The 72,089-nt window shown below is 42.9% G+C and overlaps 1 protein-coding gene across 1 annotated transcript; it reads right to left on the reverse strand.

Moving 5' to 3' along the window:
• Positions 1–2,355: 2,355 nt before the first annotated feature.
• On the reverse strand, positions 2,356–50,352 carry LOC122932680 (acidic mammalian chitinase-like). The gene is made up of 11 exons (XM_044287238.1): positions 50,328–50,352; positions 49,767–49,796; positions 49,089–49,290; positions 48,847–48,903; positions 48,363–48,528; positions 47,518–47,642; positions 46,747–46,870; positions 33,764–33,949; positions 24,833–24,949; positions 12,612–12,741; positions 2,356–2,669 (listed from the first exon to the last, which is right to left on the reverse strand). The coding sequence occupies exons 1-11, from the start codon at positions 50,350–50,352 to the stop codon at positions 2,356–2,358; spliced, it is 1,476 nt and encodes a 491-aa protein (XP_044143173.1).
• Positions 50,353–72,089: the final 21,737 nt, after the last annotated feature.

Consider the following 72,089-nt stretch of genomic DNA (forward strand, 5'->3'; position numbering starts at 1 on the left):
TCTGAGAATGGACTGTTCCAGTGGTGGGTGACGGGAAGCCAGATTCTCTGCTATGGGACCTCTCTCCAATTGATTTTGGTTAATTTTTATTTATTTAATTTTTATTTTAATTCATTTCCCTATCCACATTTGTTTGCAGGGGATTTACCTACATGTTGCTGCCTTTTGCAGCCCTCTAGCCCTTTCCTGAGCTGTTTTACAGCCGTTTTAGTGCCAAAAAGTTCGGGTCCCCATTGACTTCAATGGGGTTCGGGTTCGGGACGAAGTTCGGATCGGGTTCGGATCCCGAACCCGAACATTTTCGGGAAGTTCGGCCGAACTTCTCGAACCCGAACATCCAGGTGTTCGCTCAACTCTAGATAAGACCTTTTGGTTTTTTTTCAATGATGTGTTTTGAAAGGGATCGGCACACTGTGTGTGTCGCGACCCTTTTTGATGTTTCTTATGTGCTCTTGAATCCTAGTTTTTAATTTCCTAATTCTTCTGCCAATGTACTAGAGGCCACATGGGCTCACCAGTACATTGATTACTCCCATATGTTTGCAAGTAATATTACCTCGGATCTGGAAATCCTGTTTCCTCCCTTTAGACTGAATAGTATGTACATTTTTCTTTTTCTTCCATTCTTTGGGCCGGTTCTTGCAGGCAATGCAAAAACTGCACCATGTGAATGAACCCTTTCATCTGCTCACTTCATCATGCCTCAAGCTGCTGTGTACTAGTTTATTCCTTATTGTTGGCTCCTTCTTGAAGATAAGACGACAGGGGGCCCTCTGGTAAAATTGGTCCTAAAATAGGATAATTCTTTAATACTTTAATTCCGCTTAAAACGTCTTTGTGGATCATCATCAGTATTAAATTGCATAATAAATGCATATTTAAAATGTTCTGTTTTCTTAGTTTTCTAGTCTTTTTCCTTTATTTTCGTTTTCCACTTCCACCATTCATTTTGTCAAGTCCCCTTTCTTATAACCTTTTTCTAGAAACCTCTTGCTTAGAATCTCACTTTGTTTCTTAAAATCTTCTCTTTTGGGGCAATTTCTATAAATCCTTTTAAACTGTCCTTTGGGAATATTATCAATCCATGGCTTGTGATGACAGCTACTAGTATCAATGTATCCATTCCGATCAGTTTTCTTAAAAAGGTTTTTGTTTAAATTGTTCCTTCCTCCACAAATAGTTTTAAATCTAGAAAGCTTACTGCTTGCCAACTAACATTCTCTACAAACCTGATATTCCAGTCATTTTTATTCAAATATTCAATGACGTTTTCAACCTCCTTTTTTTTTTGTCCCCTTCCACACACACAGGAAGTCATCTATATACCTTTTCCATAATAATAAATTCCTATTCTCTTCTTTCAACAGGGAATCGATTAAAAAAAAAACTCTCAGAAATGAGACATAAAAATATTTGGAAAACTGGGGGCAGAATTTTGCGCCATACCAAAAATAATTATGAGTCAGGCAGAACCGTATACATTCTAAAATGAATGATTTTTGCAGTTCATTTTTTGTTTCATCTTGATCCAAGACAAATTCAACCACTGCAAGCCCTTTTTTCCAGAGGTATAACTGTGTAGAGGGACATGAAATCCACTGTCACCAAAAACTTTACTGAGGAAAAAACAAAGTCCTGTCTAACTATATTCAAGATGTCTCTTTTCACCTATCTTTCAGGAGGAGGGGGCATTCTAATGTATTTTTTGAAGAAAAAAATGTATGTACTCCAAGACTCTGCTGGTAAGTCTATCCCAGATATCATCACTCGTCCCGGTGGGTTTATAGGGTTTTTGCGTACCTTAGGTAGATAATAAATGACTGGAGTAATGGGGTATTAGATGTCTAGATATTCATATTCCTTTTAATTTAATATTTGAGTTTCATGTTCCTTCTTTAGGAGTGATTCTAAATCTTTTTTGAACTTTTCCACAGGATTTGTTTTCAATTTTTGATAGGTATTCTGGTCCAACAAAATTTTATCAAACAGGTCTTATACTACCCTCCCCCACACACACGCACAGGGGGCATCTGTGAGTGCCATTAATGTAGGGGGGCATCTGTGCTTGACACTAATCTAATGGGGCATCTGTTCTTGACACTGATCTAGGGGATCTTTATGACTAAAATCGCTGTGACTGAGGCACCAGTAAAGCTTTGGCAAGGAGGGCAGTAGGTGATTCATTATAGCAGGGCACTGCTGTTGAAATACAGCAATGGTTTTACATGATATACTATAGTAATAATAATTAAAAATAAATAAAAAACACGCATAGACCACAGTAGCGCATAAAACTGAAAAATTTATTATGGAGTATACATTGATACTTTCAGATCAGAACGGACAGATGGATCTTCATGGCCAGTTACAACAGTTGCAACTTGCCTGAAATACTAAGCCATCTGCACATTTCATTGAATAGGTACGTCCATTTGCACAAATGTAAAATTTGTTTGTATTTAGTGGATTTACATGAAGGCCATCAGTTTTCTCTGCACAGAAGTTGGAGTCAACATCATCGACAGGAGGGACAGGTGGAGGAGTCACTGGAGGCTCTGGTGTAGTGCCGTCAGGTTTGGCTGTTGTTGTGGTGGTGGTGGTGGTTGCACTTGGAGTAGTTGGTATAGAAATGCCACCACATATTTCTCCAGGGCAGTTTACAGTTGAACCTATGTATGTTATAGAGAAAACATCCCATGAAACAGTTCCCTATCAGAAGATCACTTGCTTAATTCAAGCAGTTCCTAAAAGTTTAGATAATACATAGGATATATTTACTCTAAGAACATTGTTGTTAATAGTTATGCAGTTATACCTTGGCATACAATCCTTCACAGTAAAAAAAACATACAAATGCATACTAAGCATAAGTAAAGAAAATCAAAGAACCAAACAAAATTGGAAAACAAGAAAAACACAGCTATGTTCTGATAAGAGACAGTAAAATTTCATGTAATTAAAGTATATTTACTGGATATTGAAAAGTTATGTATATTCCATATAACACTTGTTGCCTGTTTGTAGTACAATGAAAGGGTTTCTGTCACCAGAAATACCTAAATTAAACTGGCTGACATTAGCGATGTGCTAATGTCAGCTGAACCTAACTAGCCTATACCTAGTTTTATCCATGCCCCCGTTACGCCATAAATGTAACTTTTATAATATGCAAATTAGCCTCTAGGAGCAGGTGGGCTCTGTTCTCCCACCTCTGTCACCTCCCTCCGAGTCTTGATTGACAGGGCCAGGCAGCCTTCGCACCCTCCTGCCGGTCCTGAGTGCATGGTAAATCTCGCGCCTGTGCCATCCCGTCCAGTATTCAGCACAGGCGCATTAAGGAAGTCGGTAGCCAGTGAACGTCTTTCCTTCACTATGCCTGCGTGGAATACTAAACGGCATGGCGCAGGCATGAGATTTTACCAATGCCGGCAAAAGGATGCAAACGCTGCCTGGCCCTGTCAATCAAGACTTGCAGGGAGGTGACAGATGTGGGAGAACGGAGCCTCTAGTAGCAGAAGCAATGCCCCACCTGCTCCTAGAGGCTAATTTGCATATTATAAAAGTTACATTTATGGAGTAACGGGGGCATGGATAAAACTAGGAATAGGCTAGTTAGGTTCAGGTGACATTAGCACATCGCTAATGTCAGCCAGTTTAATTTCGGTATTTCTGGTGACAGAAACCCTTTAAATTCAAAAATTTTTACTAGTGTACATAGCTCTTCCACATCTCTGTTCTCCACTCTCATCTACCAACCAATTTGTGTTCTGTGCTTAGTCAAGGACTCTCAACTTTTCTTAGGTCTTCTTACGTCTCTCTGCAGGACTTATCTGGTCATACAGCTATTCTGTGTAACACACTGCCCAGGATCTTTAGACTAGCTCCTTAGGCCTTGTTCACGCGTAAGTTTTTTGATAAGTTTTTTTCCATCAGTTATTGTGAACAAAACCAGGTGCGGGTCAAAAACACAGAACAGTTGCAAATCTGTCATTATACCTTATCAATGTGTAGCCTCCACTCCTGGTTTTGGGTCACAAAAACTGATGTAAATAACTGATGTGTGAACAAGGCCTAACATTCCCAGTTTTAACTTTACCTTAGAAAAACACAAATTTCTCCAGAGAGCCCAATGTTACATAACTATAGTTAATGTGTCATACACAACTTGACCTGGCAGATGTTACTCTGTGTCCTCATTTAGAGATGAGTGAATTGATTTAAAATCTAAACAAATCAGATTCGACCCAGATTTTGCAAAAATCTGAGTTGCATTCAAATCTGAATTTTTGGTGTTCGATTTGGGTGAATTTTTGGGAGAGATATAGAGAGAAATATATAAAGAGATAGATTAGATAGCTAGATAGATAGATAGATAGATAGCCATGCACATGCCTGACTGGCCGAACCATTCATTTGGGGGCCTCCACAGGGTGCAGGGTCTCTGTTCTCATGATTGGTGGGGCTCCCAGCAGTAGGACCCTCACCAATCTAACAGTTATCCCTTATCCTGTGAATAGGGGATAACTTTACATAACCGGAATACACCTTTAAAGCACTGTGTATTATGATGGCACCAGGGGCGTAGCTAAAGGCTCATGGGCCCTGGTGCAAGAGTTCAACTTGGGCCCCCTTTCTCTCAGTGCTTTGTGGCCAGGGGCAGGGAAGCACATTGCCTTCTTGCTGCCTGAGGCAAAAATTGAAACTGCACCCCCCCCATCATGCCAAATTCTTGACCTAACCCCTTCCCTCCAGCCAGAGGTATAACTTGACCAACATGCACTTTCTATAAAACAGGTGTCTTCTTATGTGGTACAAGGGTCTTTGGGGCCCCTCAGGCTCCTGGGCCCGGTAGCGACTGCTACCTCTGCACTCCCTAAAGCTATGCCCCTGGATGGCACTATAAAAATGAACATTATGTGTTTGAATATATCACCATTTTCTGGTGCTTTCTGCAGTTTTTTCATGATACTTTATGACAGTACAGTAGCTGGCTATCATTCAGGAGAGATTTGTGCTGTTGCTGTGTTAACATAAAAATTTCTGTGTGAAATAGGCAAGTAATGTTAAATGTACCCCTAAGGTCTTGAATGAACATATGGTGGACACATTGTAAAAAAATTGGAAGTTAATAAATAAACAAATAAGAAATTTCTAATAAAAATATGTTCTATTAAAATAAAAAATAAAAACCCTTTTCCCTAATGAAGTCATTTAAAAATTGTGAAAAATAGAAAAAAAATAGACATATTTGGTATTGCAATGTCCACAACGACTGCCTCTATGAAAATGTCACTTGATCTACCACGTCTGGTGAATACAATAAAAAAAAATAAAAAACGATGCCAAAACAGCTATTTTTAGTCACCTCACCTCCCAAAAAACGTAATATTAAATTATCAAAAAGTCATATGTACCCCAAAATGGTACCAATGAAAATGTCACCTCATCATGCAAAAAACAAGCCCTCAGTCAAGACCATCACCAGATAATAATGTCTCTAAGAAAATGGAGACACAAAATCATGATTTTCTTTTTCAAAAATGCTCTTATTGCGTATAACAAAATAAAATAAAAAAATATACATATTTGGAATCGCTGCATCCATAATGACTGGCTCTATAAAAATATCACATGATCTACCCATCTGGTGAACGCCATACAAAAGATGAATAAAAACAGCTATTTTGAATCCGCTCACCTTCCAAAAAAGCATAATATCAAACAATCAAAAAGTAGCATTTACCCTAAAAAGTATCAATAAAAAGTACAGTATGTCCTGCAAAAGGCAAGCCCTCAGATATCTATATTGGCAGAACATTTTTAATGTTATGGATGTTAGTATACGACGATGTAAAATACAACAGATTTTAATAAAAAGTGATTTTATTATGCAAAAGTTGTAAACGTGAAAAAACTATATACAGGGAGTGCAGAATTATTAGGCAACTTGTATTTTTGAGGATTAATTGTATTATTGAACAACAACCATGTCCTCAATGAACCCAAAAACTCATTAATATCAAAGCTGAATATTTTTGGAAGTAGTTTTTAGTTTGTTTTTAGTTTTAGCTATTTTAGGGGGATATCTGTGTGTGCAGGTGACTATTACTGTACATAATTATTAGGCAACTTAACAAAAAACAAATATATACCCATTTCAATTATTTATTTTTACCAGTGAAACCAATATAACATCTCAGCATTCACAAATATACATTTCTGACATTCAAAAACAAAACAAAAACAAATCAGTGACCAATATAGCCACCTTTCTTTGCAAGGACACTCAAAAGCCTGCCATCCATGGATTCTGTCAGTGTTTTGATCTGTTCACCATCAACATTGCGTGCAGCAGCAACCACAGCCTCCCAGACACTGTTCAGAGAGGTGTACTGTTTTCCCTCCTTGTAAATCTCACATTTGATGATGGACCACAGGTTCTCAATGGGATTCAGATCAGGTGAACAAGGAGGCCATGTCATTAGATTTTCTTCTTTTATACCCTTTCTTGCCAGCCACGTTGTGGAGTACTTGGACGCGTGTGATGGAGCATTGTCCTGCATGAAAATCATGTTTTTCTTACCTTGCAGACTTCTTCCTGTACCACTGCTTGAAGAAGGTGTCTTCCAGAAACTGGAAGTAGGACTGGGAGTTGAGCTTGACTCCATCCTCAACCCAAAAAGGCCCCACAAGCTCATCTTTGATGATACCAGCCCAAACCAGTACTCCACCTCCACCTTGCTGGCGTCTGAGTCGGACTGGAGCTCTCTGTCCTTTACCAATCCAGCCATCTGGCCCATCAAGACTCACTCTCATTTCATCAGTCCATAAAACCTTAGAAAAATCAGTCTTGAGATATTTCTTGGCCCAGTCTTGACGTTTCAGCTTGTGTGTCTTGTTCAGTGGTGGTCGTCTTTCAGCCTTTCTTACCTTGGCCATGTCTCTGAGTATTGCACACCTTGTGCTTTTGGGCACTCCAGTGATGTTGCAGCTCTGAAATATGGCCAAACTGGTGTCAAGTGGCATCTTGGCAGCTGCACGCTTGACTTTTCTCAGTTCATGGGCAGTTATTTTGCGCCTTGGTTTTTCCACATGCTTCTTGCGACCCTGTTGACTATTTTGAATGAAACGCTTGATTGTTCGATGATCACGCTTCAGAAGCTTTGCAATTTTAAGAGTGCTGCATCCCTCTGCAAGATATCTCACTATTTTTGACTTTTCTGAGCCTGTCAAGTCCTTCTTTTGACCCATTTTGCCAAAGGAAAGGAAGTTGCCTAATAATTATGCACACCTGATATAGGGTGTTGATGTCATTAGACCACACCCCTTCTCATTACAGAGATGCACATCACCTAATATGCTTAATTGGTAGTAGGCTTTCGAGCCTATACGGCTTGGAGTAAGACAACATGCATAAAGAGGATGATGTGGTCAAAATACTAATTTGCCTAATAATTCTGCACGTAGTGTATATTTGGTATTGTCATAATCGTATAAACCTGCAGAATAAAGTTTGCGGCGAATAAAAGTTTTCCTAAACTTCGAATATAATTCCGCTTCAAATTCACTCAACACTAAAGGCTACATCTCAGATATAGCTGCAGTATATTTTTAAATGGTTAGGTTAGTGCAGGCAATATGTAGGTACTGTACATTCAAGAGGTGCCAGATATGCAAGTGTCATTCAAAACAAAGAAAGGGGTGGGATCCAGCCAGTTCTCCCAAACCAAAGTTGTTAAGACCCCCTGTAGTGAATTTATTGGGGCTCCAATCCATTGCTTTAATGGCCTGGTCCCTAGCGAAGGCTTCCAGGCCTGTCATAGTGAGCCATCTGAAAAGTCGTGCCTGAGGCATGGACTTATAGGCAGCCTGTAGAAATCCCATAGACTGCAATTGTATTATTTTGCAGTCTATTGGACAAGCTATTACAAGATTGCATTTACAGAACATTGCATGGACTGAAAACATACAGTGAATAAAGTAAAAAAAAGTTACAAAAAGTTATAATATAAAAAAACACAAAAATATTAAAAATTAAAATCACCCCCTTTTCCTATTATACATATAAAAATAAACAATGCAAAGCATAAACATCAGTGGTATCAATTTGTCCAAAAATGTCTGAACTAATAAAACATAAAAGTATTTATTATGCACGCCAAACACTAGCATAAAAAAAATAGTCAATTTGTTGTTTTTGGCCACAATACCCCCCCAAAACTGTTTGTACCCAGTAAAAACAACTTTTCCCTCAAATGAGCTCCCACACAGCTCTGCAAATAAAATAAAAATAAAAAAGAATATTGAGATGCCCCCCCCCCCCCCAAAATGTAAGGCTTATTATTATTTTTTTTTTTACGTACTAAATCAGGCATGCTCAACCTGTGGCCCTCCAGCTTTTGAAAAACTACAACTCCCAGCATGCCCGAAAAGCCTACAGCTATCATCCTACAGCAGGGCATGGTGGGAGTTGTAGTTTTACAACAGCTGGAGGGCCATAGGTTGAGCATGCCTGTACTAAATCATATTACAAACTGCATAAATTTGGTATGGTATCACCATTATTGTACTGACCTACAGAATAAAGTTGTCAGGATATTTTTAGCACATAGTGAACGCTGTAAAAACGAAACCTAAAACCCCACGGCAGAATCACATATTTTTTTTCAATTTCACCCCACAAATAATTTTTGCCAATACAAATTATGTTAAATGAAATGGTTCCATTAAAAAGTACAACTTTTCTCACAAAATCTACAGTATTTTTCGCCCCATAAGACGCACTTTTTCCCCCCATTATGGAAGCGCTCATTAGTACCGGAGAACCAGGAAGCGGTGAAGGCTCTGTACTCACCGCTTCCTGGTCCTCGGCTGTCAGCTGTGCAGTGGCTGCGCACAGCGTGAGGGCCCTTTGTTACCTCACGCAGTGCACGCCGGTTCACAGCACAGTTGATGTAGGAGGAAGACAGAGCGCAGGCAGTGAGGAGCGGACGCGTCCAGGAGCAGGAGAGGTAAGTGGTTTATTTATTTTGTGATCTGAGTCTTGGGGCTGCTGAAACATGGCTGGGGGTTGACCAAACATGGTTTGGGGCTGCTGAAACATGGCTAGGGGCTGATCAAACATGGCTGGGGGCTGCTGAAACATGGCTGGGGGCTGCTGAAACATGGCTGGGGGCTGCTGAAACATGGCTGGGGGCTGCTGAAACATGGCTGGGGGCTGCTGAAACATGGCTAGGGCTGCTGAAACATAGTTGGGGGCTGCTGAAACATGGCTGGGGGCTGATCAAACATGGCTGGGGCTGATCAAACATGGCTGGGGGCAAATAAATATGGCTGGGGGTTATGAGATATAGCAGGGGGCTGATATGAGGCATGGTGTCTCATCTGAAGTCTGAATGGGGGTCTTTTTTATATTGGGCTCTGATCTGAAGTCTGATGGGGGGTCTTATTAACATTGGGGGTCTGATTGAGGCCGTGAGCTGAGGTCTGATTGCTGATCTGATCTGTGGTCTAATAAAAAAATGTTTCTTCTTCTTGTCCTCCTCTAAAACCTAGGTGCATCTTAAGGGCCAGTGCGTCTTATAGGGCGAAAAATACGGTAAGCTCTTATCTGTCTATCTGAATGGAGAATTTTAAAAGTTATAGCTCTTGGTGGGGATGAACAAAACGAAAATTACAAAATGAAAACTGGCCGTGTCCTTAAGGCCTCTTGCACACGAACGTTTATTTTTTCCGTTCCGTTTTTGCGGATTTAGTTTGCGGTCCATATGCAGAACCATTTACTTCAATGGGTCTGCAAAAACAAGGGAAGTTACTCCATATGCATTCCGTTTCCATATTTCCATTCCGTTCAAAGATAGAACATGTCCTATGTCCTTTTATGCCCAGCCCAATTGTTTTATGTACTTATGGTTTAAACATTATTGTATGCCTCCGTTTCCATTTGCGATCCGAAAGAAACGGAAACCAAATGGAAAAAACGGAAAGGTAAAATGGAACAGAAACGGAATGGTGGAATGAATACGGAAAGACTACTGAAACAAAATAACGGATCTGTTTAAAACGGACCGCAAATCCATACGCATGTGCAAGAGGCCTAAGGGGTTTAAGTTGCAGAGCACAGGCAATTTTCACCTTGCAAACATGTCTATGTTGGTCAGATAATGACCCTGGTGTAAAGTATATATTGATCTATTTTTGCTGCCTGGGCATCATACTGCATCATGTTAGTAAGGCCTCATGCACACGACAGTATTTTTTCACTGTCCGCAAAACAGGGTTCCGTTGGTCCGTGATCCGTGACCGTTTTTTCGTCCGTGGGTCTTCCTTGATTTTTGGAGGATCCACGGACATGAAAAAAAAATTGTTTTGGTGTCCGCCTGGCCGTGCAGAGCCAAACAACAGATCCGTCCTGAATTACAATGCAAGTCAATGGGGACGGATCCGTTTGACGTTGACACAATATGGTGCAATTGCAAACTGATCCGTCCCCATTGACTTTCAATGTAAAGTCTGGAGTCCCTTTTATACTGTCAGATCTGATATTTCTCCAATCCGATGGTATATTTTAACCTGAAGCGTCCCCATCACCATGGGAACGCCTCTATGTTAGAATATACTGTCGGATATGAGTTACATCGTGAAAACTCATATCCGACAGTATATTCTAACACAGAGGCGTTCCCATGGTGATGGAGACGCTTCTAGTTAGAATATACTACGAACTGTGTACATGACTGCCCCCTGCTGCCTGGCAGCACCCGATCTCTTACAGGGGGCCGTGATCAGCACAATTAACCCCTCAGGTGCCGCTCCTGAAGGGGTTAATTGTGCGTATCATAGCCCCCTGTAAGAGATCAGGGCTGCCAGGCAGCAGGGGGCAGACCCCCCTCCCCAGTTTGAATATCATTAATGGCCAGTGCGCCCCCTCCCTCCCTCTATTGTAATAATTGCATTGGTGGCACAGTGTGCGGCCCCCCCCCCTCACTCCCTCTATTGCATTAACATTGGTGGCCAGTGCGGCCCCCCCCTCCCTCCCTCTATTGTAATAATAGCATTGGTGGCACAGTGTGCGCCCCCCCTCCCTCCATCTATTGCATTAACATTGGTGGCAGTGTGCGCCCCCCCCGACCCCCTCCTTCCTCTCTCTATTGTTTTAATACATTAGTGTCAGTGTGTCCCCCCCCCCGGCTCCCCTTCCTCCCTCTATTGTTTTAATACATTGGTGGCAGTGTGCGGCCTCCCCCGGCCCCCTCCCTCCCTCTATAGTAATAAGAACAATGGTGGCAGTGTGCGGCCTCCCCTCTCCACCCCCCCCATCATTGGTGGCAGCGGAGTTCCGATCAAAGTCCCAGTTTAATCGCTGGGGCTCCGATCGGTAACCATGGCAACCAGGATGCTACTGCAGTCCTGGTTGCCATGGTTACTTAGCAATAGTAGAAGCATCATACTTACCTGCTGGCTGCTGCGATGTCTGTGTCCGGCCGGGAGCTCCTCCTACTGGTAAGTGACAGCAATGCGCCGCACAGACCTGTCACTTACCAGTAGGAGGAGCTCCCGGCCGGACACAGACATCGCAGCAGCCAGCAGGTAAGTATGATGCTTCTACTATCGGAACTCGCTGCCACCAATGATCGGGGAGGGGGGGAGAGGGGGGGCCGCACACTGCCACCAATGTATTAAAACAATAGAGGGAGGAAGGGGGGCGGGGCGCACACTGCCACCAATGTATTAAAACAATAGAGGGAGGAAGGGGGGGCGGGGGGGTGCACACTGCCACCAATGTTAATGCAATAGAGGGAGGGAGGGGGGGCCGCACACTGTGCCACCAATGCTATTATTACAATAGAGGGAGGTAGGGGGGGCGGGGGGGGGCCACACTGGCCACCAATGAAATTTAAACTGGGGAGGGAGGGGGTCTGCCCCCTTCTGCCTGGCAGCCCCGGATCTCTTACAGGGGGCTATGATACTCACAATTAACCCCTTCAGGTGCAGCACCTGAGGGGTTAATTGTACGGATCACAGCCCCCTGTAAGAGATCGGGTGCTGCCAGGCAGCAGGGGGCAGTCATGTACACAGTTTGTAGTGTATTCTAACTAGAAGCGTCCCCATCACCATGAAAACTCAGCTCTGAAAAAGCTTTTATGCAGACGGATCTTCGGATCCGTCTGTATGAAAGTAACCTACGGCCACGGATCACGGACACGGATGCCAATCTTGTGTGCATCCGTGTTCTTTCACGGACCCATTGACTTGAATGGGTCCGTGAACCGTTGTCCGTCCCAAAAATAGGACAGGTCCTATTTTTTTTGATGGACAGGATACACGGATCACGGTCTTGGCTGCAAAACGGTGCATTTTCCGATTTTTCCACGGACCCATTGAAAGTCAGAACTGTGATTTGCAACTTACATTAAAGTAGAATGGAATATAAATTGCATGTGTCTTGTGATCTGCAACACAAACTCCATCATGCCTGTATTTTTTTTGCGACTGTCATCTAGCAGTCACAGCATGTCATGTGTCACATTGTGACACCATTGTCAAATCATTTCAAATGTTGCCGTGTAGCTGAACCCGAACTGCTTCTTCTATTCAAAATAGTTGCATACCTTCCAGTAAGGACTTCAGGTGGTTGATCAACGGATATCTTCCTTGATTGCAAAAGCTCCCCTGGAAATCATCCAAATCAATGGCCCAAACCATGGCACCACCAAACCCACTTTCTTTTAAGAACCTCACCTTGAAATAATAAAGAGATTATTACTAGTAGTATTTATAACATTGTTGTTGTAATTACGCATGATTTAGAGCCTTAAAGACAAATATTAAATCTTGGGGAAGCAGTTATAAGACAGGAGAGATGTGGGCACTAATGTACTAATTCATTGATCCATTTATCTCATACAGATTCATTTTTGCATTGCCTTAAATTGCATCTCCCCCATTGCTGTCAGTGGCTAGAGAGGAGACAGAAGCAATTTCGTTACTGAGCATGGGCATGTATTACAGAATCATCAAGGAACTCATCATGTGATTGCAAAGCACTGATGGCAGAGAGACCTAGAACAGCTGTCTCACAAAGTGTCATAGTAATGCCATATAATGCACAAATTTGGATATTGATGGTGTTGGAAGGGCATATCTTTATGGTTTTTGATGGTGTTGGAGTTGGCAGGTGGAGGTACATTAAATTCTTTTACATCGACACTGCAACCCTTCACTCATACATGTACAGTCAGAAATAAAAAATGCACCCTCTATGAATTATATGGTTTTAGTAGAGCATAATAAAAAAAATCTGTACTTTAGAAGGTCATAAAATTAACCAACCAACAGATTCCGCTGTGTCATTATTTATTTAACTAAAATGAAGCCAACATGGAAAAGCCATGTGTGAAAAACTAAATCTACCCCATGAATCAACAGCTTGTAGAACCACAGCGCAATACAGTATCAGCAAAGTGTATGAGAATTGACAAATCTCAGGTACACTTTTTATATTTTTGTCCATGGGGAAATTGACCTGCTGCATGGATTTTTTGTGCAGATTTCACCCTTTGTACTGCAAGACTAAGGCCTCGTTCACACTTCAGTGTTTGGTCAGTGATTTCCATCAGTGATTTGTGAGCCAAAACCAGAAGTGGAGCCTCCACAGACATGAGGTAGAAGGGAAAGATCTGCTCCTGTTCTGTGTTTAGAGCTGCACCTGGTTTTGGCTCACAAATCACTGATGGAAATCACTGACCGAACACTGACGTGTGAATGAGGCCTAAGATCGGAGAAAAACTGCATAAAAAGCACCAACAAAATTTATAAGTAACACATGCAGATTTTGGTGCTGATTTGGTATAAAATCACAGAGAAAGCCACAATCCACAGGAATTCTTTTTGACAACCCGCACCCATGCGCAAGTACCCTTAAGATCCTGCAACAACATTTCTGGACTTTTACTAGGCTATTGCAACACCTCAATTCTTTTCTTTTCCAGCCATTCTGTTGTAGATTTGCTAGAGTGCTTGGGATCATTATCCTGTTGCTTGACCCAGTTTCAGCTAAGCTTTAACTGTTTGATAGATGGCCTCTATTTGACTCTAGAATACTTTGTATTACAGAGGCATTCATGGTCAACTAAATTACTGCTAGATGCTCAGATCCTGCTTAATAGTTAGTATGAGATGTTTTTACTCTTAACATGGCACTCTGAATTATGTCCAAACACCTCCACTTTGGTCTCGTTTGTCCAAAGAACATTGTTCCAGGTCTCTTGTGGGTTGTTCAGATGCAACTTTGCAAACTTCTTTCTAAGGCTCATGCACACAAGTCAATGGGTCCACATCCGCAAGCAGAGTGCACACGGGCAATGAGCAAGTACGCTTGTGTGCATGAGCTCTTAGAAAGAAGAAACTTTCGCCTGTCAAGCCTTCCAAACAAGCCATATTTGTACAGTCTTTTTCTAATTGTACTGTCATGAACTTGAACATGTAACATGACATATGGAGTCTTAGGCCACTTTCACAAGGGCGACTTTTCCATCCAGATGCGATGCGTCTTGTGACCGCATAGCATTCAGACTGAATCCTGACCAATTCATTTCAATAGGTCTATGCACAAGTGTTGTTTTTTACACATCATCTCTGAGTTCAGGAGAAATCGCAGCATGTTCTATTTTGTGTGTTTTTCACGCAGCTCTGGCTCCATAGAAGTGACTGAGGCTTGTGTAGAAAACATAAGGTATCCGGATACAATGCGTTTTTTCACTGATTGCTAGGAGATGTAGATGGTTATTCTTCAGGTTTTTTTTTCACATGATTGAAAAAATACATACTATCCGGATGGGAAAAACGCAAAAACTGAACACAATCGCAGACAAAACTGATTGAATTTGCCGGCAAAATCAACAGTTTTCTCCAGAACAGATTCTGACACAATCCATATTGCTTGTGTGAAATAGGCCTTAGGTGTAGCTGTGCCTTAGATATTGGGGGGGGGGATCATTTATCATGCTGAAATAAGCCTAAATTAGGTGTTTACAGGTGCAGATTGTGGCGCAACGCTTAGTTGCGCTGCAATCTGCGGCTTCTCCCCGCTCATGACAGGTCTAAAATTGTGGGCGTGGGTGGGGAAGAGGACAGGTGGCAGGCCCGTTTCATTTACCATTTTCTACTTGTAGTTTAGGTGTAGAAAATGGTCTAAATGTAAGACAGCTCAGAAGCTATATTAAATTTAGAACTGGCAAAGGATCCGGCAAAGTTATGAAGGGGCCAGCGTCTCTTCATAACTTCGGCAGATCCACCGCCAGCTTAGGTGTTTATTAGGACCGGGATCTAAAACGCTGGTCTTAATAAATGTGCCCCTAGGTTTTCTTCAGTTTCTCTGAGATTTTGGGATGAAATTGGTGGGACGTCCACTCTGGGGAAAATTGTCAAGTGTCTTGAATGTTTTATAGAAATGGCCTTATTACCTTTCCCATATTGATGACCAGCAATAATTGCTTTCCTCCTTGGCATTGTTATAACACATGTCTAAATGTTCCTGACCTGCAAACTGCCAAAACTTCTGCTTTTATATAGGTGGTTACACTTCCTCTGATCAATTAATCACAAGCATTTGACTGCTACCCTCATACTTACGTACTTCATATGAAAGCAGTAAGTTTGTACTTAATTCTTGTTTTTCATCTGAGGTTGTGTTTACTTAATTTTAAGACCTTCTTAGGACCAGTGGGGTCATTTATCAAACTGGTGTAAAGTAGAACTGGCTTAGTTGCCCATAGTAACCAATCAGATTCCACCTTTCATTTTCCAAAGGAGCAGTCAAAAATGAAAGGTGGGCAACGAGTAGCATGTGAGCGTCTGACGATAGACGCTAGGCTCCGCCCCTCCTCTTCCTGCTCATCAGCCTGCCTCTCTACCGCGGTGTTTCCGTGATGCCGCAAAGCTGCTGCGGACGCCAATACCTGGATCGCGATCCCCTCTCTTCCTCTCCTATCTGCCCGCTGCCCTGCCGCTGATGGAAGTTGGTCGGATGTCAACACTTTTGAGGTCCTGGGGGGTGAGAGTCCTCCGTGTGAGGAGTCGCGCTGCTATGGTTCCTATGAACTGAAGTGAGCCTGGGAGTCAGGGTCCCAGTTGGGCATGTGGAGATAGTAAACGCCTGTGAAGACAGCGTGTGCTGTTTTGATGCTTGGGTGCAATTGAAAGACGGTTCATAAGAGAAGAATTTATGTTTTGTTTTTGTTTTCCTGGATAGTGGGCTTTGTCTCACAGTAGGGAAAGCTGCTGATATAACTGTAGATGGGAGGTACGAGAGGGGATGGAATTTGGAGGTTTTAATACCCAGGCTGTGTGGACATTTTGCAGCCTTGATATATTTGAGGTGGCTGTTAGGTTGTTAGCCCCTTGCTGAATAAAAGTGAGGGAAAGGACGGAGGAAAAATAGGGGGTGAAGATATATAGATGCTTGGACACTCTGGTGGCTTGACTAACTCTTTCTAACCCTTTGAGTTTTTGTCTCTTTTTTTTTTCCTTCCCTTTTTGCACTGGACTGATTTATATATACTCAATTGGTGCAGTCTGGACCTAGATCTCTCCGGAATTTTGCTGGCCGGACTAACGCCTTCTAACCCTTTGAAGTTATTAGTGACTAACCATTCTTAACCCTGTCCCTCACGGTATTAACGGTATTATGCTGCACTTCTCCTGCTGATTCAAGTATTGTGAACTTTTTTTTTTGGTTTTTTTTCGGTGGTGTCCTATTTGAATACTTGGAAAACACATTAACTACTTGTTAATTATCTGTTGGCTGAATTTATTTATTTTTTCTCTTTTTTCCTCTAATAATAATAATAGCAGGTCTAAGACCTAAGGTGCAGTGTATGGCCTTGTTTCATTGGACTAATTGTTGATAACATATTAATTGCTGATAATATACTAACATTATATGTTGGGGACTGGTATAATCACAGTTTAGAGATTAGCGTTAGGTACTACATACAAGGGGAGAGAGGAGAGGAGGAAGGGAGAAGTAAGAGGAAAGTATTAAAATGCCTCCAAAGAAAAAAGAAGAACAGCGTGGTCCTACTGGCGCCAGTAGCAGGAGATCAGTAACAGGGTTAGAGAGTGGACAAAAACACCATATTTTAAACAAATTCCTGATCCCCAACTCACCAGCTTCCACCTCTTCACAGAAAGAAAAAAATATAGATATTGATACACAGATTTTGACACAGGAAAATGGGACTGCGGGTACTACGGGAGAACAAGGAGCCTCTGTGGTAGCTACAGAGATGGATGTAAAAATTATGAAAGCTAACTGAAAGGACTTTCACTATATTTCACACCGTAGCTAGAATGGAAAATATAATAGGGGGTATAGCGATACAGATTGGGGCTGTTCAAACCGATGTTAGTATAATACATGATAAGTTGGAGAAAATCAGACAGAGGTTAAATGAAATGGAAAAAAGGATCCCGTCCCTGGAACATTCAGTTGAAAAACTAGAAAAGGAGGTGGTATCTCTAAAACAGATAAATAATAAAATGGAGCAAAAATTAATAAATCAAGATGATAGATCACGTAGAACATATATAAGATGTGTAGGGATTCCAGAAGGGGAAGAAGGGGATAATTGTAAAGAATTTATTGAGTGATAGTTAAAGGAGAATTGTAAGGAGGGTACCCTTTCTCCCCTGTTCGTTATTGAAAGAGCACATAGGGTTCCCATAAAGAAGAGGGTTCCTGGGGATTACCCTAGACACATGTTGGTGACATGTTTACTTTCTAAAGATCGAGATAAAATATTGTCTGATGCTAGAACCTCTGACAAATACCAGATACAGGGTGTAAAGATTAGATTGTTTCCAGATTACTCAGCAGATACTAACGCACGCAGGAAGGAGTATATAATTGTAAAAAAGAGACTAAGGAATGCAGGCCTGAAGTATAGTTTGCTCTTTCCTGCAAAGTTAAGGGTGGAATATAAAGGAAGGACCAGAATTCTTTCAGACTCCTATGGAAGCTAACGAGTGGGCGGACAGGATAGGTATTTGAGGGGGTAGAGTAGGAGGAGGGGGAATAGCGAGCCATTATGCTAAGTAATGGAGCTGCCTCGACTGCTGACCAGCAGAGGGGGGAGCTACTTAGAAGGGAGGGGGTGGCGAGGATGGTATCTTGGAGAAGAGAGAGGTTTTTTTTTTTTTTTTTTCTGTCCTCCCCCTCTGCTAGATGATTAAGATTCTTTCGTTAAATGTGAGAGGTTTGCGAGAGAGGGTAAATAGATACGCTATCCTTGAGTGAATGAAGAGGTTTTTGCCAGCTATCGTTTGCCTCCAAGAGACACATTTAGTTAAAGACTCATTAAGATGGTTGGAGAAGAGATGGGTAGTGGAAGGGTACCATTCGGTGTATACTACTTATTCTAGAGGGGTCTGAATTTTGATGCATAATAAGATTAAATTTGATTGTGTTGCATAGGAGGCGGACGATTATGGTAGGTACCTCTTCTTACAATGTAATATAGAAGGGGTTAAAATGGTAATTGCAAATATATATATTCCACCGCCATATAAGCCAGATGTGTTGTATGAGTTGCATAGATTCATGATGAATAGACAAGAATGTATAATGTTTGCAATTGGAGATTACAATGCTGTAATGGATCCACTCAGGAATAGAATGTCTAGCAGAGGGGGAAGAATACAAAATGTAGATTTGTTTAAACTGGCCTTGGAGTTCAACTGGACTGATGTTTGGCGCTATCTGAACCCGGAAGAAACCATGTATTCCTGTTATTCTAAATCACATCAAACCTGAATCTATCAAGAATCTATCAAGAATAGATAGGGTTTTGTGAAATAAACACTTGATGTCCCAAAATAGGATTAAGATAAAGTATTTGCCTATGGCCTTATCCGATCATAGTGCTGTGGTAATGGAATTGGACCTGAATAGAAAACAAAATCTGCCAATGTTTAAGTTCAATCCTCATTGGTTAGCACTAATCCCAGATATAGAAAGTATATTGATGGAGTAAAAAAAAAAAAATTCAGGAGAACAATAACTCTACTAATAAATTGATAGTCTGGGATACTGCCAAGGCATATCTAAGAGGACTTCTGTTTAAAAAGGTGAACTATTAGAAAAAAATTACTAAAGAAAAATGGAACTTAGAAGAAGCAAGATTAGCATGTATAATGAATCCTACTGGAGATAACAAGAAAAAATGGGAGGAAAAGCTAAATACATTTCAGATAGAGAGAACTAGAAAATAATTGTTCTTTCAAGGGTTCCGGTTAGCATCAGAGGGAGAAACGGTTGGGAAAATTTTAGCAGGGATAGTTAAAAACCAAAAAGGGAATTCAAGGATAGGAGCAATTAGAGATAATAGGGATGTAATAGTTAGTTCACCTGAAGGAATTAAAAAAGTTTTTGTGGATTATTTTCAGGAACTTTATAAGTCCAGAGTACAATACTGAAAAAAAGACCTGGATCAATATTTAGATCAGATTGGCCTGAGAGAGATATCCAGGGCCCAAAAGGAATATCTAGAAAAAGAAATATCTATTTTAGAAATAGAGGTTTTGGGTACGGTGAAACCTGTAAAAACACCAGGGTCTGATGGACTTCCTTTTGAAATATACAAGACCTTTGCGCAGGTGTTAATACCAGAATTAAGAGCGACATTGTGCGAGGCTCAAAAAATAGGTGATTTACCAGAATCAATGAAGTAAGCAATTATTACATTAATTCCAAAACAGGGTAAGGAACAACTAGACCCCGGCTCATATAGACCAATATCCCTGTTAAATACGGACGTTAAAATTTTGGCAAAGGTTTTGGCTGGTAGGCTTTCTAAGGTGATTAAAGGTATAGTTCATGAAGATCAGACAGGTTCTATACCCGGAAGAACTATATACTGAAATATAAGAAGGCTGTTCCTAAATATTGAATCTAATAAAATAGAAACAGATGATAAAGCTCTACTTTCACTGGATGCTCAAAAGGCATTTGATTGTATTGAGTGGGAGTATTTATGGGCAGTTCTGAAAAGGGTTGGTATAGGGGAGGGATTAATAAGATGTATTCAACTTATATATTCCAACCCGAGGTCTAAGGTAATGGTGGATGGGAGCTTGTCCCTGCCTTTTTTCCTTTATAGGGGTACCAGGCAGGGATGCCCTCTCTCCCATTACTATTTGCTATTGCAATAGAACCCTTGGCATATAAAATAAGAAAGGATAAGGAGTTTAAAGGTTTTCAATATAGGGAAGGAAAAGAAAAACTATCTATGTATGCCGATGATATCTTATTATTTATGTTAACATGGGAGATGAGTTTAATAAAGTAATAGATATAATAGAGAATTTTTTTTTTTCTGGTTTAAATATTAACTGGGGGAAATCCTATATGATGTTATTAGGGAATGGGCAACCACAGAATGGCTCAAGGGTGCATGTGCTTGAGAAACACGAGAGTTTTAAATATTTAGGTATACAAATTTCTAGAAATGTAGATGATTATGAAAAATTAAATGTACTCCCCCTAATAAAAGACCTCAGAACTAAAATACATATTTGGAAAAGATTACCATTGTCAATTCAGGGTCGGGTGAATTTAATAAAAATTATTTTTCTCCCAAAAATATTGTATGTTTTACAGAATGCCCCAATGATCTTGCCGAAAACAAAGTTTAGGCTATTAGATAGATTAATGGGGGATTTTATTTGGAAAGGTGCCATTCCTAGGATAAAGAGAGAAGTGCTTCAGCTCCCAGTAAGAGAAGGTGGATTAGCAGTTCCTAATTGTTTTTTTTATTATTATTTAATAACACAATATAGTCAGATAAAGGGAAGTTTAAATGGTTTAGTGGGTAGGGAAGAATTATTGAAAATAGGTTGGAGAGGGGGAACAAATCACTTAGAGGTTTTGGAGTCAGGAACACTAGGGAAAAATACCACAGAAAATCGTATACTGAATTTAATGGAATAGATATGGGTGAAAGTTAAGAAATATATTAGATATTAAAGGTTATTTGTATTACACTCCTATTTGGAAAAATACTAACTTAAAGGAATTTCAAAAGATTAGGTCTTATATAGACTGGGGAAAAAAGGGGATGAAATATCTAGGTCAAGTACTTGAGGAAGATAAACTGAAGGATTTTGACACCTTGATTAGGGAGTTTGGGATCCCCCAAAATGATATTTATAAATATTTTCAGCTTAAAAGCATTATGAGGACACCGGTAAATTTAGAGAAATATAGAAAGGAACAATCAGATAGAATACATAAATTTACCAATGGAGGAGAAAAAAGAGGAACAACGGCAAAAAGATATGGGATTTTGATGGAAGAAAAAAACGGATTATTATACTTGCTAGAGGAAAATGGGAAAAAGAGCTTCAGCTTTTTACGGAAGAAAAAGGGAATGATGCTCTTAGAAATTATACTATGGTGTCGGAAAGGGGTTCACATAAAATATCCCAGTTTTTTATAGTTCATAGGTTACATCAATTCTAAAAAGAATGGGTGTGAGAACTTCTGATAGGTGCCTAAAATGTAGGGGAGAGAAGGCGGATCTTATACATTGCTTCTGGAGATGTCCTAAACTCTTTAGGTATTGGAAAGAAATTGTAGAGATTCTAACGTTTTTTTTTGGGGTGTTCAAGTTTCTGAAGACCCAATAGTTTGTATATTAGGGGCTACAGAACATCTTAAACTAAATAAAGAGATACGACTGGTTTTAGGTAAAGTATTATTTCAAGCCAGACTTCTCATACACCGGAAATGGATTAATCGAAATCCTCCTACAGTGGGACAGTGGCAAGAATCAGTTACTAACTTGATTAAATTGGAACGGGTCTCTGAGAGATATAGTGTGAGATCAGAAAAAATTATAAAATATGGAAAAAATGGTTGAACTAGTGCCGGATATGTGCTTTTTTTTTTCACTCTCTTCTCCAAAGGGTGGGGAGTAAAATGTTGTTGTATTCTTGTTTCATTCAATGTGGATTTTTGGAGTTTTTTGATTCTGTATATGTTTTTTATATAATTGAAATAAAAGGAATAAAAAAATAAAATGAAAGGTGGAATCTGATTGATTGCTATGGGCAACTAGCCAGTTCTACTTTACACCAATTTGATAAGTGACCCCACAAATGTTTTGTTTTCTTATGTCCTGATATGTAAAGCCATATAATTCAAACAGAGTGTGTTTTCTTTTTCTCATAACTATATACAGTACACACTTCTTTTCTCCACAGGGTGGCATGGACGTAAAAGAGTATTTTAGAATTTTGTTACTGATGGCCTATCCTTATGATCGGCCATTAATATCTGATCCACAGTATCCAACATTGACATTCCAACCAATCAGCTGTTTCAGTGTACCTCCAGTGGCAGAACTTTACAGCTCCATCCACTATGTAGTAGATAGAAATGCAGTACTGCTCCCAATGAAGTGAATGAGAGCAGCAGTGCAGTCAACAGTTCCGTACACTACACAACAGAGCAATTCATTTCCCAAAATGCTATTGTCCAGCCCTGGTAATGCAATCAAAACAAGTTTACTTATTACATCTCTAGAAAAGAGACGCAGGGCTTAAAAAAAGGTTGTAAATTATATGAACTAGGATCAGACGACAACTTAGTCTGAAGGTGGAGCTCTTCTTTCCTCCACTTCTTTTTATTAAGTGGAAGAAATGTTATTAAAAAAAAATGTTATTAAAAAAAGTCGCCCTTAGCCTCCCCCAACTCCCACAAGTGGATCAGGTGCCCAAAAAATTGTGCTTATTCTAAACACCATATTTGACATTGTATTTACCCCAGACAATTGGCATAAATACACTGATAACTCTCCCCAATTCACCTTTAACTCACTGCTTCCCTTCAGATAATACAATATTACCAAACTGGCTGCCTGCAGCCAACACTAAGGGGAACTCCATTAATAGGAATGCATACAGTAACCATTGGCTGCAATAGAAGCTGTAAAGTCTTTGCATTGATCTCCTCCAAGTGGCAGCTGCACGAAAGTGCAGTGTTTTCACATCAGGAACAGAAGATGGAGTTCAGCACTGGGTTCTGTAGCAGTTGCGTGGCTTTCCGCCATTGCAGGTACACCACTGCTTCTCCTACGAAACATCTCTGGGAAGTGTGATTCTGCAGGTTATCACCATCACGCTGACAGCTTTGTCTTTCTATTTTTGGCAGTAAACCAACATTTTATACATTGCATTGCATTACCCAAGTGGGGAACATACTGCTTCCAAGCTTGCATGTTTTCATTAGGCCTGGCCGCTTATTGCCCTCACAAAGATGACAACTGAAACATATTTTTCGGCACACACAGCCCCAAGGCTACAAAAACTTTTTTTCTCACTGCCCTTATAATTAAAGAAACATATATGAAATATTGCAACCCTTACATCATCTTACACCACTCTAACTGTTATGGTTGCTAAAAAGTATATAGTGGCACCTAAAGGTGCCTTCATATGCAGCAGATTTTTTTGCAGAAAATTTCTACGACTAAAAATTGGTTTTATTCATCAAAATGGGGGCTTGCATCCATGTCTATGTGCTTGCTGAAAAAACAACCCCTTTCAGATAAATGGAATTGATTTTCAGTTGCAGAAATATTCTGCAACAAAATCTGTCACATGTGAAAGCACCCTAATGGTTTGTGAAGTCATTATGAACTACACTATGGTCAAAGCCCTGGCCTTAGCCCCTAAACACTGTTAGGCTACTTTCACACTAGCGTTCATGGGTCCATTCGTGAGCTCCGTTTGAAGGAGCTCACGAGCGGACCCAAACGCCTCCGTCCAGCCCTGATGCAGTCTGAATGGAGCATCAGTCTGGCGGCGTTCAGCCTCCGCTCCGCTCGCCTCCGCACGGACAGGCGGACAGCTGAACGCTGCTTGCAGCGTTCAGCTGTCCGCCTGGCCGTGCGGAGGCGAGCGGATCCGTTCAGACTTACAATGTAAGTCAATGGGAACGGATCCGCTTGAAGATGACACCATATGGCTCAATCTTCAAGCGGATCCGTCCCCCATTGACTTTACATTGAAAGTCTGAACGGATCCGCTCAGGCTGCTTTCACACTTAGAATTTTTTTAAGTTATTAATACAGACGGATCCGTACTGAACGGAGCCTCCGTCTGCATTAATATGATCGGCTCCGTTCAGAACGGATCCGATCGAACGCTAGTGTGAAAGTAGCCTTATACATTGCATATTGAAATTAAGACAACAGTAGCGTACATAGAGAATTAAGGGCCCCGTAGCCAGGATCAAACCAGGCCCCCCACACAGGACAGAAGGGTTTCCGCTTAAACCCCTTTCAATGACCCTTGGGCCATTTTTCCACTGCCTCATTTGCTAAAAGTTGTTCCTTTAGAGCAGGGGCGCCCCCAGGCCGCAGGTTGTGCACCCCTGCTTTAGAGACTAGAGTCCTGACCAAGTATTCACCTTCAGTAGAAGAGGAGATAATACCAACTAAGACTGAACCCCTCTTGCCCTGGGTCCCATAGCAATCGCATGGTCTGCCGCTATGGTAGTAACACCCCTGGAAGACAATAATGTGCTTGCTGCCAAAATAACCAAATTCAGATTTATGGAACAGATGTTCAATTGTAGAACTTTCTGCAACATGTTTGTTCACATGAATATGAAAGCTGGCTGATATTTTATCTAGCCACAAAACTTTAATGTTATGTCAGCCTAGAACAGGAACATGTAAATATGTAGACATTAAGTTATTATATGCCTTAAAAAGGATTACCAAAATTACCATTATAACAACAGAGCACCATTTGAGCACCATTTTACCTTGCATTCATAACTTTCTTGGTTGTCAAATCCAACCCACTCATTACTTTTGCAAGCATATGGCACTCTCTGGTCTGGAATCCATTTCACTGTGCTCCCTGGAAGCCAAGTGCAGATCTAAGGAGAACACATAAAAAATTGTAATAAGACATATAATCTAATGCATTTTATTAGTGCATAACAAATAAAATAGAACACCTGTTGTGAAAGGCTTGGGGTTCGCTCTTGTAACATTCAGTAAGGGTCCTACTGCAGCGACTGTTCAACCCCTTTGATGGCAGAGTGAATAGTGACTGTGCTATCTAAATGGCTATTGCAGCTAGAGCCTGGCTGTTTATTACAGATATCATCACCTAGCTTGTGAGCCTGTGCCATCACCATACAGTATATGTTCCACAGAAACTACCCAACGCTTGTGCCATATATGTGTGGCATTTTGCATTAGGGGTTAAACTGAGCATGCGGGTAACTCATTTCATTTTATACTGATAGTAATAAGTTAAGCAATATAACCTTATAAAATGCATTAAACACTTTTGGAAATAAATGTAGTCATGCTAATATTATACAGTTGAAACTTGGATATCTGACATTGTAATAGGACAAATAATGCTACACATTCTTAAGTATCTTGATAAAATATGCAGGCATCTAGAAAAAGACCTGCTGGTAGAGATAGAGTGGTGCTTGAAAGTTTGTAAATCTTTCTGAATTTTCTATATTTCTGTGTAAATTTTACCTACCATTGCATCAGGTTTCCAAACAGCAAACAAATGAGTCAAAAATATTACACCTTCTTATTTATTTATTAATAGTGTTGAGTGAGCATGCTCAGCCGAATACCAGTTCGGCTCGTGCATCGCTATTCTCAGCACAATGCGGTACTCGGCCGAGTACCACATGTGCTCGAGCGCAATGTTCGAGTCTCCTCGCCGCACGTTTCGCGGCTGCTAAGCAGCCAATAAACGTGCAGGTAAGTACTGCCCTCACTGTAATGCCAGTAGCCATGTTGCGTACTGGCATTACAGTTATTGGCTGGCCGGAACATGTCATCGGGTGCTATATAGCACCCGATGACTTGTGTTTGGCTCATTCTAAGTCAGGGAGAGCTGAGCATAGGAAGGGATAGAGAGTGTAGGAAGTGTAACTGAATTTTATTTTTCTATAAAAATGTTTCGTAGACCCAAAAGTCCTTGTAAGGACGATTGTGTGTGACAGCAGCAATATATGTTTGTAGCGCAACCTGCGCTAGATTGCTCAGTGTTAGGGAGAGCTGTGCATAGGAAGGGACAGACAGTGTAGGGACTGTGATAACAAGTTTTTTATATAAAAAACTTCTCAGAGACCCAAAAGTCCTTTTAAGGACTATTGTGTGTGACAGCAGCAATATATATTTTTAACGCATCCTGCGCAAAATACCGTGTAATAGGCCGCTGAGGACAGTTAAATTATTCGCGCCACATCCCCTGTGTAAATTGTGTGCATCCCTAAAATATCAGTGACATTCAGTGCATTTTTTCCATAGACGGTGTCCGCTGCGGCAGTTAAATTATCCGCGCCACATCTTCTGTTTAAAGTGTGCGCATCCCTAAAATATCAGTGACATCCAGTCCACTTTTTCCATAGACGGTGTCCGTTTCTGACAGTGACCTTACCAGGGCCACATCTGCTGTGTAACGTGTACGCTTCTAAACATTTTCTGTGACATAAAATTTTATTTTTCAATAGACGGTGTCCTCTTCTGACAGTAACCTGACCAGGCCCACATCTGCTGTGTAACATGTGAGCTTCTAAAATTATTCTGTGACATAAAATTTTATTTTTCAATAGACTGTGTCCTCTTCTGACAGTCTGGAATTTGCGCGCACCCCGATTGCCTTCCTTGGATGTGGTAGCCGTTTCTCAGGTTCCCTCTCCGGAATCGAACACTGATTCCCCGTTACCCGTGGTCACCATGTGAGGTGCATAAAAGAACGTGGAAAGTTGATGGGGCAGACATCCAAATGGATTATCGACATCACGGGGACGTACGATCAGGCAGAAGTTATCTAGAGTCAACAAAGCGGCAGCAGGCCCTCGCCCATAATGTTTGCGATGGTCAGCTCACCTGCAGGCCCGCAACCATAATTTTTTCGATGGTCAGCTAAGCAGCAGGCACTCTCCCATAAGAGGTTGGTCAACACAATCCTCACCGCCGGGGGTCACGTAACTAATTAGCATGGAGGAGTCTCGTTGGTTATCGTAATTAACCAGACAAATCTCTCCACCAACTCAGAACGTCCATGCACCACCACCCACAGAATCGAAAAAGAGCTATTAATCTGTCAATCCTTTCCGGGCCGAGTAAGGTTTGCCGTGTTGAGTCAAATTAAGCCTCAGGCTCCACTCCTGGTGGTGCCCTTCCGTCAATTAGTTTAAGTTTCAGCTTTGCAACCATACTCCCTCCGGGAACCCAAAGACTTTGGTTTGGGTCATGGGAATAACGCCGCCAGATAGCCTGTCGGATCATCTTCGAAACTCTGACTTTCGTTTTTGAGTAATGAAAACATTCTTGAAAAATGCTTTCACTGTGGTTCGTCTTGCGCTAGTCCACAAATTTCACCTCTAGCGGCGCAATACGGATGCCACCAGCAATCCCTCTTAATCATGGCACCAGTTTCAAAAATCAACAACATTTTTGGGCTGAACTTGCACTTTATATACAAGTAAATATACAAGAAAGAATGTTTCCTTACAATTTTTCCTCTAAAATCGATTTCCTCTTCGGTTTTGTGCGTATTATTGTTAGTCTGTAAAAGTGGCGTACTGACAAACCCACCGACTCTTGGCTGGGGGTGTCTGATGTCACTTGGGATGAAGTGGATGATCGAGTCAACCATTCAAGAACCACTGAGTTGCTGGTCAAGACACGACCGCTAGATGATACCGGGAGCTCAGGCGTCTCGCTGCGACTCCTGCTGCCACGGCCCCTTACTCTACTGCGACCTGTGCCTGCACCAGAAACATTTAGGCCTCTGCTACTCCCCTGTGCAGGGCCTGGAATTTCTCTGCCTGACATACTGTTAGATCAAATAAATTTAATAGGAGATTAAAACACCCCAAAAAGTCTGTAATTTTCTTACTTCACCACACAACAGCTAATAAGCCCTTTTTTCACTAATGCATGCCAAAAAGGGCTTTAGAACATATAACTGCACTGCAGAACGACAAATAGGCCCTTATTTTTTTCCACCTATACATGCCACAAAAGGCTTTAGAACATATAACTGCACCGCTTAACGGCAAATATACAGTATATTTGTTTGCCATTAATACACTCCAAAAAGGGCTGTAATTTTCTCACTTCACCACACAACTGCAAATACTTATTTTGTGCCACTTACATGCAAAATGTGCTTTAGAACATATAACTGCACCACTGAACAGCAAATATATATATTTTCTGCCACTAAAACACGCCAAAAATGCAATTTTTGCTGTAATTTTCTCACTATACCACACAACGCCAAATACTTTTTTTGTGCCACTAATACACACCAAAAAGGACTTTAGAACATATAAATGCACTGCTGAACAGCAAATAGTTCCTTATTTTTTTCCACTTATACACACCACAAAAAGCTTTAAAACGTATAACTATACTGCTGAACGGCAAATAAAATATATTTTTTGCCCCTAATACACACCAAAAAGGGCTTTAGAACATATAACTGCACCACTGATTGGCAAATAGACCCTTATTTTTTTCCATTTATACATGCCACAAAAGGCTTTAGAACATATAACTGCACTGCTGAATGGCAAATAGGCCTTTTTTTTCCACTTGTACACGCAAAAAAAAACTTTAGCACATATAACTACACCACAGAACAGCAAATAAAATATATTTTTTGCCCTTAATACATGCCAAAAAGGGCTTTAGAACATATAACTGCACTGCTGAATGTCAAATAGGCCATTATTTTTTCCACTTATACATGCCACAAAAGGCTTTAGGACATATAACTGCTCTGCTGAATGGCAAATAGGCCCTTATTTATTTCCACTAATATATCCCACAAAAGGCTTTAGAACATATAACTGCACTACTGAATGGCAAATAGGCCCTCATTTTTTTCCACTTATACACATCACAAAAAGCTTTAGAACATATAACTACACTGCTGAACGCCAAATAAAATATATTTTTTGCCCCTAATACATGCCAAAAAGGACTTTAGAACATATAACTGCACCGCTGATATGTATTTTTTTGCCACTAACACACGTCAAAAAGGGCTGTAATTCTCTCACTTCACCACACAACAGCAAATACTTTTTTGTGTGCCACTAATACACACCAAAAAATGCTTTAGAACATATAACTGCACCGCTGAACGGCAAATAATATATTTTTTTTTTGCCGCTAATACACGCCAAAAAGGGCTGTCATTTTCTCACTTCACCACACAACGGCTAATAAGCCCTTTTTTCCCACTAATACAAGCCAAAATATTTTTTTTTACATATAACTGCACCGCACAATGGCAAATAAGACATAGAAATATTTCCTTGTAATAAACCCTGTTAATGGCTGTCTCAAACAGCACTTGCACCCCAATAACAAGAACAGATAGGAATTAGTGAGCTGTATAATGGCAATTTGGATCCTCAGTCAGTGCAGCAAGGTGTAATAGGATTGTTCCTATTACCCAGTCAATAACCTCCCCTACTGAACCCTGTTCTGCTACAAAACTGTGGAATGAGTCCTCCCTATCCTTTCCCTGAACTTCTATACAGCAAAATAAAAGTTTAAAAGTCTTTTCTACCACTGTCCCTAGCGCCTGCTGACGTCTCTCCCTGCACTAACACTAGAAAATGGCTGAATCCAAGATGGCTGAGGCTATTTATAGGGCTGTGAGTGTGACACCACAGGGTTGGCTGGCTGCTGATTGGCTGCATGCATGGCATTGTGGGGGATCCCTCGTTCCCAGAGTTCCTTGCTCCATGTCCAAAAACGTGCAGCAGCCATTTTAGGAAAAGATGTGGTTCGTTACCATGAAGCGTGAGGAAATTTGGATTCGGTTCATCAACTTCGATTCACTCATCTCTAACTGCAACGAAATGTTTCTGTCAATTGTTGATTAGCACATAGGCTTGGGGAAATTTTAGCCCATTCATCCGTCCAAAACAGGTTCAATTCTGTTATGTTAGTGGGTTTCCTCAAATGAAGTGTGTGCTTCAGGTCCGTCTATAACATTTCTATTGGATTAAAGGCTATGGGCAAATTATTTTTATTATTAAATTCTACTCTTTTTGGGTTAAAATTCATTTTTTTCAACTAGTCTTTACTAATCATTTCCAGCAGTTCTTGTACTGCTAGGGTTAATTAAGAGTGTATCTGCAGACTGTCAGTTTATATTTACCTCTAGTCGATACATCAGAGCTGCCTGCTCAGTCTGTAGCCCTGTTCTTTGAACTCTTGACAGCTCATAAATATTGATTGCAGCTCAATTTATGTAACACTGGCTCAAATAAATATGTAATAGTGTCAGGAGATCATGTATATGGGATTCACATGACCTGTCAGATGACAGGATCCAGTGTAAACACAAAACCTACTGCTCTGCATTTTCACAGATTATACTATTATACTGGAAAAGTGGCTGAAAATCTTTAATAAAGATCAATTTAAAAAAATGATTTTTAACCCAAGATAAGTAGAATACAATAATTTAAAAAAAATTGCCCCCAAAGGTGTCCATAGCCTTTAAGGTCAGGACTTTGACTTTCCAAAATGTTAACTTTTTTCTCCTTTAATCATTCTTTGGTAGAATAACTTGTGTGCTTAGGGTTGTTGTCTTGCTACATGACCCACATTCTCTTGAGATTCAGTTTGTGGACAGATATCCTGACATTTTCCTTTAGAATTTGCTAGTATAATTCAGAATTTGTTGTACCATTAATGATGACATGACATCTTGGTCCAGATGCCACAAAAGAGGCCCAAACCATCATACTACCGCCACAAAGATGGTATGAGTTTTTTTATGCTGGCAGGCAGTGTTTTCCTTTTTTCAAACATATAATACTTCTCATTTTAACCAAAAAGTTCTATTATGGTCTCATCAGTCTACAAAACATTGTTTCAATAATCTTCTGGCAAGTCCAGATGATCATTTGCAAACTGAAGACAGGCAGCAGTGTTCTTTTTGGAGAGCAGCAGCTTTTCCTTTGCAATCCTGTCTTGCACATCATTGTTGTTCAGTGTCATTCTTATGACAGACACATTAACATTACCTAATGTGAGAAAATTTTAGAAGCTTAGAAATTACTTTGGTTAAGGATAAGCAAACTGGTTCTACAGGTTCGGGATTCGGTTTCAACTTTTCAAAGAGTTCAGATTCAGTCAAACCAAGTCACACTTTTTGCGGATCGGATGCAGACACGTTCACTTTAATGGGGCTGCAAAAGATGCATGCTGTCTGCATGCATATGTCCATGCCACGGCCCCACAAAAAAAAAAAGATAAAACATGTACTATTCTTGACCATTTTGCGGAATAGGATTGGACAGTTCTACAGAGGACAGGATGTACCGTTCTGCAAAATGCGGAGCCCTTTTATAGATTTGGTCATTATAGATTTAGCAATAACAATTATGTATCAATTATGTCATCTATTGCAGTGTATTGTACTGTCAAGTTTACACTGACACTAGGCCTAATCAGAACCTGTCATTGACATGGCCTGACAGGCTTCCGTGGATGGAGGTCTTTGTAAGGCTTTTAGCTGCCATGCCAACTATCAGGACCCTGTGATGACATTGTAGTGGCTCAATGGGGGAGATAGGGAGCTCCCTCCCTCTGTAAACTCCTAAGATGCTGCAGTCGCTACAGACCATGGCATCTAAGAGGTTAAACGATTGGTGCTAGCACTGATATTGTCCTTTGCAGTGGGGTGTCAGCTGTATGTTGCAGATTGTGGAGGCTCAGTCCCTGAGCAGCTGCCATCTCCATGCCCTAATTATATGGCATGATACGTTAATGTAATGCTTCCAATACCATATATTTACAGCATGGTGTTGGAAACGGTTAAAAGAAAAAGGTCTAAATAATTTTTTCAAAGTATCTGACAATCCTAAAAGTTCACATACTTTTGCCACCCACAGGCATGTGATATTGGATCTTTCTCCTCAAATAAAACAACAAGTCTAGTATTTTTGACTCATTTGTTTGTTTTGATTATCTTTATCTGATGTAACTGAATCTGGAAAATTAAAGAGTGCCTTAAAATTTTTGTTCACAAATGCCAGAAGCCTAGCAAGCAAAATGGTGGGGCTGGAGTCCATGGTACTAGAGGGTCGCGTAGATGCAAGTTGGTGTGGCTGAGACATGGCTGAAATCTTTACACGACTATGCTGTTAATCTTCAGGGTTTTACACTCTTTAGGAAAGACAGGTCAAATATGAAAAAAGGTAGAGTATGTCTGTATGTTATGAGTGATATGAAGGCGTGTGTGGAAAAAGCAATTGTAGATAAAGATGGTGACGATACTGAAAACTGTATAAGTGGAATTAGAAAGGGGAATACTGAGAAAATAATATTTGGATTGAAAAGTGGCTGAAGGACCAAGTCTAGAAAATTGTGGTCAATGATTCATATTCTGATTGGTGTACCCCAAGGTTCAGTGCTGGGTCCCAAATTATTTAACTTATTCAGGGAATCGCGGGACAGGGACATAATATTACCATTTCACAAAGCTTTTGTGCAGCCTCATCTGGAATATGCAATTCTGTTCTGGGCACCAGTTCATAAAAAGTATGCCCTGAAGCTGAAAAAAGTACAGAGATGAGCAACTAAGCTGATAAGGCGCATGAAGGGTCTTAGTTGCAAGGAGAGACTAATAGAATTACATTTATGTAATGTTGAGAAGGGCGCTGCAGCCCCGATGGTTGAGAGAGGGAGCTATCTCCCTCTATTAACCCCATGGATGCCACAACCGCGGCATCTATGGGGTTACAGGAGAGTGTCAGCATAGAGCTGACACTCTCTGCTGATGGCGGCGGCTCAGTAACGGAGCAGCCCCATCACACACAGCAGGGGGATCGGGGGGGTACGGCCGCCAATATTGAGGGAGGCTGGGGCGGGGATGGGGCAGACCGCATCAGGGCAGCTGCCTCTAGGAGATGAGCTGTAGGCGGACACAAGGGGGGGCTTGGAGGGGCACAGATGGGGGGCACAGGCACAGATCAGGGGGGGTATTACGAGGACACTACCTGATTTCAGGCTCTGATTTGCAGAGCGCAGATCAGAGCATGAAACCGGCATTTTTTTTACTGCCGCGATCCGATTGGTTAGTCTGCACAGACTAACCAATCGGATCGATTGTCGGCAAGGGACCACTCTGATTGGTCCCTTGCCGGCATTACTGCACTATATGCTGTCCGTGACAGCAGCAGGGCTTGGGCAGAAGCTTTAATCCAAGCACTTTGCAGCGCTTGGAATAAAGAGCTGGTTTGACGTTTATAGACGTGATAGCTGCACGGGGCATGTGCAGCTATCACGTATATATACAGATTGTGGTCGGGAAGGGGTTAATTAATATAAATACCAAATTTTCGGACTATAAGACGCATCTAGGATTTGGAGGAGGAAAATAAGAAAAACATTTTTTTCATAAGACCTTAGATCACATCATCCATATTTTTGCAAAAAGCCAGAGCACTACATTTTTTTCCACTTCTCTCTGCCGAGATCTGTTTGTTATTTCAGCAAAGTATGAACAGAGAATACAAGCAAATACAGGGGTGTAAGCGGGCGTATAAATTGAGGCACATATACTATTAACATGCACAAACGTACATGGATGAATCTAGAAACGCAAGCACACAATGGCCCTCTCTGCTATTATGCTACTCTGTCTACAGTAAAATAATACCATTGAATCCCACCTCATAGTAGGCCCAGAAGCCAGCCTCTCTGGTGTATGGCCCAGCTGATCCTGCTCCAGACACGGGGATCCCCACATCACACATGTTAGGATTTGGGTTTCTGAATGTTCGGCCATATGTTGGGAATCCAAGAAGGAGTTTCTCTGCAGGGGCCCCGTTGTTTTTCCAATAATTCATGGCAAAATGCTAGGAGAAACATAAATATGGCAATTGAGAGCATGTGCAGAAATGATATACTGAATCTTGAAAAGAAATTTTTTAGAGATTTACAGAATGCAGACTCCAAGTTTTTACACTTCCCTAGACAGTGTTGATAAATATTGACATAGGTACAAACAGTTGTAAAATGGAGTGCACCAATATTTTGAGCCAAAATTATAATGCAAAGTAAGGGCCTGTCTACACAACCTAATACACAAGTATAGTTGGGTATGAACTGTTTATTCCCGAGCATTGCCAGCTAATAAAATACATTTACATCGTCCCATCTGTATGGGGATGACAGATGGCAATTGCCGTAGTTTATCATAGAAACATAGAATGTGTCGGCAGATAAGAATCATTTGGCCCATCTAGTCTGCCCAATATACTGAATACTATAAATAGCCCCTGGTCCTATCTTATATGAAGGATGGCCTTATGCCTATCCCATGCATGCTTAATCTCCTTCACTGTATTTGCAGCTACCACTTCTGCAGGAAGGCTATTCCATGCATCCTCTACTCTCTCAGTAAAGGAATACTTCCTGATATTACTTTTTAACCTTTGCCCCAGTCATTTTAGGCCTCTTTCACACTTGCATTGTCCGGATCCGGCGTGTACTCCACTTGCCGGAATTACACGCTGGATCCGGAAAAACGCAAGTGAACTGAAAGCATTTGAAGACGGATCCGTCTTCAAAATGCGTTCAGTCTTACTATGGCAGCCAGGATGCTATTAAAGTCCTGGTTGCCATAGTAGTAGTGGGGAGCGGGGGAGCAGTATACTTACAGTCCGTGCGGCTCCCAGAATGATGTCAGAGCGCCCCATGCGCATGGATGACGTGCCATGCGATCACGTGATCCATGCGCTTAGGGCGCCCTGACGTCACTCTGAAGCGCCCCGGGAGCCGCACGGACAGTAAGTATACTGCTCCCCACTACACTTTATCATGGCTGCCAGGACTTTAGCGTCCCAGCAGCCATGGTAACCATTCAGAAAAAGCTAAACGTCGGATCCGGCAATGCGCCGAAACAACGTTGAGGTTAAGGCCGGATCCGGATCAATGCCTTTCAATGGGCATTAATTCCGGATCCGGCCTTGCGGCAAGTGTTCAGGATTTTTGGCCGGAGCAAAAAGCGCAGCATGCTGCAGTATTTTCTCCGGCCAAAAAACGCTCCGGTCCTGAACTGAAGACATCCTGATGCATCCTGAACGGAATTCTCTCCATTCAGAATGCATTAGGATAAAAGTAATCTGGATTCTTCTGGCATAGAGCCCCGACGACGGAACTCTATGCCAGAAGAAAAGAACGCAGGTGTGAAAGAGCCCTAAAACTATGTCCTCTTGTAGCAGTTTTTCTTCTTTTAAATATTTTCTCCTCTTTTACCTTGTTGATTCCCTTTATGTATTTAAAAGTTTCTATCATATCCCCTCTGTCTCCTCTTACTTCCAAGCTATACATGTTAAGGTCCTTTAATTTTTCCTGGTAAGTTTTATCCTGCAATCCATGTACTAGTTTAGTAGCTCTACTCTGAACTCGCTCCAAAGTATCGATATCCTTCTGGAGATATGGTCTCCAGTACTGCGCACAATACTCCAAATGAAGTCTCACTAGTGCTCTGAAGAGCGGCATGAACACCTCCCTCTTTATACTGTTAATGCCTCTCCCTATACACCCAAGCATTCTGCTAGCATTTCCTGCTGCTCTATGACATTGTCTGCCTACCTTTAAGTCTTCTGAAATAATGACCCCAGGGCTCCAGACTAAAAAAAAATACAAAGGAGTCATTGGCTCCTAACCTGAAAAATTTAGGAGCCAAATTTAAATTTTTAGTCGCCAAATTTAAAATACTAACGATTATGGTATAATAAAAAAAAACACATGTCTTACCTAGTGTTGTCACGATACCCAAAAAGTATTGCAATACTCGATACCACGTGAAAAAAATAAAACACCAAAAAGCAGTGTGTATTCCCAATTTCATGGAACTTCTAGACCATAATAGAACAGTCCTAACCTAATTTATGTCGGGACAAGGTGACAAAAAAATGGCAAATTGCAAGTTTTTTATTTTATTTTTCTGTTACGGCGTTCACCGCATATGAGATATTTTTAAATATTTTAATAGTTCGCACTTTTTCGAGCGTGGCAATATGTAATTTTTTTTATTGTTTATATATTTTATATGTAAAATTGGGCAAGGGGGTGATTTAAACTTAATATTTTGGTGTTAGTTTTTTTAACTTTTTTTTTAATACTTTTTATTTAATAACTATTTCCCCCCCTTAGGGGCTAGAACCTGGGATCTTTCATCCCTTGCCCCATTCACCGTGATAGATCTCTATCAGGGTGAATAGGATCTTACACTCTCCCTGCTGCTCTGTGCTTTGTGCACACAGCAGCAGCGAGCCGACCATGGCAACCAGGGCTTCAATAGCGTCCTGGCTGCCATGGTAACCGATAGGAGCCCCAGGCTTACACTGCTGGGGCTCCGATCGGAACTGCCATTGATGATTATAATACTTGGGGGGGTTACCTGATGGGTTAATAGCGGCGGATCTCAGCGCGCAGTCATAGAGGCTGGGTGCCGGGTGTGGGATATGGCCGTCACCCGCAGTGCAGCCTGCGTTTGTATTAGGCATAAACTATATTCATTGGTGGTGCAGTGGCCACAGCCACTCCGCTCCTCCTCGCTTCTATCAGCCCATTGGTAGCAGCGGTACAGGGGGGGAGGGACTGCCTCCTTCCCTGTGCTGTTGAAAAGAACATGGCACGCGCTGACAGCAGTGCGTGCCATGTCAGTTTCTCATGTGTGAGAGGCAGAGCAGCGGAGGGTCTAGGCGCAAATGGAGACAAGACTTATACAGTCCTGATCAAAAGTTTAAGACCACTTGAAAAATGGCAAAAAATCATATTTAGCATGGCTGGATCTTAACAAGGTTCAAAGTAGCGCTTCAACATGCAACAAGAAGAAATGGGAGTGAGACAAAACATTTTTTGAGCATTCAATTTAATAAAAACAATGAATAAACTGAAACAGGCAGTTTTTCAGCTGATCAAAAGTTTAGGACCACACCTCCAAAAAAACTAAACCCCCCAAAACAGAAATCCAACTTCCAAACATGAACTCAGTAATGAGTAGCTTTGCCGTTATTGTTTATCACTTCCAAAATTCGTTTCGGCATGCTTGATGCAAGCGTTTCCATGAGGTGAATGGGAACATTTCTCAAATTGGTGAAGACGGCCGCACGAAGGCCATCTACTGTCTGGAATTGTTGTCCATTTTTGTAAACTTCCCTTGCCATCCATCCCCAAAGGTTCTAAATTGGATTTAGATCAGGGAAACACGCAGGATGGGCCAAAAGAGTGATGTTATGCTCCTGGAAGAAGTCCCTTGTCCTGCGGGCATTGTGTACTGTAGCGTTGTCCTGTTCAAAAACCCAGTTGTTACCACACAGACGAGGGTCCTCAGTCATGAGGAATGCTCTCTGCAACATCTGGACATAGCCAGCGGCCGTTTGACATCCCTGCACTTCCTGAAGCGCCATTGTTCCACTGAAGGAAAAAGCACCCCAGACCATTATGGCGCCCCCCTCCACTGTGGTGCGTAGAAAACATCTCAGGTGGGATCTGCTTGTCATGCCAGTAACGTTGGAAACCATCAGGACCATCAAGGTTAAATTTTTTCTCATCAGAGAATAAAACTTTCTTCCACCTTTGAATGTCCCATGTTTGGTGCTCTCTTGCAAAGTCCAAACGAACAGTTCTGTGGCATTCAAGGAGACGAGGTCTTTGAAGAAGTTTTTTGTTTTTGAAGCTCTTCAGTCTCAGATGCCGTCTGCTGGTTATGGGGCTGCAGTCAGCACCAGTAAGGGCCTTAATTTGGGTCGAGGATCGTCCAGTGTCTTGACGGACAGCCAATTGGATCCTCCGGCTCAGTGCTGATGAAATTTTTTGGGGTCTTCCACTTGACTTTTTTGTTCCATAACCCTCAGGATCATTTAAGAAATTCCAAATGACTGTCTTACTTTGTCCCACCTCAGCAGCGATGGTGCGCTGTGAGAGACCCTGCTTATGCAGTTCAACAACCCGACCATGTTTCAAAAAGGGAGAGTTTTTTTGCCTTTGCCATCACAACGTGTGACTACCTGACAGAAACTGACAATGAATCCACATCTTTGCACAGATTTGGCCTTTTAAAGGCATGTGGTCCTAAACTTTTGATCAGCTGAAAAACAGCCTGTTTCAGTTTAATCGTTGTTTTCATTAAATTGAATTGAATGCTCAAAAAAATGTTTTGTCTCACTCTCATTTCTTCTTGTTGCATGTTGAAGCTCTACTTGGAACCTTGTTAAGATCCAGACATGCTAAATATGATTTTTTTTAGGACTGTATAACTTGCTTAGCCACTCTGCCTATTCTTATAAATTTCCCTGTCATCCTCGTTTTTTTTTTTTATAATTACTAAATGTTATCTATTTATTTTTTATGATTTTGGTCACTTCTGATGAGTACCACAGTGGTCACTTCCTTTATTTGCTTTTACTGACTAATCTAATGCAATTATCTGTTGCAATTATCTCCATACAAATGCAGTGTTTGTAGGAAGCACATCCTCCTTTACACAGTGACAAGCTACAAATTTTAAAGCAGTGCTATTAAAAAGAAAGGAAGTTCACAATAACTGAATAATAATATTAAAAATAGTATTGTACATACTGTCACACATCATTAAGACAAAGCAAAGTGGGCAGCAAGGTGGCTCAGTGGTTAGCGCTGGGGTCCTAGGTTCAAATCCAACCAAGGGCAACATACTGATAAGGACCTTAGATTGTATGATTAGGTGATAATTAAGGAGTTTAGAGATCTGGAGGGTTATTGATGATACATAGCAACTGTTAATGGAAAGGTGACTGGAAGGATATCTGTCACAGATTGTGGTGCCAATCTGCAACTTTTCACCGTTCACAGCAGGTCTACAAAATGTGGCATGTTGTGGGTGGGGATTCATCAGTTTCTATGCCTTCACGTTTTTGGCGTTGAAAATTGTCTAAATCTGCGTTTTTATTTGCTTATAAGTGGCAAAACCCCCAAAAAACTGCACAAGTTTTATATCATTGTATTAATATTGAGCAGCAGAATCATGTCATTTTTAGCGCACAATAAATGGTGCGATGTCAAAACTCCACTAACCTTAGAATTGTGGGGTTTTCAGTTTAACCCCCACAAATAATTTTTTTCCTGTTTTCCAATAACAGACATGGTAAATTAAATCATTCCCTTAAAAAATACAAATTATCCTGCAAAAAATAAGCCCTCATATGGCTATATGAACGAAAAAAATTTAATTTTATTGGAACAATGGGCCCGGTACTTAAGGGGTTAATTGGCAAGACTGGAGAGATAAAGACAATTTTGTTCACTTAAAAGGATTATGCCATGATTTATGTAAAAAAATGAAAATCAGGCATCATATCGTACATGACAATACCATTCTAACAAATCTAGAACCAGCCCTGTACCTCACATGGATCCAGAGATCACCACATTTGCTGCTCCAATTGCTGTGCTAGATGTTCTTCAGCCTGGCAGCTCAGGGGGTGTGCCTGTTCTACTGCAACTCTCTCCCTGTAACTGCCACAGCAAAACATATGGCTAGTGGCAGTTGAAGATTTAAATTGAGCATGTTTGACCAGCTCGGTGAGAAGAACAAAAAATATGGAAAAGAACAAACAGCAGGTGGAGCTTTAACAATACTTTTTATTGAATAGCTCTGTGGCTAAACTACATTTTTTAACAAGATGCAATTATAAAAGTATTTAGATCAAGGTGCTGGTTTGAAAAATGTAGAATAATACCATGAGGAAGTTAAAAAGCTCAATCTGACGTATCTAGTCAACGCATTATCCAATTACAATCATACTGTGGAAAAATAAAAATTACTTACGGGTAATTGGATTTTCCTGAACCCACGACAGCACCACGAGAGAGGATATATCCACCCCAAAGACAGGAAACCTGCGGTACAAAAAGGTGGAGACTGCTCTCTGCCCTCAGTATGACGTTTCCACGGATTTGAGGAACTCCGCAGTATAGGTTAGTTTACTTTTCTACTCTTTTTTTTTTTTATATTTTTTTTTTGCGACACCCGTGAAACTCTCCACCACCCAGGATAAAAGAAAGAAGCGAGGGAACAAATAAGGGTGCTGTCGTGGGTTCAGGAAAATCCAATTGCCCGTTAGTAATTTTCATTTTTTTACCCCTCACCCACGACAGCACCACGAGAGAGAGAGCCAAGGAAACTAGGGTGGGGTGACAGCAGATAGCACTAAAGTGCCAAAGAATAAATCAGAAGGAGAGTTCATTTGTAACCAGTAGTGGTTAAAGGAGGTAGAAGGAGAAGACCAAACTGCAGCTTTACAGATGTCCTCGATAGAGACAGCCGCTCTTTCAGCACATGACGTTGATACAGCCCTTGTAGAGTGCGCACACAGACCCTCAGGAGGCTCCTTCCCCGTGGAAGAGTATGCTAGAGAAATAGCTGACGTGATCCATCTTGCCAGAGTCTTCTTTGAGGCCTGATGTCCTTTGTTTTTTCCCTGAAAAAGAACAAATAGCGAGGAAGATTTCCTCCACTCCTTAGTCTCATTCAGGTACTGAATGAGACATCTTCTGACATCCAGGCAGTGGAAAACCTCATCCCTTTCTGAATATGAATTATCATAAAAGGAAGGAAGAATAATTTATTGTGATCTAGAATTTAGTAGCCACTTTAGGTAAGAAAGCCCGGGTCAGGTTTTAAAATGACTCTGTCCTGAAGGATAGTTGTGTACAGGGGATTTATTGAAATCGCCTGGATTTCAGAGATTCTACGTGCTGAAGTTAAGTCCACTAATTAATATAGCTTTGGAGAAATGAATTTCATATTAATCTGATGGATAGGTTTAAAGGGAGGGGTTGTCAGGGCCTGCAGAACCAGATTTACGTCCCAAGTGGCTATTCTCTTGGAAACACTAAGGGAAGATCTGGAAACGGCTTTAAAGAAACGCATAACCCAAGGATTTGACGCTAAGCGTTCGTTAAAGAGGGACGACAAGGCAGACACCTGGATTTTCAGAGTGCTTGGAGAGAGACCCATTTTTAGCCCTAAAGGAACTCTAGAACCTTATTTAAGGGTGGAGAGCCTGGAAGGTTTTTAAACAGAAGACCTGCGAAAGACAAAAACGTCTGCCAGGTTCTGGCATAAATAGACATAGTTATCTTTTTCCTGCTTCTTAAAAGGGTATTTGTTAAGTTGACAGAAAGACCTTGATTTAAATGGTCTGACTTCAACAACCACCTTAGGCCCCATGCACACTGCCGTGTTTCACAGCCGTGTGCGGGCCGTGGAACCGCGGCCTGGATCCCTCCTGAGAGCAGGAGCGCACGGCGTCACTGGTTGCTATGACGCCGTGCGCTCCCTGCTGCCGCCGCAATACAGTAATACATTGGTATGATCTATACCAGTGTATTACTGTACTGTGCCGGCAACAGGGAGCGCACGGCGTCATAGCAACCAGTGACGCCGTGCGCTCCTGCTCTCAGGAGGGATCCAGGCCGCGGTTCCACGGCCCGCACACGGCTGTGAAACACGGCAGTGTGCATGGGGCCTTAGGTTGATAAAGGTCTGGGAAGATATTGTGTATTTCATATCTAGAGGAAGACTCCTATTCTGCCAAGTCTCTAGAATCTCCCACTGCAGCTCTCTTGTATGGAATTGTGCCCAAGTGACAGCTGGGATGCAGGAAGTTAAACTCCCCAGAATCTACATACCTTTTCTCAAGGTGATACGGGGATGATCTATAAAATTTTGGATCTTCTGTCGTATATATGTACCGGCTATCTTTTCTTCTGTCAAAAAACACTTTTGGTGACTAGAGTCCAAGATTTGGCCCAGGAACTGCTGATGTTGAATAGGCCTTGGCCTTGGCCTTGACTTCTTGTCGTTCAGAATCCAACCCAGCTTTTTCAAGATGCGGATTACTTCCAAGACTGCCAACTCGCAAGCTTTCTCTGTTTCTGCCACAATCAAGAAATCATCGGAATAAGGTATAAACAATTTGTCCTTCTCCCGGATGTGAGCTGACATTTCCGCTATCACTTTGGTGAAGACTCTAATTGCCAATCCAAATAGGAGCACCTGGAACTGCCAGTGTTTCATTACCCCTTCCATCTGAACTGCAAATCTCAGGTATTTCTGATAATCCTGATGAATTGGAACATGAAGATAGGCGTCCTTCAAGTCCAGAACCGCCATGAAGCAACCTGGGAAGAGAAAGTGGTTTCGTTTCTTTAAATTGATTATGGTTCTGTAGGAACCATCTGGCTTTTTTTTACTAAAAAGAGAGAGGAATAAAACCCCTCTCCTTCTTGATGCTTTGGAACTGCCCCTAGGACCTTATTTTCTATAACGACTGAACTTCTGACGTGATCGCCCCTCCATCTTTTTGCGCTGCTTCCGTAACCACGAATCTTGAAGGAGAATTTAAACGAAATTCCAGCTTTAATCCTTCTTTTAATGTGTCCAGAATCCAAGGGCTGCTGGAAATCTGGGTCCATGCAGGAAGAAAGTGTTTTAACCTTCCCCCTACATGGTCCCTGGTGTCATTGCTGTTCAGATTTCTTATCTCCTCTAGTTTGTTTGTTGAAGAAAAAAACTCTTGCTCCTTCTCTCTGGGATCTTGGTTTGTAAAACTCTTCTTCCTTACTATTTTCTCTGTTATTCCGAAAGGAATGGAAGGAGCGAAAGGATCGGTTGGACCTTTCCCTGGAAAAAAAGGCAGACTTATCTAGAAGGTCATCCAGAGCTGATCCGAATAGATACTCTCCTTCACAAGGCACTGCACATAGTCTTTTCTTAGACCGTAGGTCACCCTTCCAATTTTTTAGCTATAAGGCCCTGCGAGCGGAGTTAGCTAGTCCTGCTGCGCAAGTGGACAATCTAATAGCGTCCACAAAAAAATCTACCGCCTTTTTAATAGTAGGAAAACTAGCTAAAATGTCCTCTCTAGGGCTCTTGTTCTTTATATGTTCCTCTAGATCTGACAACCACATAATAAGGGATCTGGCAGTACAGGCTGAAGCGATGGAAGGTCTGAAGGCAGACATCGAGGCCTCCCAAACTCTTTTCAGGAACCTCTCAGCTTTTTTATCTAGGGGATCCTTTAAGGACCCCATGTCTTCGAATAGAAGAGCCGAATTCCTAGCTTCCTTAGATATGGCTACATCAATCCTTTCCAGACTCTCCATTTCCAGATAGCGGCTACGTCCTCTGAAAAAGGATATTTCCTCTTTAAATTTTTTTAAATAAAAACTTGTTTGTTTGGTTTACACCATTCTTAATTAATTAAGGCTGGTACATTTTTATGCAAAGGGAAAGACCTAGACTGTTTTGGATGCAGCCCCCCAAACATAACATAATATCCTGTACCTCTTTTACATCTTCTATTCCCATGGTTGCTTTCAAGAGTTTATCCACATCCTCCACAGGAAAGAGAGCTCTCTTAATTTCATTATTATCGGAATCTGAAGAGAGGGACGAAGCGTCAGAGTCCAAGCAGAAAGACTGGACCTCCTCCCCCTCATCTGAGCCCGACGAAACTGCCTTAAATTTTTTTTCCTTTTTCTTAGATTTAGCTTCTCTGGAACTATCAGGCTTCTTGGAGGATAAAGAAGCATTAATCTCAATATTGCAGACAACTATAAAAGGATGGAGTATCCTCAGCCACCGTTTTGTCTATGAATTGTTGGCATAACCTCTTGCTATAGGGAGAAGCCAGAGAACATTTGCATAAGGCACATTCTTTGTGACGCCTCTTAGATAATGCTTTTTAAGGTTTTACCTGCAAAGACACATTTGTACATCAAAAAATGGTCAAAAAACATAAGCCTCTCACCCCTCCCTGGTACCGGGGTCGGGTTGGCCGCCGGGTCCTCCATAGCCTCTTTTCTTTCTTCCTCCATGCTGCAACTCTTGTCTCCGGACACACTGTCAGCCCTCACATGTCTCACAAACGCCGGCAGCCATTTCCGGGTTCCAGTGGCTTTTTGACCACTCCCCCTCCGCACGTGATGCGCCCGCACATCCGTTTGCTCCAGGCCTCATTCTCAACCCGGAAGCGGTTTATCATGTGAGCGGAGCCAAGACTCCTCCCCCTGGCCGGATTTTCTGTCCTCTGCCACCAACGGATGCTTACTGGTGCTTGCTATCGCACCGAAGCATTGTGCCCTCCAGGGCTCAGGAGTGCTGAGCCATCGCACCTCTGCTCGCCCCCCCCCCCCCATGCCGCACAAGAACGGGGGACCGCAGGTAACAGGGCAGCCTAGGGAGAGGAGGATGAACCACAGGCTTCCCCTCAAAGACAGGAAACCATACTGAGGGCAGAGAGGAGTCTCTGCCTTTTTGTGCTGCAGGTTTCCTGTCTTTGGGGCGGATCCATCCTCTCTTATGATGCTGTTGTGGGTGAGGGGTAAAAGTAGATAAACCCATTAAAAGTTTTCCCTATTCATTTAAAGGGACACTAGGCCAAAATCCAAACAAATAAAAACAGACAAAATGTAACATAATCTCCTTATTTTTCTTGCTACTCTCCTGTCCTATATCACAACTGCAATACATAAAAAATATAATAGACAATGTATTCTTCTCTTTGGCCAGGTTCATATCTGCATAATGAACTCCGGCACTGTGTTCTGCTCACTGTATCCAGTATATTTGCCGACTTTCGGATGGACAAATAATACTACATGCAGCATTTTTGTCCAGCCAAAAACTGACATATATGCTGGAAAGCGACCAGATCCCTGCCAGGGATTCCCATTATACATTACAGGTGAAAAATTTGAATATCGTGCAAACGTCCAATTATTTCAGTAACGCAAATAAAAAGGAATGGCATTAATGCAGCTTAAAATTTGAATTTGGGAAAAGGTTCAATATTCTAGGCTCAAAGTATCGCACTCTAGTCAGCTAATTAATTCATACCCCCTGAGCAAAGGATACCTCAAAATTGTGACTTTGGGGTTTCATAAGCTATAAGCCATAATCATCCAAATGATAACAAATAAAGGTTTTAAAAATCTCGCTTTGCAAGTAATGAGTCTATCTCATATGTTAGTTCCACCTTTTAAGTTGCACTACTGAATTAAATAAACTTTGCACGATATTCAAATTTTTCAAGTTTTGCCTGTATAATCCTATTATAGATTCCCATTACAGATTATCTTCTCAGAGGGCGAGAAGATATGGCTGCAGCCTAAGAGACGAACACACTGTTTTCTATTTTATTTTTCATAGTCTGCAATTAGACGTGACAGCCGTCATCTCAATGACGTGCACTGCACAGGCTTTAAAAAAGGACCGTATAATCTTTGGGCTTGCTCTATTATTGTTGCACTAATTACAGCTGGATTAATTAAAGATATTCATGTTAAATTGCATAATTTGAAGTGCCGTCTGAAGTGGTTTGTCTACATAACATTGGTCCACAGGTGGAGTGGGACCTCAAAGGGATGAGCATCCAATAGAAGCTTTGAAGATTGAGTAGTGCTGTTGCCATCATTTGTGTACTACAATTATGACACTGAACAAAGCAAGAACATAAGATAAGTGGATATTAGGCTTAGTTGGTTGTTCTATTTTTTTGCGTATTGGGCTAAAAAAATTATAGGTTCTTATTAATAATTTTACACTGTTTGGTTTTTTGCAGCTGACTGGGTGTCTGACAGCTTGGTCTCAAGCTACACACTGTCCTCTCCTAAACAATCTTCTACCCTAATTTTTAATCAAAATTTCGGCATAAATCAGTTTAGAAGACATCACATGACATCTACATGAACAACATATTTCCCCACTTTTGTTTAGACAGAGATGTGGTAGGGGAATTACTATAGTGATTTTTTTATTATTAATACAGTTTGTTGTACAGTCTCAAATGTACATGGACTCTCCTGGCAAATTTGGGCTGTTCTGCGCCAAAATGAGTGGGGCATATTTGAGCACCTCCCATAGATGGGCATTCTCAGCAGGTTTGGCATTCCAGGGTAGGGCTTATATGGTAAGTATGTTGCTTGGCTCAGTAAAGTATTCTTTCCTGCTTGTTCACATCTACGTGAGAGGTTCTGTTTAGTGTATCCTTCACAGTTTGAGGCATTAAGTCCATTAAAAAAAAGATTTAAAAAAATTATAGCCAATGGGGTCTGTTTGGCTTGGTTTATGTGCAATTATTTTTGTTATTCTGCTCATCTAACAATGGGAACCCAGCCTTACCCCTAAAAGCCCCTTAAATGATATCTTCATATCAAAAAAGTCTTGATCTGCAACAATAAATGTATAAAAAATAAGTCCAGCCAAATTGTTCCTCTAACTTCCAAGAATAAAGGGAATCAGTCAACCAGTTTTATGCTGCCCAATCTGAAGCCAGTATAAACTGCTGACAGAGATCCTTCTCCAAGTTACTTAAAGTGACCCTGTCATTTTGACAAATCAATATTCAACAACTCAAGAGTGAGCTTAGTAAACTATACCAGCTCAGGAGTCCTCACATTCATGAGTTCCTGACTCTCCTGACCCTCTGCGGATGATTGATAGTTTTCTTCTTATAATGTGTACAATTCAAGTAAGTGGCCTAGCGTTTATTAGGGTCTCTGTCAACAGTTTGTGCTGCCCTCAGATAGGGCAACATAAAACTGGTGTCAAATTCCCTTTTACTTTACCTCCAACATAAAAATAAAAATGTCTTACAATGTTAAAGTATTGCAACTCTCCGTAGTCAGTGGAACCTTTGCACAGAGGGCTGTTGTGTCCAGATTGAGTGTCCCATCCACCATGGAAATCATAAGTCATCACACTGATAAAATCCAGCAATCTATGAAGAAATAGAGCAAAGTCATTCCTTGTTCATTTCTTAAAAGGGTATTCCCACAATACAAACTTATCACCTGTCCAGAGGATAGGGAATAAGTATTTGATTGGTGGACGTCCAACTGCAAGCACCTCCACCAATCATGAAAACAAGGGCCCATTCTCCAAAATGAATGGATCGGTAGGTTAAGCTTGACTATGTTTTAAGGCTTTCCTTACTATTGAGCAGGTGATATAATAAAATTCTGTGGGATGTTCAGAAATCATGACGTGCGGATGGGCCCGGAGAACTGGAGTAGGAAAGCAGCAGCGTGCATGCTTGAGCTGTTGCTCTATTCCTTCACAGTAACAGGAACTAAGCTGTCATGATTATTGGGGTTCTTTGCGGTTCGACCCCCCCCCCCCCCCCCCGGTCGATCAGATACTATGCTGTGGATAGGGGAATAGGGGATGTTTGCATTGTGGTAATATCTTTAAGGCTGTACAAAAATTTAACTTTATAATTTACAAAAATACTGTCAAACTCATGTTTTTCTATTGCGCAATGAAAACCACAATAGATGACAGACAAGTCATGCTACTAGAAAAGATTACAAAACCTTAAAAACTTCCACTTTACTACATTCCCTTGATTTACTGGCTTAGACTTACTGTCCGATCTTTGCTATCTCATATCCAGCATCGATGGTGCCTTTTCCTGCTGACACTGCTGCTGTGATTAGGAGTCGAGGAAGACCTGAGGATCTTGCTTCTTCATTAAATGCATCAAGCATTTCCTAATACAGAAAAAAATGATAAAGCAACACAATTAATTAGGACTTGATAACAAAATGTGTTCTTCTGTTTACCATGCAGCAAGTCCATTGCTCCATAGCCTATAGGAAATTTCTGTTTAATTTACCTATAAAGATGCTAAGAAAATCAGTAAATATTACATATGCAAGATATGCAGCAACACGGAAATAATTAAAGCGGGTTTACAATCCATTTATACTGATGGCCTGTCCTCAGGATAGGCCATCAATATCTGAACCGCTGGGGTCCTTGCACCACAATCAATCAGCTGCTCTATAGTAGCTTGCAAGAACAGTAACTCCATCCAATGTGAATACTGTAACACTGCTGCCATTGACTTTAAAGGGAGTAGTGCTGCAGTGAACACTACACTAAACAGCAGAAATAAAATGTGGCATACTGCATTAAATGCTGTAGTGACATGCAGTGCCCAAAGAAGATTGTATGGCCATGAGCCTAGCCAGATACAGATGTTCACCGCCGGACCTTATTAACTATAATGGGATCTGGCGGGATCTGGCCAGGTTTTGGCAATGGTTTTTGTCCGACTGAAAGCAGTCATTTTCCCGGAAAGAGATTGGGTCATTGTCAATGATGTCAGCAGTAAACAGTAGTATCTGGCTAGGCTGGATTTGGTGAACTACGGCAAGCTGTTCTATGTCAGAACAGCCAGCCAAATCCGTTTTAATTTAGATCCCCACCTGTATCAGTACAGTAAATCGCTGCTTATCCTCTGGAGGACTTCCTCGAGATCCTGGATATTCAAAATCAAGGTCTATTCCATCAAAATTATTTTGTCGTAGATATGCAATCACAGATTTAATGAAAATTGACCGGTTTCCAGAAGAAGCAACCATATCTGTGAACCTAAATGCCAAAAAGTAGTATCATTTTAGAGCTGTTGTATGATTTTAGCACATTTTCATATATATATATATATATATATATATATATAAAAAAATGGAAAAATGTGGCAGCACCAAAGCATAACAAAATGACGGGTGCTATGTCCAGGGTTATCACTGCTTACCCAACTTTTGTATGTAGAAATGGACAGCACATCCAATAGAGAATTATGTTCAAAAAATTTTATTCAGCCACAGTGGCACAAGAGGCGACGTTTCGGCTCAAAATCCTGAGCCTTTCTCAAGCATATATATATATACAGTATAAACATAGGCTTACTTCTGTGTTCCAAAGTTCCAACCACCGATTGCCAATAATGTCACCAGGTTTTTATTTCTGAAACAAAAGGGGAAAAAAAAAATGGGTTTATACAGGATACTTGAGCTGGATGTATGGGTATAACTTACACTGTAGGACTAGAATGAATGCAGTTTGCACAATACATACAGTAATTAACGGACTGTAATGACTCTTGTGAGCAAACCCAAGAAAGACATGAACAAATTTGTTATAATACTAACTTCTGCTTTAGGTCGTTAAACTGTTTGTATAAGACATCATCATTCCATTCATATGGCGCAATCTTATGCTCATTCATGGTGGCGAAGGCATATACGAGATGTGTGCAGAGCTGCGGGTCGATATTCCCTGGCACATACTTTCCCTGGTCAGGCCGATACTGTGACCAGTTTGTAAAGTAACAAACCAGTTTGTAAGTAGAACCTGAAAAGATATAGAAACATTAATTTGATACTTTTTTTAATGTAAATACACTTTTATTAATTGTGCCGTACATATTAATTTTGTTAGTAACATATCCAACATACACTCATTGGCAAAAAAAATAACACACCCAGATAGATATGTGGGATTGCTGAAAAACGCTGCAGTTATGTCTCAGGCAGATATGTAAATGATTACAAGTAGGTCTGATTAGACACTGGGTATTGACACAAGAAGGGATAAAAGTGCTTTCCCCGTTGCCCTATAAAAAGGCTTTCAGAAGCTACTTTTGGGTGGTGTACTTCTTGATGAGAGAATGTTCACTGCTAGACATGCCTCTATGATGCACTTGAAGACATTTTGCCTTGATGACTGTTTACTTTTCTACTATATTTTGTTACATTTTAGCATTCTTTCTTTGTAACAGTTTAAAAAAAAAAATTGATATCTACATTTTAAATAAATTAATCTCTTACCCAGCTGAACATGCAGCAGCAGAAATAGACCTGTGTCATAGAGAAAACAGAAACATCATTTTAATACAATAGAAGCTAGATGGCATGGTGAATTAAATAACAAATCCTCAAAAACCCATCTGGTGGAGGGTGAAAGACCTCACAGGGACATATTAAGCACGTTATGTAGCAATACAGCAAGTATGTTCCAAATGTATGAAAACATCTATGTAAGGCTAAGTTCACACTTGCATTGAGTTTTCCATTCTTCTAATCAGTCAGAACAAGAAAATGAAAAATAAGACTAGTCTCAAACTAGCAGCACAGCCTTCTCATATTTGCTGGGTTTTGGTCGGATCTCTGCTGGACCCCATTATAGTGTAAACACTATGTCCTAGGCTCTAGGGGATGTAGCACTGGGAGAGTCACTTATAGAGAAGGATTTGGGTGTCCTTGTAGATGGTAGATTAAATAACAGCATACAATGTCAGACAGCTGCTTCTAAGGCTATCAGGATATTGTCATGCATTAAACGAGGCATGGATAAGCCCTTACATTGTTAACATTTTAACATTGTCTTACCCGCCCAAAGCAGCATCTTGCTCATTTTGAACTGCCATGAGATTGCCGATGGTGCTTTATTGAGAAGGATTTCTTGCTATCAGTTTGGGAGCTGCACAGGTGGAAATAACAAATCCTTTAGTGACAGGTCTTGAGAAAAAAAAAAGTCTAAAACACATGGGAGTTTGATATGGAATACTGGCAATGATTCAGAAATCATGAAGTCTGATAAAGGTACAGTGATATTGTACATCCCAAGGCAGCCAGTGCCAAAGCAACACTAATGGCCTTTAAAACTGAAAAGCTATAAAATGGATATTAATATCCCCTTATAAATCTATATCCTCTTTGAAAACAAGCATACTGCCATGTAGGGTAGGCACCTTGAAACACATGGCTTTCTTATAAAAATGTGTTTCTATAATTCCAAGAAATGTGTATATTGACCCTGTTCACACATTCACCTGTTCACTCAGTCTTAGCGCATATAGTGGTGTGCTGCTACTTTATTTGTTTGCTGTATTATTGCCGGGTAGCTTGCACCCGCGATTTGTCTCAGGAGGTGCTGTTCCGTTTTTGGTATATAGTGGTATATTATAGAGGACCAGGCATCCTCTTTGGAACTTAGCACTCCTCGCCCATTTCCCACCCCTTGGTGTTTTTAATCAGAGAAACAATGGTGCTGGGCATTTCATGCTAGAGTAGGTCCCATCTGATAAGAAGCTACCTTGTCGTCTGGTAGGTGGGCTCGACATATTTTTGATCAATAATATGCGCTAAGAACTTCTTTCACTGCTTTGCAGTAACTATTTGGCGTCCTGTATTTGACTCTGTTCACACATTCACCTGTTCACTCAGTCTTAGCGCATATAGTGGTGTGCTGCTACTTTATTTGTTTGCTATATATATATATGTGTATATATTGTGGGCACTCGCTCTGGTAGACAGGATTAGCGGACACAGTATAGAGGCAACAACAAGTTCTTTGGATCAAACAGTTCAGTGTTTTATTCACACTTTTGGCAAGTGACAAAACAAGCAGTCACATTTAAACAAAAAGTCACCTTGCGGTGTTGGTGGTAATTCACACCATGCGGCAATTCTGCCTCAAAGAGTCCTTGTTGATAGCAGCACCAACCTGTTTTCACACCAAACAGGTAGCAAGCCTTCATCCAGACACAAGGCTCCCAGATCCCAACACAGAGACATCGCTTCTGAGCCCAGCTGCCTATTTAATGACAGCCAGGTGCTGCCAAAACCCGGATCGGCATTTAAAATCCGGTCCGGCATTTTGACCTCACCTGGCTGTAAATCAGCCCAGCAGCAGAACCCTTTAAAAGGCATTCTGTTTGATTTCCATCCTAATGGAAGTCTATGGGAAAGCATAACGGATCCGTCTGTGTTCCGTCTTGCCTAACAGGACCCAGACAGATCTGTTTTGATTCCCATAGACTTCTATTAGGACGGAAAGCAAACGGAATGCCTTTTAAAGGCTTCCATTTTGCATTCCGTCATGATACAAGTCTATGGGCAGAAGAACGGATCCGTCCTTCCGTCTTATGGATTCCGTTATTTTCAGTTATAACCAACAGAAAGCCATAACGGAATCCCTAACGCTAGTGGGAACCCACCCTAAGGCTTTTTGATCCTTTGTGGGTGGGTGGGTAGCTACATTCAGTGCATCTGGCTTCTTCTGCTTCACCGCTACCAACCTTGAAATCATAGGGACTGTCAAGGCAGTGGATGGAGTTACTAGCAGAGCAATAGTGCACAACACGAAGCAGCCCTCAACAGCCCTCAACATTAGAAGACCAAACTTTCACAAGAGACATATAGTTGTTTCACGGCATCTAACATACATGGTGGTATGCTTAGTTTGAAACTGCCAAACTGTATAAAAAAAATAAATAGATCGCACATCCACATTCCTTGCATTGATCTATTGCTGCTAGCCATAATAAAAAATAAATAAAAAACATGTCAATGAGGAACTTTGTATATGTTTTGAACAAAATGTATAGGCCCACTCCCTTCACCACACTGGCAATTTCCTAATGTTACACTAATTTCCTAATGTCACATGTAAAAACAAACAATAAAAACATAAACATTACTATTGCCACATCCAAAAATGTCCAAACTATTTAACTATAAAAAACATTCATGTGCAAAGAACACCTCAAGAGAGAAAAAATATGGCCAATTTGCTGTCTTTTGCCACCACCATGCCCCTCCAAAAAATTAAAATAACAAAATACCAATAAAACCTACAAGCTCGCCTGGCAAAATTCAAGCTTTCATACGGTTCTGTAGCAGAAATATAAAAAAGTTATGGGTGTCAGAATATGGCGATGCAAAGATAAAATTATTTTCAAAAGTTTTTTCTTTTTGTAAAAAATTGTAAAGTACTGTATAATAATAAAAAGATATCAATTTGGTAATCACTGTATTCAACCCTCAGCATAAGATTGTCATTTTGTTTTTGCTAACAGTAAATGTATTAAAAACAAACCCCCTAAAAGCAGCAGGATTATTTTTTTCCTATTTCACCTCGCAAAGAATGTCTTCCTGTTTTCCCTTAGTAGATATGGAAAATGAAATGCTGCTATTTAAAAGAGGAACTTCTCACACAAAAACAAGCCCTCATATGGCTAAGGAAAAGTAAAAAAGGTACGGAATGTGAGGAGGAAAAAAATGAAAATGAAAAAATAAATAAAAATGGACTTTTCCTGAAAGTGTTAATCGGGGGATTGCAAAGAGGCTTAGTTGTTTCTGTAACTCCCATAGACTATAATGGAGAGGGCTATGCATATGCACTTTCGAAAGCTTAATGGGGTACACATGACTCATGTTTTCATGATAGGTGGGGACCCAGCATAGGAAGCACACTTTATTCACAGTTCCCTATTAAGTTATCTAAAGGAAATGTGTCACCAAAATGTTATCTGCCAGTTATAACCAGAGAGCAAGATATATCTTTTTTTAATTTTTTTTTATTTCAGATCAGTCAGGCCGGACAGGAGCGCAGCGGTGGGGGAGGACGCGCATGAAGAGGCGTGGCGGCGAGGGAGGTGAGGTAAGGGTTAAGTGATGCGGGGGGCGGCATCCAGCTGAGGCGCGAGTTGCCGAGGCAGCGGGGGGCGCGGCATGAGCAGGGAAGGAGGAAGTGGGCGGAGCAGTGTCAGTGCGGCCAGGAGAGCGGAACAGACGCAAGATGTCGGCGCCTGTATTATCAGTGGAGGCCATGCTGGAGCGGTTGCGGCGTGAGGCGGAGGTGCGGGGGCCTGGCTGGCTGCAGGAGCAGGTGGGTGCCTGTTTGGTGTCCCCTGCTCCGGAGATTTCCCCTACAGTTCGGGCTGCCCGGCCGCGGCGTGGGGTTCCGCCGGCGCGCCTAAGCCCTGAAGTCACCCCACGGGCCCGGCGCCGAGTAGGGAGCCCCTCTGTGGACCCTTCACGGCGGAGAGCGGCTGCTCGGCCTTCTGCGAGTCGCTCACGCCGTGGAAGGAATCCCGTCACGCGGCGGGGCCCTGAGCGGAGTGGGACGCCCCTTCCCCCTCTCCCTGCGGCGGTGCTGATGGATTCCGGACCGGGAACGGCGGACCGGCCCTGTCCCTCCTTAAGCGGGCGGTCCGCTCGGCTTCTGGACGACGTCGTGTTTCCTCGGGCTGCGCTGGGTGGTGACGGATGCCGGCGCAGGTCCAGAGAAGATGGGAGCAGCGCGGATGAGGATCCCCTTGCCGTGGGGGGCACCGAGGTCTTCGCCCGGGGCCCGTCCAGTGTTGTGCAGAGGGTCGTGCAGGAGGTCCGGGATGAACAGCCGTCGACGTCCAGGATCCAGGATGGTGGAGTGTCCGGTCGGCGGGAGTCAGGATCTGCGGCAGCGGGAGTCACAGCGCCCGCGGTGCCTGGTGAGATTGCGTGGGGCTCCATGTTAGCGCAGGGTTTCCCGGTTGCTGGGGGGGGGGTCCATGGGGGAGTTTGGTAGGGGTTTGGGGCAGTTGTTGGGGGGTCTGGCGGGATGGTTATCGGGTATGGGAGCGGGTGCGAGGTCTCCGTTGCCGGGGTGGGGGGTGGTACCGGGGGCCGTGGCAGGGTCGCCGGGGGTTGTGGGGGGGTCGGTGTCAGTGGAAACGCAGGCGGGGGGTCAGGAGGAAGTGCAGAGGTTGGATGATAGGGCGCGCAGGGAGGTGTACGTCTGCTTTGAGGGGCCGTTGGGGGCTCATTTGAAACAGGAGGTGAGGGAGAGGATTTGGAAGGGGGAGTATGTGGAGATATTCTCGCTGCTTCCGTTGGAACGGTTTAACCTGGATAGGGGTAAGAAGGATGAGGGGAAGAAGGAGGATGAGGATAAGCGGCGGCATCGTTTGATCCCGCGTACTTTTGCTAATTGGTTGCAGGCGTTTGCCATATTGGCGAGTGTCATTGGGGAGCGGTCGCCGGATTGTTGTTCGGCGCTTTTTTGCTACCAGGACGCGATTGGGGAGGCGTATAGGGTTTATGGGGGTATGGGTTGGCTCCGGTATGATGAGCAGTTCCGGCAGCGGAAGGCGGTTAGGCCCGATATCCGATGGGATCATAAGGACATTGGGTTGTGGTTGAGGGTGACGGCGGCTCCCAGGACTGGGCAGTCCTTTCGGGGGGAGTCCGGGGGGTCTTCCCCGGGTGCCTTGGCAGCGGCGTCGGCAAAGGGGTTGTGTTTCCTATTTAACGAAGGAAATTGCAGATTTGGGGCCAAGTGCAAATTTAAGCACGAGTGCACGGGGTGTGGGGGGGCCCATGGCGCCAATCGTTGCTTCAAAGGGGGCAGGAATAGGGGCGGGGATGGTGCTGGAAAGGGGACGGACGCCGGTGCGGTTGGAAGAGATGCAGGTGTTCCTAGATAGGTACCCGGATCGGGTTGCGGCTGTTTTGTTGGGGGATGGTTTTAGTTTTGGTTTTCGGATTCCGTCGGTTGTTACGGCGGGGCCTATGGTTCATAAGAATCTTAGGTCCGCGCTTGATCATGCGGATGTGGTGACGGAGAAGTTGTGGAAGGAGGTGGAGTTGGGGCGGATGGCGGGTCCATTCAAGGAACCGCCGATCCCGGGGTTGAGGGTGTCTCCGCTGGGCGTGGTGCCGAAGAAGGAGCCGAATAAGTTTCGGCTCATTCATCACTTGTCTTACCCGAAAGGGGCGTCGGTCAATGATGGTATAGCTCCTGAACTTTGTTCGGTGGTCTATACGTCCTTTGATGCGGCTGTGAGATGGGTGAGGCGGTTGGGGCGGGGGACGTTGATGGCTAAGGTTGATGTGGAGGCGGCATTTCGTTTGTTGCCGGTGCACGTGGAGAGCATGGGTTTGTTGGGCTGTTTTTGGGATGGGGAGTATTTTGTGGATAGGTGCTTGCCGATGGGGTGCTCTCTCTCATGTGCATATTTTGAGACTTTTAGCTCGTTTCTGGAATGGGTTGTGGTGGAGGTTTCCGGTTGTTCATCTGTTATCCATTACTTGGATGATTTTTTGTGTTTGGGGGCGGCGAATTCACGGGTGTGTTCTTTGTTGCTGCACACGGTGCAGTCAGTTTTTCCGCGATTTGGGGTACCGTTGGCGCGGGAGAAGACAGTTGGTCCGGTGACGGAGTTGTGTTTTTTGGGGATTGTTATAGACACAGAGCGGATGGAGTGCAGACTTCCCCAGGATAAGTTGGAGGATTTGCGGCAGGAGATTGGCAGGGCCATAGGAGGGGAGAAGATTAGGTTGCGGGCGTTGCAGTCATTGTTGGGAAAATTGAACTTCGCTTGTCAAATTATGCCAATGGGTAGGATTTTTTGTAGACGGTTGGCCGCGGCTACGGCAGGGGTGTCAGCGCCGCATCATTTTATCAGGTTGCGTAAGGAGTTGAAAGGGGATTTGAGGGTGTGGGCGGAGTTTTTAGGTCAGTACAATGGTAGGTCGTTGGTCATGGAGGGATTGTGTGATAGTGTGGAGTTGGAGTTATATACTGACGCGTCGGGGGGGTGGGTTTTGGGGCTTATTGCCAGGGTCAATGGTGCGCAGGCGTGTGGCCGGACTCGTGGGTCAGTCGGGGGTGGGTGAGGAATGTGGCTTTGTTAGAGCTTTTTCCCATTGTGATGGCGGGGGTGTTGTGGGGGGAGAGATTGGGGAACAGGAAGGTGCGCTTTCATTGCGACAATCTGGGGGTGGTTCAGGCTATCAACAGTTTGTCCGCATCTTCTCCGCCGGTGGTGCGGCTGTTGCAGTTTTTTGTGTTGCGCTGCTTGTCTATTAATGTGTGGGTGGTGGCGGAGCATGTGGCTGGTGTGTCTAATTCTGTGGCGGATTCTCTTTCTCGTTCACAGTGGGAGCGGTTCCGGCTTCTAGCGCCAGAAGCGGAGGCGGTGGGTCTGGAGTGTCCGTCGTGGCTGTGGGGGATCTTGGAGGAGAAGTGATGGGGATGTTGAGGGATTCGTTGAGTCCGGGTACGTGGAGGGAGTATGGTAAGGCGTGGGCGATCTGGGAGTCTTGGAACAGGGCTTGGGGGGCTGGGGGCGGTGATGGGGATGTGAGGTTGTTGGTATTGTTGGGACAGCTGAAGGGCGAGGGGTGGTCGGTGTCAAAAGTGAATCATTTTATTGCAGGGGTTGCGTTCGGTTTCCGGCTGCGGGGGCTGCGGGATTTGACGAAGGAGTTTTTGGTACGGCAGGTTTTGAAGGGTTGGCGGAGGGGCGCGTGCAGGGGGCCGGATTGTCGGAGGCCGGTGTCTTTTGAGTTGTTGGGGCGGATGGGTGAACAGTTGGGTGGGATTTGCAGTTCCGGGTGGGAGTTGGGGCTGTTTAGGGCTGCGTTTGCGTTGGCGTTTTTTGGCGCCTTTCGCTTGGGGGAATTAGTGTGTGACAGTGTTCGTCGAGCGGGGGGGCTGAGGAGTGAGGATATCGAGTTGATGGGGGACAGGTTGTCTGTTCGGATTCGCAGGTCAAAAACGGATCAGGAGGGCAGGGGGCGTAGTTTCATGTTGTTTTCGGTTCCAGGGTGTATGATGTGCCCAGTTCGGTGTGTGCGGTCTTATGGGGCGGGCCTGGGGAGGGACGGGGTTCCTTTCCTTAGGCATGAGGATGGTTCCTTTTTGTCTAGGTTTCAATTTTTGGCTGTCTTTAGGAAGTGTTTGAGGGCGTTGGGGGTGCCGGTCAAGGATTATTCTGGGCATTCGTTCCGGATTGGTGCGGCGACTGAGGCCGCCAGGCTGGGCGCCAGTGAGGAAGTGATTAGGAGGATTGGGCGGTGGGAGTCGGTGCGTTTTAAATCCTATGTGCGGCCTGCTTTGTTGTAATGGGATCGGGGTGGTGGTTTGGTGTTAATTTTGTTCTTTTGTGTTCGCAGGTCGGACGGCGGCGGCGTTGGTGTGGATTTTGGGGCACTCTTATGTGTTTTGGGGTGCGATCAGAGCGGATGTGCGGCCGAGTGGGCGACAGTTGGGTTTTTGTCCGGAGTTGGCTACGGTCCAGTGGTTGGGGGTGAGAGGTATGTTGTGGGGCGAGGTGATGAGGGAGGTGCATCATTTTGTGCAGTTGGACCGCCCCCCGGACGTGTTGGTTTTGCACGTGGGGGGGAACGACTTGGGTAAGCGGCCTTTTAGGGAGTTGGTTCGCGATATTAAGTTCGACTTGCTCAGGATTTGGGCTTTGTTTCCGGGGGTGATCACGGTCTGGTCTGACATTGTTCCGCGGAAGGTTTGGAGGGATGCGAGGTCGGTGGAGAGGCTTAATAAGGCACGGATCAAGGTGAATAGGGCGGTGGGCCGGTTTATGGCACGGAATGGTGGGCTGGTGGTGCGGCATGAGGTGCTGGAGAAAGGGGAGGGTGCATTTTGGAGGGCTGATGGCGTGCACCTAAATGCGGTGGGGACGGATCTGTGGTCTCTGGGGCTCCAGAGTGGTGTGGAAATTGCGTTACGTATGTGGGGGGACGCGCAGGGTTGAGGTGGTCAAGCTGCGCGTTGTTGGAGGCGGGGGAGGTCCTTGAAGTGGAGGAATATGGTGGTACCTGAGGATGGGAGGGCCCCGCGGGAGGGGCTGGACTCTCATTGAGGAGCTGGTAGGAACTAATTACGTGGCCATCAGTTGCTGCCTCCGAGCTGGGTTCAACGGCTGGGGGTAAGATGGTGACGTAGGTGTTCCAGTGTTATTAAGCTATTGGGGCTTCTAGGACCTCCCTCGTCATTGGTTAACTTATGTTATTTAATTTGTATGTATTTAAATAAACGGCTGCTGTGGCCGATTAAATCCAAGCAGTGGTGTGGTGTGTTTATTTACTTGGGGTTGGGGGGAGGGGCTCGGTGTATGGGGTTAGGCAATTGGGGAGGACCGAGCAAATAGCCAATGCCCTCTTCATGTATTTTCTATTACCCAAACATGATAACGGGGATGCCATCTTGCCTGAGCTTTTCTTAGCATTTAGAAAGCATTAAGAAAATTGCTTTACAGAAGCCTCATGGGCCATAGACACAATGGTTTGGAGCTGACCCTATTGACCTTTATTGAAGAGTTTTCTAGGCATGCTCTGTGACCTGTGCAGAGGTCATTATTGTACAAGGAAGAAATAGATAAGCTTTGACATATTGTGAATGGTGGATCCTGTCTTATCTGTATACAAAGGTCATATCATTAAGGTTAGGATTAGTAAGACAGATAGGCCCCTTTCAGACGAGCAAGTGTCACGCGTCCTAAACTTCCAGCACTGCCGGGAGTCACATAGCATTATATTGATTTATGATGCTATGTAACGCTTAGAGGTCTGGAATGTATTGGATAACACTGACAGCATTATGACTGTGTTATCCAATACATTCCAGAACTGTACATAGCATCATAAATCAATATAAGGCTATGTGACCCGGCTGTGCTGGAAGTTCAGGACGGGTGCTGTGCTGCAGACTCACAGCGTGACACTTGCTCGTCTGAAAGGGGTCATAAGCAGGTAACTGCACATTCCCTTTAATATTCCATTCTTTTTTAAGAAGACTTTGGAAAATATTTAGTAAAATCTAAATTTTAAAGAAAATGCCATGAGCACCAACACATATGTCATTATGTTATCAGTGGAATCTTGAAAAATAAAATACTCATGTGAGGCGGGCAGGTCCTGCACAAGGGGTCTCTTCTATGGGGATTATTAAAGTTTTTAGAGTTTTTATCATGATGCCAGTTGCATTTCAGCAACGAAGGGCTAGGTCCCCCTATGTAGAAGGTGATGGTGGAACCCAGGTGTAGGAATGCCAGAGGGATGTAAGGGTTGCCTATAGTGTCCCTTGTGCACTTGTCATGGTGCTCCTACCCAGTGATGGTCAGTTCCCCTGAGAACAGCCCGATGAAGGCCCCCGGCGGCTGTTCTCGGAACTGCCTGCTCCCGGTGGCCGCATTTGTTTCAGATCGGCTTGCGCCGCAGGCACAGGTAAGAGCTTACCTGTGCATCGCCGGACTTGTGATTTAAGATGGCAGCCTGCATGCGTTCGTTGGCGAACACTGTGAACTGGCCATCACTGCTCCTACCTGGATATCCGGGAACCCCAAGAGTGGTCGTCCGAAGCAGTGATAATAGGGTTAACAGTTGAGGGATTTGTAGAGCTGATTGGAGTCAAGAAACAGATTTACTTGTCATAATCTTTCATCAGGGAACAATCTTCCAACTTTATTTTGGTCATCAGCAGATATTGTCTTAACTTCTGACAGACAAACACAATCAGCCCTGCTACTTCTGTACTCATTCATCTCTGCTATGTTGGCTGGACTAAATAGAAACTTGTCCCTTTCTGCCGTAGGCTGCAAATCAACTTTCTGTAGTCTGACTCTGTCTTTATCTTGACCTATATCTTGGCCTCTTTGGTTTCACTTGTTTCTGTGTTGTTGCTGGATATGACCACACCTCTTGTTTCTGGTGTAGCTTAAGTGGTCATTCCAACTCCTCTATTTAGTATGTTCTCATCCATCATGCTATGCGGTTGATAGCTTTTGGTTGTGGAAGTGCTGGTGTTGGTTGTCCTCTCAGTTCCTGCTCGACCGCGTACTCTGGAGTTAAGTGTCTTTTCCTTATTTCTTGTTGTTGTATTCCCATATCTTTTGGTTTTAGGAGGGAGGCTCCTGTTACTTCAGCTGGGAAGGAACAGGACTTATTTGTCCTGACACAATTTCGAGGGCCCTTTAGGGTCAGATAGTGCTCTAGGTTCCTGTGTATGAACATTCCTACCATCGAGGTCTGTTCAAACGGATAGTAGTCAGGGCTCGGTTTAAGGATTCACTAGGTGGTGACCTTTCCCTAGTTTCCAGACCTAGTACCTTTTCCCTTCCGTCTTGTGTTCGGTGTGGAGTTTGCTTCCCACACCGCGCCCTGACATTATCAACCGCCTCAAACCGTCATTTTTTTTTTGGGTGTGTCTTTGAGGCTATGGATCCAATCGCTGCACTGACTAGACAATTGCAGGGTCTGTCTATTGAGGTAGCTGACCTCCGCACGCAGATCCAGGGATCACAGGCTGCTGGTGCCAGTAGTAGTTACCAGGGCTGTCCTGAACCTAAGGTTGCACTTCCGGACAGATTTTCAGGGGAAAGTGATCATTTCATTTGGTTCAGAAAGTCATGTAAATTGTACTTTAAGTTACGTTTACTCTCATCTAGGGATGAGAGTCAAAGAGTGGGTATTATATTATAATGTCATTGCTTAAAGGGGATGCTCAGTCTTGGGCTTTTTCTCTACCAGACAGATCACAGTCCCTCCGCTCGGTAGATTCATTTTTCAGCGCTCTTATCTATGATAAGCCTGATCGGATTTCCCTGGCCGAGACCAATTTCCGTGGTTTACAGCAGGGAGACCGTTCTGCAGAGATCTATTGCTCTGAATTTAGGAGATGGGCTACGGATATGGAGTGGAATGATTCGGCTCTCTGTAGCCAATTCTGTCAGGGATTATCTGAGAGGCTAAAGGACCCATTGGACTTTCACAAAAATCTAAATCATTGCAAGTGGCTATGTCCCTTGCTGTACGTATGGATAGACACCTGGGAGAGAGATCTAAGTCACTCTCAAGACAAACTATCATATAACGTGGCGGGTTCCTCTGACCCCTTAGGTGGAGAGACTCCTGAGTTTATTCCTGGTTACGAACCTATGCAGTTAGGGTGAGCTACCCCTGTGCCTGTTTGCAAGTGTTTTAGTCATAAGAAAGGAGTATGTTTTTTTCTGTGGAAAAAGAGGACATTTTGTTAATGTTTGTCCGTACGTTCAGCGTCAAGGTGAAAACAAAAAGAAAAAAAATGTTTAATTCCCATCTTACTCTAGGTGATGTGGGTGGGGAGTCCGAAAACGCACATATTGTCATTTACTGGTAGTACCGGATTTCTCCTGTCTGCCGAGGTGGTGCTAGAGTCCAAAACTGTGGGAATTAAGGTGTTTATTGACAATGGGGCAGGGGTTAACCTAGTTGATGGACAGTTCGTCCGTTTGCATGGGTTGACAACAAGTGCATTAGAGAAAAATATTTCGGTGTTTGCAATAGACTCCGCACCACTTACTCAGAAATGTTTGTCACAGATGGTGCTGGACATCCGTTTAAGAGTGTGTGATTTTCATCAGGAATCCATTTCGTGTTTTGTGCTAGAGGGTCTGCCTGCTCCGTTGGTTCTGGGTTTACCATGGTTGAGCAAACATAATCCTACCATTGACTGGCAAGCAAGACGGATTCTCGATTAGAGTGATTATTGCATGGACAACTGTCCTAATACAGCTCTTTCTGTCTTGACCAATAATGTTGTTCCTTCTTTCATTTCTGATTTTTCTGATGTATTTTCTGAGATTGGTTGTCAGGGTTTACCCCCACACCGGGAATATGATTGATCTTATTCCCGGAGCGAAGTTGCCCAAATCTAGGTTATATAACCTTTCTGAAGATGAAAGAGCGGCCATGCGGGAGTACTGTATATTGCCGAGAGTTTGGTAGGGCCTCATGCACACAACAGTATTTTTTCACGGTCCACAAAACGGGGCTCCATTGTTCCGTGTTCGTTTTTTTTCCTGTGTGTCTTCCGTGATTTATGGAGGATCACCAGACATGAAGGAAAGTAAAAAAAATGTCATTTTGGTGTCCGCCTGGCCGTGGCGGAGCCAAACGGATGCGTCCTGACTTACAATACAAGTCAATAGGGACGGACCTGTTTGACGTTGACACAATATGGTGCAAATTCAAACGGATCCGTCCCCCATTGACTTTCAATGTAAAGTCAGGAGTCCCTATTATACCATCGGATCTGAGTTTTCTCCAATCCGATGGTATATTTTAACTTGAAGCGTCCCCATCACCATGGAAACGCCTCTGTTAGAATATACCATCGGATTTGAGTTATATCGTGAAAACTCAGATCCGACAATATATTCTAACACAGAGGCGTTCCCATAGTGATGGGGACGCTTCAAGTTAGAATATACTAACTGTGTACATGACTGCCCCCTGCTGCCTGGTAGCACCCGATCTCTTACAGGGGGCTGTGATACGCACAATTAACCCCTCAGGTGCCGCACCTAAGGGGTTAATTGTGCGTATCACAGCCCCCTGTAAGAGATCGGGTGCTACCAGGCAGCAGGGGGCAGACCCCCCTCCCTCCCCAGTTTTAAATTCATTGGTGGTAAGCCCGTTACAAAAACAGGTGCTAGAAAAGTAGTGCTGGCACTGTGATGGTGGATCTGTGTATGGCACTGTTATTGGGGGGGATCTGTGGATGACACTGTTATGGGGGGATCTGTAAATGGCACTGTGATGAGGGATCTGTGGATGGCACTGTTATGGGGGGATCTGTAGATGACACTGTTATGGGGGTATCTGTGGATGGTACACTGTTATGGGGGTATCTGTGAATGGTACTGTTATTGGGGGATCTGTGGATGGCACTGTTATGGGGGGATCTGTGGATGGCACTGTTATGGGGGATCTGTGGATGGCACTGTTAAGGGGGGATGTTTGGATGACACTGTTATGGGGGATATGTGGATGGCACACTGTTAAGGGGGTATCTGTGAATGGTACTGTTATGGGGGATCTGTGGATGACACTGTTATGGGGAGATCTGTGGATGGCACCGTTATGGGGGATCTGTGGATGACACTGTTATGGGGGTATCTGTGAATGGTACTGTTATGGGGGTATCTGTGAATGGTACTGTTATGGGGGGATCTGTGGATGGCACTATTATGGGGGATCTGTGGATAGCACTGTTAGGGGGGGATCTGTGGATGACACACTGTTATGCAATTGTAAACGGATCCGTCCCCCATTGACTTTCAATGTAAAGCCAGGAGTCCCTATTTTAGGCTACTTTCTGTGGTATCTGCACAGACGGATCCACACCTATAAATGCAAACGATGGTATCCGTTCAGTGCGAAACCGTCTGCATAACAGCTTTTTCAGATCTGAATTTTCACTATGAAAACTCAGATCCGACAGTATATTCTAACACAGAGGCGTTTCCATGGTGATGGGGATGCTTGGCAGCATCCGATCTCTTACAGGGGGCTGTGATCCGCACAATTAACCCCTCAGGTGCCGCACCTGCATGGATAATTGTGCGGATCTCAGCCCCCCCTGTGCGGCCCGCCTCCCTACCTCCCCAGTATTAAAAGCATTGGTGGCCTGTGCGCCCCCCCTCCCTCCCCAGTATTAAAAGCATTGGTGGCCAGTGCGCCCCCCTCCCTCCCTCCTTTCCTCACTCTCTCCCCAGTATTAAAAGCATTGGTGGCCAGTGCACCCCCCTCCCTCCCCCCCCCCAGTATTAAAAGCATTGGTGGCCAGTGCGCCCACCCCCCAGAATTAAAAGCATTGGTGGCCAGTGCAGCCCCCCTCCCCAGTATTAAATTAATTGGTGGCCAGTGCGCCCCCCCTCCCCAGTATTAAATTCATCGGTGGCCAGTTCGGCCCCCCCCATCCCTCCCCAGTATTAAATTCATTGGTGGCCAGTGCGGCCCCCCTCCCCCTCCCCAGTATTAAATTAATTGGTAGCCAGTGCGGCCCCCCCTCCCCAGTATTAAATTCATTGGTGGCCAGTGTGCAGCCCCTCCCTCCCCTCCCCAGTATTAAATTAATTGGTGGCCATAGCAGCCTCCCCTCTCCCCCCCCCCCCCTATCATTGGTTGCAACGGAGAAATCCGATCGGAGTCCCTGTTTAATCGCTGGGGCTCCGATCGGTAACCATGGCAACCAGAACGCTACTGTAGTCCTGGCTGCCATGGTTACTTAGCAATTTTAGAAGCATTATACTTACCTGCGCTGTCTGTGACCGACTGGGAGCTCCTCCTACTGGTAAGTGACAGGTCTGTGCTATAAGCAATGCGCCGCACAGACCTTTCACTTACCAGTAAGAGGAGAGCCCAGATGGTCACAGACAGCGCAGGTAAGTATAATGCTTCTAAAATTGCTAAGTAACCATGGCAGCCAGGACTGCAGTAGCATTCTGGTTGCCATGGTTACCGATCGGAGCCCCAGCGATTAAACTGGGACTCCGATCGGAATTCTCTGCTGCCACCAATGATGGGGGGGAGGGAGGGGGGCAACACTGGCCACCAATGAATTTAATACTGGGGAGGGAGGGGGGGCCGCACTGGCCACCAATGAATATAATACTGGGGAGGGAGGGGGGCCGCATTGGCTACCAATGAATTTAAAACTGGGGAGTGAGGGGGGTCTGGCCTCCTGCTGCCTGGCAGCACCTGATCTCTTACAGTGGGCTATGATACGCAATTAACCCCTTAGGTGCAGCACCTGAGGGGTTAATTGTGCGGATCACAGCCCCCTGTAAGAGATCGGGTGCTGCCAGGCAGCAGGGGGCAGTCATGTCCACAGTTCTTAGTATATTCTAACTTGAAGCGTCCCCATCACTATGGGAACGCCTCTGTGTTAGAATATACTGTCGGATCTGAGTTTTCACTATCTAACTCAAATCCGATGGTATATTCTAACATAGAGGCGTTCCCATGGTGATGGGGACGCTTCAAGTTAAAATTTACCATCGGATTGGAGAAAACTCCGATCTGATGGTATATAATCGGCACATACGCACCCTGCTGTGTGTGTGGAGTGTGTGCTGGACGGCTCCATGCTGTGGGATGTCCGTACAGCGTGTGGTGCGCCGCGTGTTTATTGGCTGGTGCAATTGTGGGCGGTCCGGGCGAGATTTTGATTGGACGACCGCGCTGCTGTGGGCTGTCCGGGCTGCCTATGATGCGCCGTGTTTTTATTGGCCGGCGGCGCGGTGCTTTGGGCGGTCCCTGCTGTGTGTGTGTGTGTGGAGTGTGTGCTGATTGGTTTGTGTGCCGCACATGCGCACTTAACAAATCGGCACACACGCACGGACACCACATACACAGGGCTTTTATTAGTATAGATAGGCTGATCAATGATGCATAATGGGGATTGAGACACAATAAAGCAACTAAATTACTTTCCCTTATTGCCCCCCAACTATAGGCTTTTTGTAATCTGTACCATTTGGCATCAAACATAATGTTCACTTAATGTAACGGATCAACCGAACAAAAAGCTGAACAATTTGAATCAGATTACTAACCTCTGACTAGGTACAGTGTGTTCAAAGTGATAAAAATGACTCTATTATTGTATCAAATGAAGGGCTGATCACTACACACGCTGCAAACACAAGCAGGTAGCCTCAGCCACATGGTGTTACTTGTAAATGGTCAGAGGTTGACTGCCGCTAATTGCTCGCTGCACTAGTGCCGAAGCGCTGCCTCTACACACCAGAGTGCCGCGCGTTCGCTGCTTTGAGATGAATGAATGAAACTATGTGTTTGAGATCGGGCTCCTGAGGATGTTGTTAGTTAGGAAATGCGTTGAGCCATGGAGTATGAGCAAATAGCAAAGTTCCGCAGTCTCTGTTGTATACATCAATTAGCGGCAGTCAACCCCTGACCATATACAAAAAACACTGTGGCTGAGGCTAGCTGCTTGTGTTTGCAGGGTGTGTAGTGATCAGCCCTTCATTTGATACAATGATAGAGTAATTTTTATACACTGTAGCTAGTCAGGGATTAGTAATCTGATTCACATGATTCAGCTTTTTGTGAGGTTGATCCGTTACACTAAGTGAACATCCGTGATTTGTAGCCCCTTCCTTTGATTCCTGACTTATTTAACCAGATTGTTGGTGCCGAGGTGTTCTCCAAGTTGGACCTAAGGGGGGCATATAATCTAGTCAGGATCAAGGAAGGGGATGAAAGAGGTTCATTTTGAGAGTCTGGTCATGCCCTTTGGGTTAACTAATGTACTTGTGGTTTTCCAGCATTTTGTTAATGATATCTTTTTATCATCTGGTGGGGAGGTTTGTTGTTGTGTATCTGGATGACTTACTAATTTATTCTCCAGATATGGAGACTCATCAGGATCACGTGAGACAGGTGTTAGGCTACTTTCACACCTGCGCTAGGTGCGGATCCGTCTGGTATCTGCACAGACGTATTCGCACCTATAAATGCAAATGATGGTATCCGTTCAGTGCTGGATCCATCTGCATAACAGATCTAAGTTTTCACAATCGCGAAAAATAAGATCCAACAGTATATTCTAACACAGAGGCATTCCCACGGTGATGGGGACGCTTAAAGTTAGAATATACTAACAACTGTGTACATAACTGCCCCCTGCTGCCTGGCAGCACCCGATCTCTTACAGGGGGCTGTGATCCACACAATTAACCCCCGCAGGTGCCCCTGATTGGGTGCTGCCAGGCAGCAGGGGCCAGACCCCCCTCCCTCCACAGTATAAAAGCATTGGTGGCCAGTGAGGCCCCCCTCCCTCCCTCTCCAGTATTAAAAGCATTGGTTGCCAGTGCGGCCCCTCCCTCCCCAGTATTAAAAGCATTGGTGGCAGTGGCAACAGGCTAACAACCCCCCTCCCCCCCATCATTGGTGGCAGCGGAGCAGCATTTCCGATCGGAGTCCCAGTTTAATCGCTGGGACTCCGATCGGTTACCATGGCAGCCAGGACGCTACTGCAGTCCTGGCTGCCATGGTTACTTAGCTTATACTTACATGCGCTGTCTGTGGCTGGCCGGCGCTCCTCCTACTGGTAAGTGACAGGTCTGTGCGGCGCATCGCACAGACCTGTCACTTACCAGTAGGAGGAGCATCGGCCGGCCACAGCGAGAAAACTCAGATACGATGGTATGTTAATAGGGACTTCTGACTTTACATTGAAAGTCAATGGGGGACGGATCCATTTACAATTGCACCAATATTGTGTCAATGTAAACGGATCCGTCCCCATTGACTTACATTGTAAGTCAGGACGGATCCGTTCGGCTCCGCACCGCCAGGACAGACACCAAAACGCTGCTAGCAGCGTTTTGGTGTCCGCCTCCAGAGCGGAATGGAGGCGGAACGGAGCCAAACTGATGCATTCTGAATGGATCCGCATCCATTCAGAATGCATTGGGGCTAAACTGATCTGTTAGAAACGGATCTCACAGGCGGATCCTGAAACGCCAGTGTGAAAGTAGCCTTACAGATACTAAGAGAGAATAAATTGTATGCTAAGATGGAAAAGTGTGTATTTGCAGTTCAGGAAGTGCAATTCCTGGGTTACCTACTCTCATCTTCAGGTTTTCGTATGGATCTAGAGAAGTTCTGTGCTGTGTTGGACTGGGATCGACCTGAAAATCTGAAAGCGCTTATGCAAGTAGTCAGAGCTCGGTTTAGGGATTCACTAGGTGGTGACCTTTCCCTAGTTTCCATGCCTAGTACCTTTTCCCTTCCCTCTTGTGTTTGGTGTAGAGTTTGCTTCCCACACCGCGCCGTGACAATATCTTTGTCTTTATCTTTATTCAGGGAATTGTTCTTCCTGACTTTGGAGGCACTCAGCTTAGGCCTCTGGTCCCAACAGAGCAGACAGGCTCTGCTGGCTGGAACACAGCCTCCCCCCTGGGAGGGGGTGCTCTGAGACTCACTTCTGCAGGCTCGTCCAGGAGGGCCAAGAGCCTGCTGCTTCCCCATCCAGGGGCTCCTCCAAACTGCTCCTCACTAACTAAAACTCCTCCCTCTCTAGAGAGGGCTAGAATGGATAGGAAGTTACACTCTAGTCAAACTAGCTCTGCCTTAGATTCCGCCATCTGCTGGTAGACCAGGTACATTACATGTGAACATAACCTTTGCATAGAAATAGAGATACACAAGGTCCAGGACATGGTAATAAATGCATATGATGGCACAGGATCAACCATAAGACATAGTGGGGGTGCAAAAAGGTGGCAATTTCCCCTAGCAGGGCGTTACACATGCCATACAGTAAGCTTATAATATGCCCTGATGTGTAATATAAAATATTAATATAAAAATAAAAACAGGCACTCACCAACTGGTATGTCTATAGTAGAATATTTATATAGTAGAGTATATATGATAAAATCTCACATAAAAATTATAAAATACATAATAAAATGTAATATATCATAAAAAATAATAATACACTGAGATTGGTCTATCTATGATTGACAAAATACTGATAAGGTTCAAAAGATGGTTGCTTGCATCAATATAAATGAATTAAATTAAATTGTGCAAAATAGATGTATAATCTGTGGGAAAAAAATTTGGGAAACAATATTTTGGTGAAAATTCATAAAAGTTAATAAAGTGAAAAAAACATTAAGTAATGTCTCCTTATATGATAACTGTGTCCGTATAAAGCTTATGTAGCAACTTGATAAATTTCCTGTATGAAAGTTCTATCCAGTATGTTGTAGCGCTATTGTAGCAAAGTGAAGTCACAAATATGTATCAGCATACAGAGTCCGCACTCCAGGTTCAAGGATATAAGTAGTGATCGGGTTTTTAGAGTGGGGCGTCCCCCTATCTGTAAACCCTCTTACCTTGCCTTTTAGAATGCTTGTCACTGTGTAATTTCTGCTGCCGATGATAGTTGGGTCCTTTGTACCACTCGATATGAGATCTGCTGTTTTTAGATTTCAAATTTTTCGCTTGTTGCTCTCCGGTCTCGGCGTTCCACGTGATGTCAGTGCGTGTCACCTTTCAGGAAGCAGTATGCAGGGATCGCGTAATCTCGCGATAGTTCAAATCAGCTTCTCTTTCGCTGGTATCCAGAGACTTATGTTAACCAATAATTTATGGGTCTCTCTCCTCGGGCCAAGGTGGGTAGTGTATCACTCGCAGGACCAGCCAGACGCGTTTCGAGGGGTCTCCCTCTTCCTCAGTGGCTATATTGCGAGTGCTACTACCCTTTTCTTTATATACTCCACTATCACAGACCCCACCAAATACCTGGCATGGATTCTTAGTCTTCATATATAGTGTTTTGCCTTATCTTCAATGTATCGTGTTATATATATCTCTATAGACAATTTTACCTTTATTAATAAACTAACATTGATGAAAGTTATAATAAAATTTTAAATTAAAATTAAAATTAAATACACCTAAATACATTCAAGTTCAGAAAACGTCTTTAGATTCCTTTTCCTTCTTTTGGATCTCTCCATCATTCATTAATGTTTCTGTCAATCCTTATTTTGACTTATTCTAAATTTACCCACTCCTAATGTTAGATTCTTCAGTTGTTGTATAAGTATAGATGTTCTAATATGTATCAGACATAAAACGCATCAAATTTTAAAAAAACACATCAAACTTAAAAAACCGCATATGCGTTTTCGGTGCGTTTTTTTCGATTTCTGCTTCCCTATGTTTTTAGATGTATTTAATTTTAATTTAAAATTTTATTATAACTTTTATCAATCTTAGTTTATTAATAAAGGTAAAATTGTCTATAGAGATATATATAACACGATACATTGAAGATAAGGCAAAACACTATATATGAAGACTAAGAATCCATGCCGGGTATTTGGTGGGGTCTGTGATAATGGAGTATATAAAGAAAAGGGTAGTAGCACTCGCAATATAGCCACTGAGGAAGAGGGAGACCCCTCGAAACGCGTCTGGCTGGTCCTGCGAGTGATACACTACCCACCTTGGCCCGAGGAGAGAGACCCATAAATTATTGGTTAACATAAGTCTCTGGATACCAGCGAAAGAGAAGCTGATTTGAACTATCGCGAGATTACGCGATCCCTGCATACTGCTTCCTGAAAGGTGACACGTACTGATATCACGTGGAATGCCGAGACCGGAGAGCAACAAGCGGGAAATTTGAAATCTAAAAACAGCAGATCTCATATCGAGTGGTACAAAGGACCCAACTATGATCGGCAGCAGAAATTACACAGTGACAAGCATTCTAAAAGGCAAGGTAAGAGGGTTTACAGATAGGGGGACGCCCCACTCTAAAAACCCGATCACTACTTATATCCTTGAACCTGGAGTGCGGACTCTGTATGCTGATACATATTTGTGACTTCACTTTGCTACAATAGCGCTGCAACATACTGGATAGAACTTTCATACAGGAAATTTATCAAGTTGCTACATTAGCTTTATACGGACACAGTTATCATATAAGGAGACATTACTTAATGATTTTTTCACTTTATTCACTTTTATGAATTTTCACCAAAATATTTTTTCCCCAATTTGTTTTTCTCAGATTATACATCTATTTTGCACAATTTAATTTAATTCATTTATATTGATGCAAGCAACCATCTTTTGAACCTTATCAGTATTTTGTCAATCATAGATAGACCAATCTCAGTGTATTATTATTTTTTATGATATATTACATTTTATTATGTATTTTATAATTTTTATGTGAGATTTTATCATATATACTCTACTATATAAATATTCTACTATAGACATACCAGTTGGTGAGTGCCTGTTTTTATTTTTATATTTTTATATATGCAATTGAAATATATTGTTTCATTGGATGAACAGGTGAAACATCCAAAAAACAGAGCACCTTGACCACATTAACAGACATGGGTGAGCCACGATATACTTGTATTTTAATATTAAATATTGCATAAATATTTCAAAAGTATCCAAAAAGAGTCTATGTATGAAATGGCCTTTAAAATGCAGTGAGTTTAACCCCTTAAGGACATCTAACATGGGTCACTTTGTGTGATAATAACTTTGGAATACTTTTACTTATCCAAGCCATTCTAAGATTGATTTATCGTGACACATTGTACTTCATGATAGTGGTAAATTTGACTCAATATAAATCACCTTTATTTATAAAAACAATCCTAAATTTACAGAAACTTTAGAAAAATTCATAATTTAAATTTTTTTTATTTCTCTGCTTTTAAGGTAGATAGTGATACCTCACAAAATAGTTATTACTTTACATTTCCCATATGTCAACTTTATATTGGCATCATTTTGCAGATGTAATTTTAATTTTTTAGGACATTAGAAGGGTTAGAATTTTAGAAGCAATACTTAAAATTTTTAAGAAAATTTCCAAAACCCACTTTTTTAAGTAGCAGTTCAGTTATGAAGTCATTTTGTGGGGCTTACAGAACAAAAAAACACCCATAAATAACCCCATTTTAGAAACTACACCCCTCAAGTTATTCAAGTTATGTTCCACAAGAATTAAAGTAAAATAGAGATAACATTTTTAAATTTCACTTTATTGGCAAATTTTCCATTTTTATCCATTTTTTCCTGTAACACAGCAAGGGTTAAGAGCCAAACAAAATCTATTACCCTGATTCTGCAGTTTACAGAAACACCATATAAGTGGTGGTAAACTGCTGTATGGATTCACAGCAGGGCATAGAAGGAAAGTAGCGCCATATGGTTTTTGGAGAACTTTTTGCTGGACTGAAA

Source organism: Bufo gargarizans, chromosome 3 (assembly GCF_014858855.1).
Source record: "Bufo gargarizans isolate SCDJY-AF-19 chromosome 3, ASM1485885v1, whole genome shotgun sequence".
In the NCBI taxonomy this organism is placed as follows: domain Eukaryota; kingdom Metazoa; phylum Chordata; class Amphibia; order Anura; family Bufonidae; genus Bufo; species Bufo gargarizans.

What these genes read in the sequence shown, in the direction of transcription:
- LOC122932680 (XM_044287238.1), bottom strand. Translation starts at nt 50,352, where the DNA reads ATGAGCAAGATGCTGCTTTGGGCGG. An exon ending in GAGATAGCAAAGATCGGACA is followed by an intron (nt 46,871 to 47,517) that starts GTAAGTCTAAGC and finishes ATTTCTTCATAG; the next exon opens with ATTGCTGGATTTTATCAGTG. An exon ending in GCTTCTGGGCCTACTATGAG is followed by an intron (nt 24,950 to 33,763) that starts GTGGGATTCAAT and finishes TGTTCTCCTTAG; the next exon opens with ATCTGCACTTGGCTTCCAGG.